The sequence below is a fragment of the Crocodylus siamensis genome, chromosome 4 (genome assembly GCF_052110815.1).
Source record: "Crocodylus siamensis isolate JL-2025a chromosome 4, ASM5211081v1, whole genome shotgun sequence".
NCBI classification, from domain to species: domain Eukaryota; kingdom Metazoa; phylum Chordata; order Crocodylia; family Crocodylidae; genus Crocodylus; species Crocodylus siamensis.
This window is the reverse complement of record NC_143398.1, coordinates 228,389,800-228,452,959: the sequence shown is the minus strand read 5'-3', so window position 1 is coordinate 228,452,959 and position 63,160 is coordinate 228,389,800. Positions and strand designations below refer to the sequence as shown.

General features: G+C 44.3%; 1 protein-coding gene across 9 annotated transcripts; it reads right to left on the bottom strand.

Moving 5' to 3' along the window:
- Positions 1-21,287: 21,287 nt before the first annotated feature.
- On the bottom strand, positions 21,288-58,885 carry LOC149867631 (basic helix-loop-helix transcription factor scleraxis-like). Of its 9 annotated transcripts, none has more exons than XR_016442104.1 (4): positions 58,115-58,882; positions 56,498-56,601; positions 54,437-54,500; positions 21,288-22,163 (listed from the first exon to the last, which is right to left on the bottom strand). XR_016442104.1 is itself a non-coding variant. In XM_090045832.1 (2 exons), the coding sequence occupies exons 1-2, from the start codon at positions 58,544-58,546 to the stop codon at positions 22,104-22,106; spliced, it is 492 nt and encodes a 163-aa protein (XP_089901958.1). In that variant the 5' UTR covers positions 58,547-58,885; the 3' UTR covers positions 21,288-22,103. The 9 variants fall into 9 exon arrangements, 1 of the variants encoding a protein (XP_089901958.1); XR_016442102.1 differs by lacking the exon at positions 54,437-54,500 and adding an exon at positions 50,720-50,807; XR_016442100.1 differs by adding an exon at positions 50,720-50,807 and having other exon boundaries at positions 54,437-56,601; positions 58,115-58,881.
- Positions 58,886-63,160: the final 4,275 nt, after the last annotated feature.

Here is a 63,160-nt window from a genome sequence, read left to right as displayed (position 1 = left end):
TCCCTATGCTGCCTCTCTCAGACCAGGGATTTGAATTCACAGTACCAGTGAGCGCTCTGACCACACAGCTACTGGGGTCCTCTAGGAACTGTTTCACTTTATAAATACGATCTAATATTAATTGGAAAAGTTCTGGCAGGAGACACTGAGAGAGACATGCTTTGGAAGAGCCAAAATCCTAATCATTACGGCTGTCTTCATGAAATTGTAAAACGGAGGTAAAACTGAGGTTCAAGTTCCTGCTGTATAATAGTGATTGTGCCTAAGCACCTTTAGAGATTTTGGACCTATACAATACAATAATGATGGAAGAGAACACAGCACAAGACTTTCTGTCACGAGGGACCGCTTATTGCATTTGGAACTGAGAAAACATCATTTCACATCAGAGTACTGGAAAACATCATTGTGTTCATCTTATGCCTACACATAGTAGCACTATAAAAAAAAGATCTATTTCTGATGTAGATTTGGAGCAGTCCAGAAAAGGTTGTTGTGGCAGGGTGACCTCTAGGGGTGCCGTGACCTCCCCTAGCGCCCCTACCTACCGTGCCAAATCCGGTTTAAATGCACCCTCTTTATCTCGCCTGCCACGTCTTTGATGTTAATATGTTCAAGGGAGGCTGCCTTTCTAACCTCTTTGGCACAGTACCTGGATGTATCCTGGCTCGGTCGAACCACCCGGTGCACTCTGACCTCTGGGGCTGTACATGAGTCCCACCGTCGCCCGTGCCCTTACGGGTCCTCAGACTCATTCCATGCCCGCCTGTCTAACCCTCACAGGTGCCCCCTCGCTTCCCTCGCAGCCCTCGCCACACGGGGCCTGTCGCGCGTGCTTTCACCCACACCGGGGCCTTGCCTCTGTACCGTTGCCCTGCACTAAGGCCCTGCCTCTGTACCGCCACCCTGTACCAGGCCTCGCGACCCTCGCAGCCCGCACCGGGGCCTGCCTCCCTGCTCTCGTAGCCTGCGCTGGGGCCTGTCTCCCTGCTCTTGTAGCCCGCGCCAGGGCCTGGCTTTTATACCGTCACCTGCGCTGGGGCCTCAATACCGTCACCCGTGCCGGGGCCTATGCCTCGCGCTCTCGCCCCCAACTGGGACCTGTGCCTCACGCTCCCCATGCTCTCGCCCCCAACCGGGGCCTGTGCCTTGCGCTCCCTGCCCGCACTGGGGCCTTGCTCGCACTTCCCGCAAACCGGGGCTCAGGCGGTCTTGGCCTTACCTGGCCCCCAGACCCTCTTCTTGGGTCTTATGCCTACTGGGCTCCTCACAATGGGGCTCAGGCAGCTTCAGCCTTACCTCGCCCCAGACCCGCCTTCTTGGGTCTTATGCCCCACTGGGGCTTCTTGCGTGCGCCCACACTGAGCTCCTCCCAATGCTGCCCACACTAGGGCCAGGGTCGGGACACCCCAAAAATGTAGCACCACTCTCCGATGCTAGGAACCACCCCCCACGCTACTGGGGAGCTCCTATGAGGCCTCCTCCACCCCTACAGCCTTGCCCGGTCCTCCGGTGTAATACACCAACCACAAAACAAAAACCTCACACTCCTGTGTTATAACATAAATTCCAAGCCGACTAGTTATCCATAGCTCTATTCATATCTCTACCAGGGTTTTCCTCCACCCAGTATCATTGGGCAGACACTGCTTAGACCATCAGGAGTCTCTGTTGTGTTCTGCTCTGCTTGCTCCAACAGAGCTCCAGCTTCTTCTACTGCCAGAGGGGAACTGACCTCTGGCCTCAACCTAGCTTGTTTATAAAGGCCAGGCCCTGCCCCCTTCCGGTCAGCTGACCAGACTGGTTGTCTTGGCAACCCGCACCTGTGCTGCCCTAGTGACGGGCAGCTGAGCCCATATTACTACTTGTCAGTAGCAGGCACCTTAGTGCCCTGCTACAGTTGTCTTCTATATTTTTTATATAAATTCAAGCACAATGAGGCATAGATCCATGATTGTGGTCATGAATGACGCGTGCCCCCAGTGGTTGGGGGGGCATGGTGGCGGTAGGAGCATGCTAGCGGTAAGCAGGAGCTCCCGCAGATGCTGTCAGTAGCGGGGGGGAGCAGGTGGTGAGTGCTGAGCAGGGGTTGGTGATTGCCCGCAGACACCACCGGTGGTGTTGGCGGCAGGGTGGTGAGTGGCGACCGCCCACAGCAGTGCTTCTTTGTAGGGGATGCACCGTCATGCGCAGAGGGTGCATGTGCACCTGTGTGCACCCCCTATGCGTGGCCCCTGATTGTGGTTCTCAGGTGCTTCTGTAATATAGGTACATAAAGAAACAATATTCATGGTCCCAGTACTGAAGTTTACCACTAAACACAGTTTCCTTTCTTGTTTCTATGTGCTTCACACACAAATAGAAAGTCTAATGTTCCCACATTATAATTTTTGTCCTCCAAATAATAGAAACCTCTGTCAGTGCTGTAGGTCCCTGATGACAGATAAATTCACTCAAATAGTGAGTAAAGTATTGCTTAATTCATAAATAATGCTGAGAGTACATATTTTTTTGGTTTAAAATCTACAGTGCACTAAAAGTATTTCAAAAAAATTATGTGTGATTACAAATGTATAGGAACACAATAGGAACTCAGAAAAATTAATAAGAACATAATTACTTTAAAAATAACAAAAATGCTCTCTACCTGAATTTGCTAAAAGAGTTATTATTAGCTAAATAGTAGGGCTGTGCGAAATGGCACCATTCCCTTTTGACTTGCATTTCAATGTTTTGATGGAACAGCATTTTGTTTCAAATTTCGTTTCGATCAGAAACTGCTGTTCCGTTTTGTTTTGTCAAAGCACTGTTTCGATGCTGACCTTCTGCCTATAGGCTACAAGGGGGAAGCTCAAAACAGCCTATACCTTTGTCATTCCTTGTCTGTTTTGGATGAACCTTGCAAGAAAGGTAGTCCCTTCTGAGGGCATTAAGCCTGGCAAGTTTCAAGGTGCAGGGGTTTCTGGGAAACTGCACCTCAAAGTCTTGAAAGCAAAGCTCATATCACATGTATATGTTAAGCCACAGCGGAGTCAAAACTGCAGGCTTGCTAGCCCCTGCTGAAGCCATGAAGCCTGCCATGTTTCAAGGAGATCGGTGCAGGGGTTTTGGGGAAACTGCACCTCAAGCTGCGGACAAGCAAAACTTGTGACATGGATGACACCATATGTGTTAAGGCGCAGCGGGGTGACAGCTGCAGGTATGCTAGGCCCTGCTGAGGCCATGAAGCCTGCCGGCTGTCAAGGAGAACGGTGCAGGGGAATCTGGGTTTTGGGGCCCTGCACCCCTGGCTGCTGACAGGCAGAACTGGAACACACGGCTCAGTAGGTGACACCACGGCGGAAAGCAGGGCAGGTCAAACAGCGCTGCCTTTTATGCAGTTTTTCCATCCCTCCCCCAGAGCACTGGGCTTGGAAGAGACTTCAGGGAAGGATCACAGTCACTGGCCAGCTACAGTCAATAATGTTACACTCCTTCCCCAGTCTTCCCCCTCCCTCTCCTTACTTTAGTTTCTGTTTCCCTGCAGGCAAGCCCAGCTTGAGCTTCAAAACTCAAAACATTTCAAAATTTTCAAGGCTTGCCTTGTTTTGTTTTGAGGCGATTTCGAAGCTCTCTGTTTCATTTTGATTTCACAGTTTTGAGCTCAAAACGAGTCGAAACAGCGTCAAAATGAAACTGCCGGCGAAATTTCGCACAGCCCTACTAAGCAGAGGTGTTAAATAACATCCATGTTAGGTATTTTCCAAGTTAGCTACAGAAATTACAGCACTAAGTACAGAAGTACCACAGATAACAGTTCAAAATATAAAGTCCCTGTGCTGTTGGTAGAGACTCGTATCAGGTTGGATGTTTCCATCTGACAGCATAACACATATCTCATCCTCAGCATAAACAATACAGGATGGGTTCCTTCATCAGTTAGTTCTTTCTAAAGGGTGAATTTTGTAAACTGAAATGGATCCTTTCTGTGATTCCCATGTATATTCCAGCTTCCACACATACAATTTAATCCTAATCTTTTTTCTCTTGTTTAAATTTCCTTTTGCTTGAGTGATAAGGAACTGATTGATTTCAAGCATTTCTCTTTTTTCATTTCATGCACAGCCTAAGCAGAGTGACATTTCTTTGTGGGAGAGTTTCAGGAGCAGTTACTTATCACACATGGTAGATGCCTCGTAGCTCCTACTCCCAGTTTCAGTTCATCTGTACGTCTTTGCCTTGCATGCAGAGGTAAGGTATTCTCTTATCATAGGAAACAAAGCCTTCACCTTGCTCATCCTCCAGCTGCAGTAGTGGAAGCCAATTAAACTTTCATTCACCCTAAGAGCATACAAACTTATAAGATGTATTTTACCAGCAGGGGATGTAACAAATTACCAGCTAGGCCTGGCTGTGGAAATCAAGAAGCTATCTTAAACTGACTTGTTCTTTACTGATCCCTGCTGGGCTTACACTTTTCCCATATCACACATCTTCACAACCTCTCAGAACAGGCTGTAAGCACTTTGATACATTAAATGCAAAAAAAAAAAAAAAAAAAGGTTAAGAAACAAACTGTCAAACTGAAGAAATTGAAAACTACGGCTGAATGACACCCCATTGCTAATTCACGAATTTACAGAAGAAAGGCAGATCGTTCACTTGTGTTAAGAAGAAGGATTAGCTCCTTGGAGTATTGAGAATTGCTGTCACAATACAATTTATTATTTAATACAGTTTTTCTGCAGTTGAAGTCTTTGTGTGTTTTTTTCTTTTTAAGAAAGCACAAACATTCGCATGGACTTAAAAATCTTTTAGGCACTTATTAAGTAGAAATTTGCTCACAGAAAAAGCCTAATGAAGTAATGCAGTTTGATCCCAGTTACTTAATGATAAATCCAGAAATCAGTTAAATATATCACGTATTTGTTGGAACAACAGAGTGAAGAACTCGGCCCATTGTGTACATACAGTCTCCAGGGGACATCTGTCTCTAATGCTTCAGCATATTTCAGCACAATCCAAGCAGCATAAGGCAGGATAATAAAGACTACAGCCAGCCGGCCTTGCTCATACCTACAAAAAATTCTCTTGAGGTTGATGATGATAACTAGGAACAGTTTTGTCAAGGACACATCTGACTGAAGTTGATTCTGAAAAGTGTCAACAATATGGGCTCCACACAGAAATTTTCACTGGAAGTGTCTAATAAGGCCACATATAAACATTCAGGGCACATCTACCCATGCATTAATGTCCTTTTCGTAATGAATGCACATTAAACTTAGTACCTCTAATACAAGGTACTAAATTAATGCACATTAGGCTGCCATAATTCGCATTAGTGCAAATGTATGCTTTTTAGGGGATGCTTAATGCACAGTAGCCTATTCTATTACACATTAGCATATCAGCACTGTTTTTATGTGCTGCTTTAATGTGCAGTAGAATAGGATACTGTGTAGCGTTACCATATTTCCAGTTCAAAAAAAGAGGACACTTGTCAGGGGAGAGGGGTAATTTGATTATGGGGGCAGTGATATGCCCACAACCTTCCCCTGCTCTTCACTCCCAAGCCCTGCTGCTGCCCCTCACTCCTGACCCACAGTTCCCCACCCCGAGACGATGTTGGTGCTCCTCACTCCCAACCTGCAGCCCCCTTGTCCCTGCTGATGCCCCTCACTTCTGACCTACAGGTCTTTGGCATTGCCTGTTCCCTGTGCTCCTGACCCATGGTCCCTGGCTTCCCCTGGTGTCCTAACTCCCAAACCACAGCACCCCCAGCCCTCCCGGTGACTTACTCCTGACCTGCATCCCCTGAACTCCTCCCAGACCTGCCAGTGCCCCTTCACTCCCAACTCACAGCCCTCTGCTCCCCCCAGTCCTGCCAGTGGCCCTCTCTCTCAACCCAGAGCCCCTGCTCCCCCCCCAGTCCTGCAAGCATCTCCTGGCTGCCCCACCCCTAAGAGCACAGGCACCGGTATGAATGACTGGTGCCTCCCGAGACTGGGGGAGCACCATGGTGGTCAGCAGGGACCACCCACAGCCGCCGGCATTGGCATTGGTGTTAGCATCAGTGAGCAGCAAGTGGGAACCACCCACAGCTGCCAGTGTTGGTGTCAGCAACGGCGAGTGGCAAGCGGGGACTGCTCCCAGTCACTGGCGGCAGTGTCCGGGGCAGGGGGAGTGGGGAGTGGAGAGTGGGGACTGCCCACAGATGCTGCCAGCCATGGTGACAACAAAGGGAAGGCAGGTGCAAGCAGTGACTGCCTGCAGAAGCTGGCGGTGGTTTTGGTGGTGTCCATTCTCAGGAGGAGGGGTAGATGCCCCCTGTGCTCCCCCTATGCGCTGCCTATGGCCACCAGCACAGTCCAGCTATTCAGCTGTCTGCTGTCCCTCTCCCACTGTCTTCCCTGCCTGGAGGACCAAGCACCTCCCTGACCCTACTGCAGCCCAGTGCCAGTGAAAACTTCTATGCTGAGCAGAGCAGAATCCCAAATCCCAGACATTTGTTGATATTTAAAAAAACCCCACTGGACAGAGATGGGAGGACCCAAAAAAGGACATGTCTGGGGAAACCCAGATGTATGGTAACCCTACTACACTACTGTATATTAAAGTGCAGTTTCTTTTGAGAGAGTCTGTGCTCTCCCAGGAGAAATCACAAGTGTACAGATGTTCAGGATTTTCCTCTAGAGAGCAAAAATGGGAGCAAGCTGAGATGTGTCCAGAGGGTCCCCTTGCTGAGCATTGCAGGTTTTTTGCTTTTCAAGGGCTCAGTGTTTGATTGTCTGTTCAGGCATCTCCAGGTAAGTTTTCATACTAGGAAAACAAACCCAGGACAGTTCTTCAGGATCATTTAAATGTGCGAATGTGGCTTACGTGGAAGGAGGAGGGGAAAGAATGCATATGCCTAGTGGCTCCATACCAACCCTTGCACACTTTTCTTCCATGTGTTTGGGTGTCTTGGTTTGCAAAGCTCCATTTACAAGGTCATAGACAAGGAACAGAAGAGAGGAGAGAAGGAAAGAGGACTTTTCAATGGAGACCATAAACTTCACTGTTTGAATGACTGGGATCTCCAGATTTGAAGTAGAGCAATTCCTCAGCTCAGTAGTATTTCTTCATTTAAGTCTTTTCTATAGGAGTTCTTGCCATCATATCTATGCTGGTAGAGCTATAGCAACACCCCTCATTAGTGGCATATAGTGGATGAATCTGTCCTTGAAGCATTTGTATCTTTGTACCTTGAAACAAATGCTAAATGCTATACCAAGCTAGGATAGCATTTATACTATATGCTATTTATATTATATGGAAGGACAGCCTTCCATCTTCAGCTCCCTCTGTGCAAAAATGAAGTTTATTTCCTTCCTATGGGGACTTTTTACCATCTTGTACCATCTACACTTTCCCCAGAGCCTGATGAAGGGACTTTGATCCCAAAAGCTTGCAGAAAAGGACAGTTTTCTTGCCATTGTCCAGTTGGTCTAATAAAAGGTATCATTTTGGAACCAAGAGTTCTAGTTTTTTGTATACCAGGCTAGTTGAACTTGGCCTACTTTTAAATTATTTCAGCTTTGCAGGGCATTCAGGTGGGATGTGTAATTTTAGTTCTGAATAGGAATGTTAAAAGCAGACCCAGAAAAATAGTAAAAGATGACATTAGAAAGTGGAAAGGAAAACTCAACTGAAAAGACAGTTGAAAAGAAAGTTTTAAAAATATATTTTTAAAGATATTTCTTTCTCACCTACACCAATTGTCTGCAGCTTTTGTTTTCCTTAAGACAAAATATGCAAATTAGCATCACTAAGAAAACATCCACTGAGTACCGTACTAGCAAAAGATATCTGAAAATATTTTTAATAAATCCCTGTAAATATCATGTCAATGGCTTAGCACTATTTCAAAATGGTGTTTACCAGAAGCCTGTAAGCCCAAAATTAGAGTGAGATCACATTCAGCTATCCTTGATTCCATTAACGGCTCCAAGTCTAGCTCAGCTGAGACTGAATCACTTATACTTTTATTAGATTTGTGATTCATACTCTATATAAAACAAATATGACTTTTTTATTGTGAACTCCCTGATATCAGCAATAGTAAAGAAATATGAATGAATGAATGAATAAATGAATAGGATGCATCTGAATACAGAAATGCGAGAACCACAAAGGTTAGCTCTTGGGTTGGTCATGAATTTTAATACAAATGCAATTCTTTCCTTTATGCTTTTATTTTTAGTTGGGACTAAAAGTAATAGAAAGGTACAATAATGTACATAGACTAAGTTTGCCAAAGATGCAGTAGATTAATCCTACAGGACAACAAATCAACAAGTGGTTTTATAACATGCCCTTTCTCTTGACCAAAATGGCAAAAATAGAAATGTCTTTATTAATGTGTTTTTTCAGCATAAATGGTGATTAGTGTCAGAGATTATGGTACCTGTATTATGTAGCTACTCTCAAATTATTTATCTTCTGTATCATCAGGAACTGTCAGCTTTTATGAGCTTATCTACCCCTTGCAGATGCTTCATTGGTAAGTTTTTCATAATAACCAAACCTAGACCAAATTATTTTATTACCATGAAATTTCACCATTCTACTGTATTATTTACAATTTGTGCCTGTTTAGGTCATGTGACATTATAATCAACATGCAAGTCCTGAGTCTTTTCTATGTTGTGAAGATAATTAATTTAGACTGAAAAATAATACAAGCAACTGGGTTCAACTAAGAAATAATTAGTCTCTCCTAGAGAGAGAAGAGAACCTTCACACAGCATTTTGCATGCGAGGGAAACCTGGAATTTTCCTAAGTCCCATCATTAGTTTCATAAGTTGTTAATGACAACTCACATTGCACTAGGAAAGGCTGTTTTACAGATATTGTCTGTGTGCTTGTCATTAAAAAGCTGATATAGATAGTCAGCATAATACATTCTACTGATTTCCTATAGCCAATGCTTCAGTTATAAGATGAAAGAATTATAGTCAATAATGCAGCCTTGCTGCTGCTAAATTTGGTGCAGCTGTTATAGACCATTAAGACTTGTAGTCACTTATTCATTTACCAATTCAAACTTTTAAGCTGACTTTTTTTTTTTACTTTAGAGATCAAAGATTTTCTTTTCTGTTATAAAAAGTTACAGTCAGGTTAAAAGATATTGAACCTCCTTACCTAAGACAAAGACATTTTAGATATTAAAAGCGATTAAACATTTTTTATTTCTTTTTACAATAATGCAGAGTGTTGACCTCTGGCATTTTGTTTAATTGGGAAATTAAACCTGACTAGTTACCTATTGGTCCATCTTAAAACATACAAAAGAAGGAAAATAAAGAGAAAAATAGTACAAATTTTTTTAATCTGCTTTTTATTTCTCATGATTTTGGACACATCTTTCTCCTTTCCTTTTGCTTGTCTTGTTTACAATTCAGTTTTTATTCTGTGTTTTGTATGGTCTTTGCAGACATGTGAGAGGAGTTCACAAAATCAACACTAATCTGTTCCAAGTTTTTCTGAAAAAGAAGATTAAACTGCAGGGCAAGGAATAAAGTTGCTTGTAGGAGAGCGTTAGTATCCCTGGAGGGATAGTTTGGAGTTTAGGAAATAAACTGAAACCACTATTTTTGCAGGAGCAAGTTTGGGTGGAACTCTACTCTGCCCTCAGTGTTGAGAAATGCAGATCTAGGAGCTAGGGGCTACTTCTAGACAATCTCCCTTTCAATCTCTTTGTCTCAATCTTACTGAACTAAAAGAACAAGGAAAGCAATCTGGGAGTTTCCTGTTCAGAGTAACATTACAGAGGTGGCAAGGCCTTTTGGGAATGGGGCTGGGTCTTTTCGAGCAGGGAGGACTTTACAAGGAGCTAGGAGAGTAATGAGTGTCTACTAGGAGGAGGTAAGAAATCCCTCTTTATTATTTTTTCTTTTGCATATTTTGTCTGAAAAGCCTTTGAGATCAGCCTACTTGCTGAATAGCTGGACTATCATGGGAAAGACTACAGGAAAGAAAACTCTCCTGGGGGAAGCTCTGTTTGTTTCAGATGGAAGTCTACAGGTGCGGTTCTCTGTTTGATAGCCTGCAACAGAGCCAGAGCCTCCACAACTTAGCCTGGGCCTGTGCCGAGTGAAAGAAAGCTTGCTGAAATATCTGGTTCAAGACAGACTGACTGCCTAAGAACTTGTAGTGGGCAAAGAGAGAGCAATAATTGGAGGCTGATCAGCGGTTCCTAATGCAGCCCTTACTAAAGCTTGCCATGTCCTTCCTGCCCTCCAATCTAACTCCAGCAGCCAGGGTTAGGGTTAGGACCATTGGTACTTGATGGTCTTTTGGAACCTGATTTTGGGGGGGCAGGAATGATCTTTAGACTGAGTAGGAATATTTGTGGAGACTTTTTCTACCAGGACTAATACCTAGGTAAAGATTGATTGTGCAGCCTGTGAACTTGCTAGAATTTTGCAGAGAACCTGAACCAGAAATTCAGGAGCAATCTGGGGTGCACCGCCACTCTATCCTCAAAGCTGAGAAATCCACCGGAGCTCTGTGTTTCTACCCCCCCCCCCAATATCATTGGATCAAGAAAGCAAAAAAGTCAGGATGGTCTTAGATGGCTAGAAGAACAGGTAGCCAGAATGTCACCCTTAATCTTGTTACTGGTGAATAAACTTATTAAAGGCTTTTAGAGATGATGACAGTTGAGGGAGGTGAACTTGAAACTTAATTGTCTTCTGAAGGGCTTTGCTGAGTGTTGCTAAGAGCAGGAGATGTTTGTCTTGACTTTTCAGCTGTTTTTGTTCGTGGCAAAGAAGAAAACTGGTGTTCCACAGCTTGAGGAAGATTTGTGCAAAAAAAGATTTTTCTTTTTAGATTATTAGAAACCCTGTGGGGATGGTTTCATAGATAGGACACTTGAGGACTATACAGTGTCTCCATACTGGGGGCAAAAGGGTTTCAATCCTGCTAGTCTTCGGGCAAGCCCAAATCCTAATGACTTGGTATTGTTTGTCAGCTTTTCCACGGAGCCATAGCCACGGGCACGTATCTGGTGCGGTTCACGAACACCCCTGACACCTGCCCCTTTTGTGAGCAGAGGGAGACCCGGGTGCACACCTACCTGGAGTGCGCCAGGCAGCGGCCTCTGCATCGCCTCCTCACCTTTTTATTTATGCACTCCCTGTCCAAAGCCCCACCAAGGCCTGGGATCTCCTGGTCAACCTCCTCCTGGCCCTGGCCGAGCTGGCCTTGTACCTGACTGGGAAGGAGGCTCTGGCTAAGAGGGTCCCCGGTACCTGCGGGGCCACTTTCCTCATGCTACTTTGCTCCCATCTTCAAGCAGAATATCACTGGGCAGTGTCCGCTGGCTCCTTGGATTCATTTGAAGGCCAGTGGAGGCTCTCTGGCATGCTCTGCTTGGTGTCTTCCCCTGGCACTCTTGTTTTGAACTTTTGACCAGCACTCCCATCCCTGTGTGGTTTTTTGTTTGTTTGTTTGTTTGTTTGTTTTATGATTTGTCCCAAGGAGTCTGTTATCATCTTTTCCTGTGGCCTCACTGCCTGAGAGAGGCCAGTAAGAAACTTGGAGGATGACAAATAGGCCTGGTATTGTTTGTTCACAAACGACAGACAAGCCTTTATCATTTGTAGTCATAGGGAGACAGCCACAACTCTGGGGGACGGAGTAGTTGGCTGAGGCTTACTGGTCCTACTTGTAGGGTGGGATTGGAAGTATATCCATGTCTGGAGAGGTCAGGAACTATTCCTTATCTTTTCTGTCTGAGGCATTCTGCCACAGTTCTCTGTGAATTTATAATCCAGCTATAAAAATCCAAGAATTAGAAAAGTTGGGCAAGGGGGGGGTCCCACCCCCCACTCCATTTTGTGGTTTGCGGGAGTCAAATTGGAAGAGGAGAAACAGGGTTTCCTATTGTATTGGTTGGAAAATGAGGGTCCTGAGGCTGAGCAAGATTGCATTAGATTTCTAACACTGATAGCTTAGAACAGGGGGTCAGCAACTGCTGGCCCATGGGCTGGATCAGTCCCACAGAGCCATGGCTCTCCCTGTGCCATGATGCCTGGGGCTCCAGCAGAGGTGTGCAGCAGTCAGTAGTTTGTGCCTCTGGTGGTAGGGGAACTCTGATTGTGCCAGGCTGTAGTTGGGTAGGCTGGGATCTGGTGGAATAGGGCTTTTGCCATGCTGCCTTGCAGCTGAATGGCAGGAAGCAGCTGTGTTGGCGTTTAGGTCCTAATGCCCACCCAGATCTGGCCAAGCTGGGTCATTCTGGCCCTATGCTGAAAAATGTTGGTGAACCCTGACTTAGCAAGCAGAAAATGTCTTTGATCTATTACCAGAGCAGTGGTAACACTCCCTGTGTCTACCGCATCAGCTGGTATTGTCAGTAAAGTAATGGGGAAAAAAGGAAAAGGTTAGCTTTAAATATATCCTAGAATATTTCTAATGAATCATATTAACAATAACAGGTTGTCAAATAACAGGTAGTCAGGGCCACAAGCATAGTGTGTGTAAATGCATTCTACCTAGCAAGTATATTAATCATACTTTTAGTGTCATTATGAATATTATATTATAATACAGAAAAAGTTGCAGCAAGTAAAAATGTTCAATAAACAGTTTTATGCTATATATATTTAGTATTATAGTTGTGCCAGAGCTGCTGGTAAGAGAATCTTTAGGTTAAAAAAAAAAAAAAGATGGGAAAAGATTGTTCCTTGAATTGTCTTAGGTGCAGTGATGCCACCATCTGTTCCAAAGAAGTACTGAGCACAGATTTAGGACTTGAGTGGTAAGTGGAGAAGAATTTGTCTTTTATTTTAAGATGTAAAATATTTGCAATGTCTAAACCTAAATTATCTGCAATCAATGCAAGTGCACCAATGATGAATCTGACCCATTGTGTTACAAATACTTTTTTTGTTTTATACCCCTTAAAATTTACATTTCATGCTGTATCAAGAGTAAGTCTGAGATGTGGCACTATGGCCAGTGACATGTTTTTAGTTGTGTTTGTTTGTCTTTTTTAAAGCTTCATGATTTACTAAGAGAAACGCAGGCAAGAACCCCTGATTAGATGCCTGCCACACCACCCCCCACTCTTCTACTAGCAGCTGCGGTGAGCGGAGAGCCAGAACAGAATCTCTTCCCATCCCACTGTCTTCCTGCCAGTGGCAGCGGGGGGGGTAAAGGAAAGTGGAGGCCCTCATACTGCCCCCCACAACACAGCTGGGAGTGGCCACATGGCCAGCCTGGCTTCTCTCCCCAAGCCCACCCGCCACCAGCTGTCAGCAGTGGTGGAGAGGGTGAGAAAGCAGAGGCTTCTTCCCCGCCAGCTAGCACAGCTGGGGGGAGGGCATGCACCAGGGACTTCCTCTGTTTCCCACTGCATGGCCAAGTTGGCCCACATGGCTTCTCTCCCCAACCCTGCCCCCCACCAGCTGTCAGTGGCAGAAGGGGGAAATGGATGCCTCTGCTCCTGCCCTGGGCACACCCCGCCCCATAGCTGGAGTGTGGGGCACATGGTGGGGGCTTCCCCCTCCTCCACTGCATGGGCCAGTATGGTCTCTCTCCCCAGCCCTGTCCCATGCCAGCTGTCAGTGACACGGAGAGAGGGGAAAGTGGAGGTCCCTGCTGCATAGACCAGCTTCCCCCCCTCCCCCCCAGACCCAGCCAGAACAGGTGTGTGGGGGTAGGGAAGGGGAGAGCTGCACAGCAGGGGCCTCCGGTTTCCCCTCTTCTCCCCCCACTGGCAGGGGTCAGGGCTGGGAGAGATGCCGTGCTAGGACAGGAAGTGGGGGGGATGATCACGTGGTTCTCCTGGCTGTGCTGGCTGGGGGACTGGAGTCCCTGCTCCCCCTCCCCCTCCCCTCCCTACTTCCTGGCCTGGCTGGGAGGTGCAGGCTGGACGTAGGGCTGGGGAGCAGAAGCTTTGCTGCCTCAGCTCTGTGATAGCCCCAGGGTGGCGCTGGACCAGACAAGGCAGGCCCAAAGCTATCCCACCTGCCCTCTGAGGGTGGGTTAGCAGGGACCTGAAAAGCAGCTTGAAATGCCAGGGGTCTGCAACCTAACTACAGCGGGAGGGAATCTGGTGCAGAAATGTAGTTGACTGGTCTAACCTAAAGCAATTAAATCTGACTCTGTATCCATGCAGATCTATCTGAGATTGCATTTTGCCATTTTTAACTGGTCTGTGTGCACTGAACTTCTGTTCTGTTACAGGTTTAAATTGGTTTCTGATCACTTATACTGGTTTATGTGTAATGTCTGTACCAAGTAGGCCTGTGCGAATAGGGAAGTATTTCCTTCTGATTTGGATTCGGCTGATTCAGAGGACAGTGATTTGATTTGGATCACTGTCCTGAATCAATTCAGCCAAATCAGCTTTGGAAGATTCAGCACTGATACGGAGAGATTTGGTGATTTGAATCGACCAGGGAGAGGCAGGCACAGCTGGGCAGCTGCAGGTTCTCCTGCAGCTCCTCTGGCTGTGCCTGCCTCTCCCTGGGTTGGGGGAGCCACAGGAGAAGCCTCCATGGCTGCCCTACCCAGCCCCATCTCCCACCTCTGCAGGAAATGTGGCAGAGCCCCCCCATGCAGCACAGGGTAGTGGGGGGCAGTGGGGATCAGCCCCCCTACCTGGCACCTGTGTAGCAGCTGCCTCATGGTGTGGGTGCAGCGCGGCTTGGCAGGGCGCCGCACACTGCCTGGGAGCTGGGCTACTGGTGCTGAGTGCTGCCAGGATCGAGCTGACTGCTGGAGCAACCCCAGTTCCCAGAAAGTGCACAGCGCCCTGCTGAGCCGCGCTGCACCCGCACAATGGGACAGCTGACATGCGGATGCCAAGCAGGGGGAAGGGTAATCCCTGCTGCACCCCGCTGCCCCAAATTCCACTGGGGGCCCTGCCATGCACACCTAGAGGTGCCAATCACTGCTGCCAGAGCTGGTGAGAGTGTAGCTTTTTTTTTTTTAAAGTGCCAGGAGGCTGGGGCTGGATGGGGGATAGGCCTGGGCAGGGCAGTCATGGGCATTTCTCCTGCAGCTCCTCTGACTGTGCTTGCCTCTGCCTTGGTGGGGGGAGCCATGGGGGCTATTCCCTGCTGCCGCTTGGCCAGACACTGGGGGGGGGGGTGATGTAGGTGCGGCTCGCTCTGGGTGGCAGCGGGTCATAGAGCCTGCTGCCAGTGCTTTGCATCAGTACTGGGAGCGGAGGCTCTGCCCTGGTGCTGCTTGCCAGCTGGCGCAGAGAGTGTGGGATGTGGGCGCAGCAGTGCTGGGAGTGGGAGCTATGCCCTGTTGCTGCTTGCCCCCTTCCACCTGGAGTGAGCTGCGCCTGCATCCCACTTCCCTGCCGACCCGGATGGGCAAGCGGCAGCGGGGCAGAGCCTGAGCACATCCTGCACCCCCCCTCCCCCGAGTAATGTGCTCCCCCCACCCCGACTGGGCAGCTTGCCTTAGTCCCAATCTCTCCCTCCCCCAACCCAAACACACCAGCTAGAGGCAGCTGTCAGCTGCCTGCTTAGTCTGTGGCTGAATCTCTGAATCAGCTGAATCTTTTTTCTGAAGCTTTTCCGAATCAATTTGGATGCTTTGACATCTAGGACATCTAAAGAAGGTATTATTTCGGAGCCATTTTGTATCCTCCTACTTCCTGCTTCTCTGAACAGCAATGTGGCACGACTGTCAGCTGGGGAGTTTGAATAAAGAGTCATTTGTCTGATCTGCGGCCCAGAATGGTTGTTCTGATAGTTTCTTTATATGGACTAGAGAAAAGGAGTGATGACTTCACATGTGTTTGGGGTGGAGGAGAAAAGATACCCAAGATATTTAACTATTTGGCATACTAAAGCAGCATTTTAATGTATTCAGTTGTAATTACACAGTAGACTTGGACATGTAAGCGCATTTTGTCCATGTGTTGTCCCCTGCTGCCTTTCTTGGAGAAAAGTTCTTGACTTTCATGCAGTATCATGCACGTGTACAATCCTCATGCATCCAGCAGGACTAAATATGGTTTATCATGAACCTACTGTGTGGGGAGGAGTCTGCGTGGTACTAGAATAGAAAGCAGCCATTGGGTCCTTTTGCAAAGACTGCTGACTGCCTCATTCTGGATGGCTAGAAAATGGGGTTTAGAAGTTGGCTTTTGGGAATTGGCTTGTAGGTAAAGTAGATGTGCATTAGAATAATGATCCAGGCAAGTGTTAACTGGTTTCTAAAAAGTCTGTCTGTGAAAGTTTCCTCAAGGCCCATTGTGTGACCGGCAAGCAGACACACAGGCTGGGAAATTAAAGACCTGTACCACACTGTTCCATAACATGAGATAAGGTGGCACCAGGTCACGGCACCTAAGTGCAGAGCACTTGTGATGTCTGGTTTTGGCAAGTGGACCAAATTAGTAGACCAGTAAAGAACCATATTAGGATGTGTGCATGTGATGGGTTTGTGAAACAAAGGAATATGCTGATAGAAGAGCACATGGACAGTGTGATAGGCACAGAGAACCCAATCGGCAATGCCCAAAGATGAAAAGTCATCAGGAGCAAAAGGATACAAAAGGAAGGATTTCAGAGCAGTAAAGAGTCCCTGAGAGAGGAACCTGACACCACCATGGACAGAGGGCAGACCACCAGCCCATCTCACCCACTCCACTGGGCGGGGGGTGGGACTCAGCCTCCAACCTCCAGGCTGCTGACATCTGACATTCAAGAAAGAACCTCAGGATGAAGCTCGCGTACTGGCCAGATGTACCTCCCCTCTGATGACCGCTCTAGGATTGGTAGATACAGAATTTTTTGCATTATTCTTATCTGCCATTACTATGTATCAATAAAATTTGCCTATTATCAAATAGAGAAAACTGCTGCAGGTGGAAGTGAAGATTTCTGCTTGCTGCCAGAGGTCAAAAGCTTCCAGCTTTTGAGGGTCTGAGGGTTTGGGTCTGCCTGGAACAAGGTATCTGGGTCGTAAATCTAGTGTGAACAATTCTCAGTATTCTGCTGGCAAGAGAGGTGATGAGGCTAGTGAGGATACAAGGGGTAGGATTCGGGCCTGATGGGACAGAATATGGTGGGCTGAATGGGGGAGGTTGTCACTATAAACAGTATCTTGATTTAAGTTCCCTTTCCCAGAACTTCCCCTCACTTATTATCTCTTCTCTGCAAAGCATGCTTTCCAGAAAAGCAGATCTGTCTGCGACTAACAGGCAGTTTTTATCACCTGTACTCATGGGGAGATGGCCACAAAGCTGGGAGGCTAGGAAGTGGAGGGTTTGCTGAGACTTCTTACACAGTAGCCTGGTCCTGCTTGCAGGGAGGGGTTGGAAGCATATCCATGTCCTGAGAGGTCAGGAACTACCTTTTATCATGCCTCCAAAGTTTCTCAGATGAGAACTTTTGTGCAGAATAATATTTCTTGTAGTGATCTCTCTGTTTGTTGAATTCCCCACACCCTTCTGAATTTGGGCCTAGATTGTTTTATGTGTGCTCCATACTTGTTTAGAGCTTGGTGTTCTTCATGAACTTTGGAGGGCATCTTTTGACATACAGTAGGGGTCAAAATGGTCTCAGACTTGTTCATTCTAATTTGCTAAATCAACTGAAAGCTAGTTGGATTCCTCTCAAGTTCTCTTTTTTGCTGGTGGCTGCTTAACTGGGGTTTTAAGTGGAGTGTTTGCTGCTATGAATGTTTTCAATGGTATGTATTCACCATTGAAATCATATCAGATGTAGTTGACATCTTGAATGTTTTTGGGTCCTTACTCCAGTTTGCCAGGGTAATTCTGAATCCCAAGCCTACTCCCCCACACAACTAGGATTCAATCAAATGAAAGTCAGTAAGGACAAGTGCAGAGTCTTGCACTCGTAACAGAATAATTGCATGTGTAAATAAATACAAACTGGATAATGATGGGCTAGCCGGCAGTGCTGCAGCAAAAGACCTAGGGATCACAGTGGGCCATAAACTGAATATGAGCCAGCAGTGTGCTCTTGTTGTAGAAAAGGCCAACAGCATACTGCTCTGATAGAAGCACCCCTTGTAAATCAAAGTTTGGTATTGACAAGGACTCACCTGGTTTTAGGCCCCTCGAGTCAAGGAAGACTTGAATGAGTTAGAAGGAGTTCAGCAGAGAATTAAAAAAACATTACAGACCTTGGAAAGGCCTTATGAGGAAAGAGGTGAAAAAACTGGGATTACTTAAGAAGGGCTTACTAAAGACTACTTTAGAAGAGGACTGAGGAGGGGAATTTATAAATCTGGTTACAAAGAGGATAAAGTGGTTATAAAGAGGATAGAGGTGAAAAGACTACTTACTTACTTACTGTCTTAAACTGCAGCAGGAGAAATTTAGGTTGGATATTAGAAATTACTGTCTCGCTACGAGGGTGGGTAAGTAATGGAAAAGGCTGCCTAGAGAAGTGGTAGAATCTCCATTTTTGGATGTTTTTAAGACAGACACCTGCCTGGGATAGTTTAATTCAGGGACAGTGCTGCCTTGAGCTGGGGCTTGGACTGGAAGGGACCTTATAAGAGATCTCCCAAGGATCCTCCCAGCCTTACAGTCCTATGATTCCATACATCTATGAAGGTAATCCAATTATTTTGAACCCACAATTCCCATTAAGTACTTACAGTATGTCTCTGATTTTTTGTCGCAAATAACCAAGTCAGGCTTGGTTTTATGAGGCTTCCTAATATGAATGCCACAGGTTTGTGGTGTCCTGGCTCTATTTATGTGAGCACTGTTCCCAGAGCATATGAAGATCTGCCTGCTGTCAGGAAGTACAGCCCTATTACAAGAATAGTTATTTCTCATTTTACATCTACATTTTGAAGAAATGGTGTCCTTTCTCTAGTTTCCCAACAGTCTCTCATAAATATTTCCTGTAGTGTTACTAGCTCCTTGTAAAATCTTATGCAGTCACTGATGGTCCCCATCCTTGAATCAGTTAATTTTTTTGTTGCAATGCTGGGCACTTACATATGTGTATCTTCTCTGACACACTGGAAGTCCAGTGTGTCAGAGCAGACAATTAATTGAGTCTGTGGAGCACACAAACTGACATGCCCATGCATTTGTATAAAAGGCAAAATGCATGTCAGAGCTAAGAAAATGGCAGCGATGCACTTTGCAACTAAAACATCTTTGATGTGTTTTAGTTCAAAAGCTCACTCATGACATTTTCTCAGTGCTGATGTGCATTTCACTGTTTATACAAATGTATGCAATGCAGCACCAGGTCCTTTTAAAGCACCTGGCATGCATGTGTGGATGCGCCTGCTGTGACTGATGTTCTGATACTAATTTTAAAGATTCGGAGCATTTAGATTCATGCTTGTATACCAAAGCAGTGCATGCTCTGCTAACAAGACGGATGGTTCTTCTAAGCCTAGATTCATTTGTTCTCTGGTAATAAAACTCCTCCCTGAGTAGCTTCCGATACTCATGGATTTGCATACTTTGCAAAATACCTCGTCTTTTGGCATCTCATCCTTTCTGCCTGTTGCTAGATGTTCTTGTAATCTCTGGTTGGTGTTTTGCCACATTGTGCACAGCTTTTCTATGTTCCCCTCCTATTAAGGTTCCTTCATTTTCATTGTGCATTGTTCTCATGCTGTGAATGTTGTCCAACCACTCTTTATATTACTTTACTGTGTCACTATTGTTTGATGCTGTATCTCTCTTGCTGCTAGCACATAAGTCACACTGTTCATGTTTTCTTGTGTCCTCAGCTCTTTTTATAATCAATTTCTAATAGGGATTTAAGAAACTGGCTTCAGGCTTCTATTATTGAGGTTCTTGTTATTGACCTGGAATAGCACATGGGTAAAAACATGATTGTAGAAGGAAGTCAGAACCAACTACTAAAAAGCTCAGATTTCCTGGAGTTGTCACCAAAGGACTTTAGGGCTAAGTATAGACAGTCAAAAAGTCTGAGGCTGAATCAGTTCAGTCTTTGCAGGTTAGTCTGAGCTGCAGAGATTGAACCAATAAGCAAATGAGCAGGCATTCACTTTTGATTCGGGAAATACAGCCGAATGCCTGCAGGCTGAAGCTAGAAGCCGGGGGTGCTAGGGCATGCCTACTAGCCACTGCCAAAGAGAATGGGAGAAAGAAGTCCTCCAAAGTTCTCCCTCCCTACTGGCACAGAGGGGGCATGGCCAGGCCCCAGTTGTGCTCTGCCTGGGCAGGGGGGAGGAGGGGGGCAGAGGCTTCCAGGCTGAGGAGGGGCTGGGTGGGGGAAAAATATTGGCATTGAATTCATAGAAGCTTGAAAAAAATTTTTTTTCTCTGAAGTGAGCATTCAACACAGCTCAGCTATGTGTTCACTTCCTTTTCCTGCTGCCCCCGAGGTCGCTGGGATTTGTAGTCCACAATCACAGCAGCAGGACTCTGCAGGGTTCCTCATCCCTTCCTCTTCCTGCTTTAAGGTGCCTCTGGGATTTTTAGTCCACAGTTGCAGCCAGCAGTAACTTCAGGAGGGCAGGGCAGCTCTGTAGTCAGCAGCAAGGGAATGTAACCCCACATCCCTGGCCCCAGCTGGCAGTAGAGGCAAGGAACAGGCAGCCCTGGGCTGTAAAGAATGCTGGGGGAATGTGACTTAATGTGAACTGGGAAGGGGCCTGGAACAGAAGTTTCATAAACTGGCTTGACATAAATCTGTTAAGTCTGATGTTACATTCAACCAGGTTTATCTTAAACCAGTTTCAGCCATTTTAAAAATGGTTTATGTGCACTGAACTTCTGTTCTTTTACAGGTTTAAATTAGTTTCTGATTACTTAAACCAGTTTATTGGTAACTTCTGTCCCTAGCCTAGAAGGACTTCTGTACAGTGTTGCATTGATACCTTTGTACTGGGTAGCCACAGAAACTGCTAGGTATCACCCCGTTTGTTCATTGTGACTGAAAAGCAATGCAATCAGAGCTCATTTGCATTTCAGCAACCTTAGATTTTGGGAGAACAAAATGTAAATCTTCATCTATATTTCACAGCTGATATCTATATCTAAAACTGTCTGAATGCTGCTAGACTTCAAATCTAGGTCTGATCTTTCCAGTTCAGGCCCATTTAAAAAAAAATGCACCAAATGTTAGGATTTTGCTGTATGGAAGTGAAAATGGGGGTGGGGGATGGGGAGGAGAATAATTTTATTTTAATTCTTCTGTAGCAGTGTTGAAAACCATGGAAGAGAAAATCATACAAAAACATCGCTTCAGCAGGAAATGGCTTTAGAAGCCAAGAAAAGTATGAAGTATAAAGAGAATGTTTGTTTAATGCAGGCATGTTATAAAATACCAGATAAAGTTGAGGCTCTTTTTATTTGCTACTATGAGGAATTAAATAGAAGATGAATGTAATTTCCGCTCACGTACACTTTGACTAGGTACAGATATAAAAAGTCGAAGGCAGAATTGATCTTACTTATCCAGTTTTCTGTAAGCAGCATAGTTTAGACTAGTAGGGAACAGGATACACATTTATCCTTTGAGGACCAGGTCCCACCATTTTTAAACCAGTCTGTGTGCTGAACATCCGGGCTGTTATGGGTATAGACCAGTTTCTGATCACTTACACTGGTAAACATGTAATGTCTGTACCAGACTTAAAGCTTCGGCTGTGGTTGATGGGAATGGTGTCAGTTGTGTATTTCTTAATGTTTATTATTTATTTATTTAATTTCCAGCCGCTTGTCACAAACCAGGTTTCCAATAACTTGCCACAATTAAGTGTTGTCAGAGGCTTCTGAGGTTACTATAGATAGTGACTTCAGTAGAACATCATTCATTATTAAAGCTGGTTGCAACATCGAAACCTCTACGTTGCCTAAGATGCAGTACAGTATATAATCTTCCCGCCCTGGAGAGTTTATCAAAAAAGTGCAAATGAAGCTTAATTGTAAAGATCTGGTGCACAGTCTCTGTGGGAAACAAAACATAATCCTCAGAGTTTGCCAGTAATTTATCAACAGCGCGCCCTGAAAGATTTTCACACTTCTCATTTGCAATGTAAAACTGCTTCCGCTGAAGTTCTGAAGCAAGATGTTGAGTCACAGCCATAACAGGCTGCCAGAGAGCACTTTGTCCCAGATGGGTGGTCATACTCAGGTTTGATCTTCTCTAGATATATCAGTCAAATCAAGTAACAAATAGTCTGTAGTGGTCTGAAAAAAGGGAAGCAAAACATGAGTGAAATGCTGCTAACCAAAAAATAGATACAGGCATTTTTTTTATAGATGCACGTTATTTTGAAAACAAGTTCAGTTGCAGCTGCAAAGTACTAGTTTTAGAGCCTAGTTTTCTCCTTGGCCTACTCTCTTTCCCACTGCTGTTCATAAACTGTCATTTCTCTGTTCTCTACCTGCATTTAGGCACTAATTAACCTAAACATTTGGAATTGTCTAAATCAGATATTATTAGCCATGGCTCAACTCAATGGCTGTGATTTTAGCTGGAGACAGTGCAATTATCTTCTTGCCTTAGTTAAACCATGGTTTAATATTTCTGTGTTCTGGCCTGTTTCCCAGACATAATTCAAAGGTAAGCCAAATTCTGTTAATTTCTTTCATACATACATGCATGCATCTCATCATGGGTCATCCACATATATAACAGCTCTGCAGAATCACGCCTTGTGATAGAAAATGAAGCATTCTTCATGAACAAATGCACTCAGATGTCTGCTTTGTTAGCTTTCTAGGCCTTTGAACAAAAATTGTATCTTCCTAGTTATTTCCAGGGAACAGAATACATTTTTTTGAAAGCACATAAATTACATCTCCACTGACAAGGTACAAACTCAATAACTTTTGTCCTGAGGTTAAATTGGGCTATAATGTGGGAAGGAAGAAATCTGGCTTGTACATTTTGCAGCAGTTGGCAGATTCTGGCATGCCTGCCCATGGACTATTAGTAGTATTTAAATATATAATGACAATATCCTTTTCCTTTTACTTTCCCTTCTTTCTGTTAAGGGGTATGTTGTTGGAAAGCTGCTTTTTGATATTGAGTTGTTAAAAGTTTATTAAGCTTTGCAAAAAATTAAAAAAAAATGCTTTAGGAAACAGGAAAAATGGAAGGAAAATAATGAGAAGTAGGAAAGAAAAGAGGAAATGGGGGGAGGGAGAAATAGGGTGAAAAAGACAGTATCATGTTTTCAGCTAGTTCATTGAGTATTCAGACTCAAGAAGTTAGGAAGCCCTCTTCTTAATACAGTGTCATTAAAGGTGAGGGAAATACTGTTTAGAAGCATTCACCCACATTAGCACAATACGATTACTGGATTTCACTGTTATTCCTCACTGAAGTTAGCTTTCCCATCAAACTTCTCTTTCTTCAGTGTTTGTAAAACTCATCTACAGGATCTCTCACTCTCTCTGGAAGTCTCATCATTTGACTACACTACTTACCCTTCTGCCCTGTCAGTGTGTATTAAAGAACGGCGATCCATTTTAACCCATAACACCATGAATTGCTATGGTGTGTGAAATTATTGACTAAAATAGAGAATAGTTATAACTGCTTTTGTGTTGCACTTTATGAATGACCACCTGGTTTTAACTTCTGCTCCTTCACAGATGGATTTAGAAATTGATAATCCAGTGAATGACAAGGGTAAAACTTGGAAGACTTGATCCTTCTGCCAAATGACCTGGTCCTCAACCAAACAGAATCCATTAATAAGAAAAAAACTTGATCCAGCAAGCCCAAGAATGTAATCCTGCCACTATTCAAAATGCCACTGAGATCAGAAATTCTGAACTGAATTAGGCATGTAGGACTATAGCCTAAAACGGGGCTATCTAACTGGTGGTCCACGTGCCACATCTAACCCACAAGTGGTTAGTGTGCAACCTACGGGTTCCTACCTGGCCACCGCTCCTGTTTTTGTTCCTTCTGCTACAGTGGTCAGGGTTTCTGAGGCAAAGCAGCACTGCGGGGCTGGGGAAGTCTTGAACGGTTGAAGTATGGGGGAGCTTTTGCAACCCGTATGATGGCAACGTCGGTGGGCTCATATGGCCCAGGCAGCGGGGATCCTGGGGAGCCCACATAGTGTGCATCTTTTGGGATCCTACATGGCTCGTGGCCCATACAGTATGCAGCCCAGAACCTGCAAGCAGTATGCCATGCAGCCTTCCCCCACCCTGGATTTGGACTACTCTGGTCTAAAATGCAAGCTAACTAGGAATATCACAATACCAATAATGGTATTACTTGTGATATTGGAATAATTTAAGCTACTCTTGCAAGTCCATGCCAAACTTGATACATTTCTACGTGCTAGTAACCTCTCCTGATGCCTTGATTTGTCACCAGGCATGTTTATATATGGATGAGGCACTTGGTCCCTTTCATAAAGTGTAAGAGTACCAATGAAGAAAAATCGAAGTCCAATACCATTCTTATAATTTTGGGGAGGGAGAAAAAATAGAGGCTCTTTTCAGGCACATGTCTCTTATTGGCAGCCAAAATTAGATACTGGGTCCTTTAAATGTATCCCCTGCTTTTAACCACAACATGGTTGAACGTGCATGAATATGAGGGTGGTGTAAACTTGTCTGTAGATTTCTACATCAGAATATAGCAACTGTTCTTAGACACCTTTTCTAAGTTTACCATTATAACCCAAATTTACAAAGATCTGTTTAAGCTTTTGCATGGAAATAAGATGGAAGATTAAAAGAATGGCTAATAATAAGTGCTAACTGTTTCCATTTTAGACTTTGACACAGAGATTAACATCTGCACACTGGGAAAACTTGCTTGTAGAATTTCCTTGAACTACTGAAGGTAGCATTTCCAAACTTTTAAGAATCAGACTTAAGAGTGATTAAGAGTTGAAGTCTGATAAACTTTACATACAGAAGACAGAATAATACATTTTTATTTATTAGTTTGTTTGTAACATTGGCCGAGCAGTTGTTCTGCCTACCTTGTTGATTTTTATGAGCTAATAATTGTTGAGTGAGATATGAAAATAATTGCACTTTGCATCCGTTTTGCCTTAAAAACTGTGGTTTAAGGAATTGGAAAGCATTAACATTTTTAGTCTGTAGTCATTCTTTGACTGTTTAGATGAAATAATAATAATAATAAACCCTACCATACTTAACACTAGTTAACAGAGGAAATGGATAATTGCAGAGGCCTGACTTCCTAAATGTATAAATGGTCTGGAATGATGGAAATGAAAATGTTGCCATCAGCATGTACAAGCAGGGGAAAATCTATTATTTGAAAAGTTATACAGCTTATCGTTAGCCAGGAAACATATAATGTAGAAAAAAACCTCTGAAGTAGTATGACAATAAAATGGACTTATTAATAACTGTTTAGGTGGACCTAAAAGTGCAAAGTTGAAATTTGGGATCTGAAGTGACCAAAAATTGCAGGGTAGTTGAAGAAAGGGATTTTGTTCAGATCATTTTTGTTTGTGGGTTTTTAATTCTCATGACAGATTATTAATAAAAAATTACCTTTCAGTTGCCCTCTACAATATGGTAGTTAGCTTTGTAACCCCTAGTAGCATTTTGTTATTCAAGAATAAACATGGGTGGTGGACTGGAAGATGGTTTTGTTTCTGTCTCTAAAATATCTTTTCCCCTTAGGTCTGTTTTGTGCACAGCCCAATAGCAAACCTTGTTAGCTAAGCAGCTGTATGCTGCCATCTGCTGTTAACAGTCATAATAATGTTTATCTTTAACCAACCTAAGTAGTCTAAAAGACCTATTTAAAATAGGGTTATTTACAACTACGACATGGAAGGAAACCCCTCAGTAATTGAGAGGGACAATAAACAAAGAGAAAGTAGTATTTTGGAAATAAGTATGAACTACAAAGAAAACTAATAGGGCAAGTGCTGTAAATCTTAATTGCATGTGAATATTATCAGTATGTAGTATGTGTATATTTTGTCCCATTCTAGAGAAGAAATCTTGAATAAAAGAAAATATTTCCTTATGACTGATATGCAATTTTTTGCCAGCACTTTGAAAACGAGAACAATCTGCAGCATTTTCCTTCTGTAAGATGTGCATAGTGAAATGGTCCTACAGATCTGAAAGCTAGCAATTGCGCAGCCCAAGGGAAAGTGTTGTGTGAATGTGTGCAGTAAGCAGTATCTAGTGCAAAAGGGACTCATTGGGGGAAAAATGACATTTTGTAATCCCTATGAACCTATTTAGCTTCACATGGTTGGAATGAATAATGTTTCTTATCACTTTTAACTCTGTTACTTAGTCCTTGGGACCACGTCTGCAAGGAATGGGGGCTTGTATGTATGCAGTAAACAAGCCATTGCCTAGGGAGAACACTTAAGCAAACATGTCCTCCCATGCTTTTAGGAAATCATTTTGAGAATCATTTTAAATGCGAAATCTGCTTTGGTTTTCGAGGTCACAGTAAGACATGCCACGAAAAAAGTATTTTTTTAGATGGAACAAAACTGATTTATAAGTTTCAATTTAATTGTAGAATTAAGTGCCAGTCTCTTTTGCTTTTGTCTGTATGACAAAACGCCACGCATTCAGTTACGGGCAAAGTGATCCTATAGTTTGATAATGAAAACGCAAGCCCCTGGTAAATGTTAAAATACTGGTATGATTAGGACATGATACATTCTTGTCGAAGCCCAAACATTGTGCTTCCTGCCGAGCGTAGGATGGGGCATAAAATTAGTCAGATCCCAGTTGGGCCATTTTATACGAAACGTATTTGTGGATGGTTTGCCATTTTATGATGCTATAAATTGGTGGAATGTATGCCACACAGCTATTTATGGTGTGACGTAATGTGTTGATCATGCCATATATGTAAAGTGTTTCAGGAGTATCAAAGTGAAAACATTTCGTGTCCTGAACTTGCTCTCTGATATTCTGGTGATCAACTATAAAGTATAAAGGTGTTTTGTTTGTTTGACATATTTAGAAGATGGATATCGTGCAGATTCTTTTAGTGATGTAGTAATATCAAACAAGTTGTGACAGTGACACTAGGAACAGATGTTGTTTCTCCCGGGACAAATGCAACATCTATTTGTAGCCTGAGTAGGCAAAATGGCACAAGCCCAAGCACCCATAAGTCTATCAAATCTCCTATGACCTTTAAGTCCTATTGATAAAGGCACATCTCTCTGGGAGCATCCAAAATATGTTTACATTTATTTCCTCTTCAGACTGGCCAGACACCTCTTGCTCTTTGTGTCCTTGCATTTCCCAGCCTGCCTGCTTACCACAATTGTCCTTATCCCCAGTTCAGTTCAGACTTTTAATTTCTACCAAACATCTTCCTCTTTTCCATCAAATTACAGTTCTTCTGTTTCTCTGAAGTTGTCATGTTAGGTTTAGCATTTTACTCTGGTTTTTATTTAGACCTTTTATCTTGATATTGTTGCATTACAAGTTGTTATGTATTCCAGCTGCATAAATATATGATTATATAGTATTTTCTAACCATGCCATTGTTGGTTTTTTGTTGTTCGGGATTCTAGATGGGATAGACAAATGGATTGGTTTACCCTTCCCTTACCTTAGAAGTGAGAGATCCGTGATGTCAAAAAGATCTAATGCTACCTTACTTTTGACTTGTTCAGGTGCCTTTTCATAGCACTCATATCTATCTCTGTCATCCAGTCCTCCTGATACTATAACATGTCTGATTCAATGTTTGGGCAAGTCTGGAGCACTGAACTAAGATGATAAAGCTTAAGAATGTCACACAGTCAATGGTAATCCATGCTTCTGACTTTTGCTACTTAACTATAGGAGCCAAGACTGTTCCTTGAAGCACTGGACAATGGCCTCAGGCATAGGATTAAATTGGAGTTTGCTGGTATGCCTACCAGTACTTGTAAGCCTTTCGAATCCCATGCTGGAGGGTGTTGATCTCAAGATTTGGGGTCAGGAAAGAATTGTCACCCCTTCCCCCAGTTCAGATTGATAAGGGCATAATTTTTTGCCTTTGCCTGTAATGCAGGGCATGATCCTCTTAAGATCACCTGTAGAAGGGTTGTAGTGTTGTTACTGTGATGGTTCAGAAAATGCACGAGAAGCAAGGATATGTCTGTGATATCTTTTATTGGACCAACTGTATAGTTGGGAGAGCAGTTGGACAATTTGTTAAGTCCAGGATTACTGCTGCATTGCAATTATATCTTAAATCAACCTGGGGTACATCTACATGAGATGTTTACTGTACAGTTGACTAATTAACTGCTCAGTAACCCTCTCAGCGTCAACATGTGTTCCCCTATTAGGGCGCATGAAACAAATAAATTCCACAGCATAAATACAAGTCTTTCCCCGATGAAGAGGTTTTGTGTGCCTGTGCAGCAGTGCAGATGTAGTCACTGATGGGACTGGCTGAGGCACAGGGGTGTTTCAGTGCGGAGCCTGTCAGCCAGCTAGCTCTGCTGAAGCACTCTTGTACCCAAGCCAGCCCCTCCTCAGCACACTGAGCTCTGTTGGAGCAGTCCCGGGCTGGCAGGCCAACCCCCTGTACCCCCTCCCAGCTGGGGCTGCTGTGACCCGGTTCAATGTGTTGCAGTCTAGGCACATATGTAAGCTGTGCACCTGGGAGCAATAAACTATGGAGCAATAAGCTCTGAGGTTTATTGCTGCGCATTAATGGCTTGTGTGGATGTGCCCCAGGAGATCAAAACTAACTGCAGAATGCAGTAGCTAGCCAATTAAAGAGGTATAATACCAGGAGCACAGGACATCTGTCCTTCAGGATTGTCCCTTTTTTTTTTTTTTGGTGAAGATTAAGTGCTAATTTTCTGGTCCATCAAAGTCTTAAATGGCTGGAGATCTGCCTGTTTCAGAACCTGCTTTTCACTCTGCCATATTGTGATACAATAGTCTGCACAAGTACCTGAGCTTGAGTTTGCTTGGTGTAGAAAAGAAGGACCTGTGTTCTTCCACTGATTCAAACTAGTTTTAAATATGAGGCATGCTGTATTACATAACTGTTTATCCAGGGTTTGAGGGAGTGTGAGTTGGTCTTCAACTTTGTTAGATTCAAGGCACATCTTGGAAAATGCTAACTCTTAGTTTTCACTCATTTTTGACTACAGAAATATAAGACAGCAATTCTTTTGCTACAAAGAATTCAGAAAGATCAGAGCAGATCAGAACATTTTTAAGAGTATAGAGTCCTATTTGAAATCATTAGATTTATTTTGTGAATTATGTTTGTACACCTAACATTGTTTGGCATCTTTAGATCACCCCTGACAGGCTCTTAAGGCACCCTGGCTGAGAATCCCTGTCCTAAATGGTAGAAATCTCATGCATGTACAATGGTAGAAATCTCATGCATGTACAAGATTCTCAGCATCTGCAACTGAAATTTTGTGGAACAAATTGTCAAATTTTGAAACATCAAATTCTAATATGTAGTCTTAATTCAGCATTAAAATTGAATATTGGTGCTTAATATGTCTTGTATCTGGATCCTGATCCAATTAGTGTCTCCTTGGGACATGTTATTAAGAATAACTTTACTAGACTGGGTGTGCTGAAGAAAGAAGATATGACTAGCTTAGCTTTTAATGGAAGAACATTGTGGAAAATGGAACAAAAACTACCTTATTTCTGCAAAAGCCGTATTTGCTTTTTGTTCTGTGTAACAGAAAATAGAGTTTTTGAGTCTGAAAACTTTCCCAATTCTCTACTGCGTGATGACATTCCCTATACTGGCCAGTTTTTGGTATTATAAAATATGGAGCCTCTGGATGCAGAAAAATATACAAAATAAATTCCTTGCATAGCTGTAAGCTGTTAGAACATAATAGGTGCTCTCCCATGTACTCTCCCTGGCATATCCTAATTTTTTTTACATTTTTAAATGGCACACCCAATTTATAGGTGACACAAAAAAATACAGGGCTGAAATATTAGTGAATGTGCAGTAAAATGTAGAGCTGCTATACTAAGCTGATACAATACCTTTGTTTGACTACTAAAAAAAAAGTCGTCATAAAACTACCAATAGATTGACTGACTGATTTTATAGGTTATTGTTAGGATGGTGGGTCTGTAAGTTGACATTAGTGACAAGGCACATTTCAGCCAGCTGTTAGTTAAACCTTCAGCTTAAAACTTGCTTAAGTGACAGAGTGTTTTATTGACAGAACAGTTTGCCAAGCATCTTTGGCAAAGCTGTCTTTTCCCTTAAAAACCTGTGTAAATCTCTTTAATGGTTTAAGAACAAAAGTGTGGAAAGTATCTGGCCAGACTTCTTTCACTTTCTTCTGTGTAAATCATCTTGCTTATGCACCCCCATAGCTGTTTCAAAATATGTTAGCCTTAATGACAGAACCATAGTAGAAAGAGTACTTGAACTTGTCATTTGTCTATAAAAAGTAAAGAACTTTCATATCTAGGAAGAATGATAGACTTTAGAGACAGGTCATCCTCTCCCACAAGTACATACCTGCACCAAAGTACTTCTGAGGACTCCTTAGCCTCCCCCCCCCCAAAAAAAAACAAAACAAAAAAAGAAAATGTAAAAACTAAATGATCAATTTGTAAAACATTGACAGTGAGCAAAGTCCTTATTTTACGTAATGCAGCACAAAATTGATATGCAGGACTTTTCCCCTCAGTCCTCTGATGAGTCTTAATACATTGATATTGATTTTAAAATGTAGGACCTGTGCTTCTGGAGTGCAGTTAATTTGTAAATTGGAAATTTCATTCATCTCTGTGGTGATTCAAAAATTCTTATAGAAATAAAGCTGACATTTACTGGGTTATGACAAAACATTTTTCTTTGTGCGTTTGTTAACTAAAAGAAAAAGAAACCAAAAATAAAACCATAACCATGTGCAGGTTATTCTCAGGGACCAAGTACAGACATTCAGGAGGTTAAATTGGGTTCAAAATGGCCGCCCGATTTAAATTTAGCTTGCCCCAGTGCCGAGCTTACACTTTACAGAGCCGATTTCAGTGACTAGCAATCAGTCGAAACGTGTAACTGAACAGAAGTTCTGTGCGCACAAATTGGTCTAAAAAACGCAGAACCCAGTTCAAGATAAACCTGGATCTATGTAATATCAGGGGTATTTGATTTAGGTCAGACTGGCACATGGAACTTCTGTCTACTTCCCCTACGCAGCCCAGGGCTACTCTTTTCATCCCCCACCCCCCGAGCCAGCGCTCTCAACCCCCATCCCACAAGCCACTGTCAGCATTCACTGCTGCCAGAGCCAAGAACACAAGTCCCAGTTGGGGGGGGAGTGGAGAAATGGGGGTGTAGGTTCACTAGAGGGGACCCCACCCTGCCCATGGGTTATATCTGCCCTCCCACTTGTAGGCTGCACCTGCCCACCCCCCGCAGACCTCTCATCCCCTCCAGCCTCCCAGCTAGCTGCCTCCCCCCAACTTACCTGGTACCGGGAAGCTATTTTAAAGCAATTTAACCTTCCCCTAATGCTATCAAATGTCTGTTCTTAAGGATACGGTAAATTCTGCCTCAGTGTAAGGGGCTATGTAAACTCCTGTGCATGTCTTATATCTCACTTAAATCCTTAACATAATTTTTTAGTGAGAGGGCTTAGTTCAGGATATCGTAGCATGGGTGAATGTCATCAAACTTCATTATGTTGATGGCCTGGAATGCACGTCCTAGTAATGATTTGCTAACTCAAATCTCCTAAAAATAGATGCATGCTATCATTTTTAAGATTTATGTATGAATAAATTAGAGGATGGCCACCTGAAATGCAAATCACTTACTTATGCATAGTCCTGCATCCTTGATGAACTTTGGATTACTTGAAAATATTTGAAAACATAAGTGACATTCAAGTGCACAGGTCTCATTTACAATTCAAAAGCCTTGCAAAGATCAAAGGAACTTGTTTAGTACTTCTTCCTGAAAACCCACCTACGTACTCATGTAATTTGAGACTTAGAGACATGCTGTCAGTGCATGTAGGTTACATGAATGAGGTTAATTAACTTCTATTATGTATATTTTCTTTTACTTATAATTAATATCACATCTAAAGGGGAAAAGCCACAGTTAAGGTGAATTTCAACTTTTATTGTAATTCACGCAGCCATTACTTTTTCTTTTTCCTTTCTTTTCATAGCTTTCTCAAATCCCATTCACACGAATTCTCAATAGTTAATTTTGACAGAGCCAGTTGTTTTTGTAGTAACTGGTTATTCATTTTAAAATTAGGAGCCTATAACGACTACAGCCTATAACTACTACTCCCATATTTCTTCCAAACGGATGCATTGTTTTCATATAACTAAAGGGAACTTCTCAATCTGGATCTGTTTGTAGGCTTCTGACATGACACTTTGCTGTCTTTTACCTCCTGCATTTATTTGCGCAAGTGCAAAGTGGGTACTAAGTACAACTGTTCTGATCATATTTATTTCACTTAGGTAGGAAGAAGGAAATAGACTCATTTTGTTTTGCTGGGTTTTTTTTCTAATCAGTCCTCTATTCTCTCTTTTCTTTCTTTCAACCTCCATTTGTGTTGAGAGTCATCATCTGGCAACTGGGACAATAACAAATGGAACATTTGGGTTTACCATCCAAACTGATGTATTTTAACTTACTGCTGTACAGAAGTCTATGGAAACTCTCCTGATTTGAACCAAGACCTTATCTGAGAGGGCATGCTGAATGTTTTTCTTTCCTTGGTAATCAATAGAAACTCAGCTTGCACAACTAGAGGGGTGAACTTTGGATAAACACCTATGCTGAACTTCAAACTGGGTCATGGACAGGGCTTTTCAAATCTCACCATCCAACAGGCAATGTACTCAGTTCAACAAGGGCATCTTCTAGCAAGTTTGCTCTGTCCCTGCATTCATTACTTCTCTTATGCTTGCTCGCGTGCGTGCTCTCTCTCTCTCTTCTTTCCCCTATAAGATTTACTAGGCCTACTAAGAGCATCTTTATGCAGCTTTCATTTTCTTGTGCTGGTTCCCCAGGGATGCCTTTATCCTTTGGATAAGCACAGGAAACTGCAATTTCCTTCTCCTGTTTGGTTTCCTCCCATGCTCTTTACTTCTGTTTGAAAATGTGGATGGCCAGGGAATTCAGAATTAAGACTGAAGTTGTAAATTCACCATGGTGCAACTATGGTAATATTGCCCTCCAAAGTGCCTAACAAAATGGGGGGGAATGTGTGCACACTGAACAATATGTATAAACACTCTTGGTGGAATTAAATATTTCTAAAAAGTATGTTTGGGAGGGCATTGTCTCTGGGAAAAATGTCTCTAAATCCAACATAGTTTACAAGTTGAAATACTGCACGAAGAAAAGTGGATGTTGGGTTTAGAATACAGTATTTGGTAACTAGGAAAAAAGTCTTTAGAAGTTCATCCTCTTTTTGTAACTTTTTCTGCCCCTATCTCAGTGTAGCCTATTTCTTAGTCTCTTCATCTTAAAGGGATTTTCTTAATAATAATCCAGTGGTGCAAACAATTTATCTTCAATCATAGCTAACGGAACAAAGGAAAGTTTTTATCTCAGCTTGTTTGTCCCACAAGAATAGAAACTTTCTGCTGTGGTCTCAGGAAAAAGATATTTGAATGACAAACTTTATACTGACCACAACGTTTCAAGAATCCTTAAAAAAAAAAAAAGAGGAAGAAGCAGAAAGAGCCTGAGAATCTTTGAATTATAAAGCTGAGTAAGGAGAGGTTTTCATCCTTATTTTATTTGTACTTTGGAGCTTTGGCTTCTGTAAAGAAAAAACATACCATTTGCTGCCAAATTTCAAACAGAATAAAAATAAACTGAGAGAGAAAACCAAGTCAGGCCTTTTAGAAAAAGTGAATGCAGGCTAAATGACATTCCTTTTACTGTGGACCAAACTCTGCCTTAATTACAAGGATGTTTACGGTCCAGAAAACTGCCATGTAAGTCATTCACGCTAAGATCACTGATCTTCTTGTGTCCTGTTGTAGCCTCACTTTTAATCCTCAAACTCTTCAGGCCTTTAAATGTAGTACACAGCAGATATAAGTGAAAGTGCTTTATTAAACTGTTTCTGTAGCTCTCTCTCTTGGTATCATATCAACCCCTTAATATTTACTGATGCATTGTACATTTTTGTGAGAATGAGGCTCCGTTCATAATGGAGACTCCATCTGCTCGATGCTGGTGGCATCCAGGAGAATGTTAAAGATCCTGTTGCAATATCTGAAGTGTAGTGGATAACTCTAGTATCTTGGCCAACACTCGTCTCAGTTCATAGCACTGTGGATTAACTGGCATTAACGCAAATGTTCACAGCTGCACATGGAATATTATAGAAAACATAATGGCTGCCGTGGCTTCCTTGCTTATGTGGTCCCAACTGCAAATGTGATTTGTTTTCTGATTATGAAAAGTGCTATTCAGATCTGAGTATAGAAAAACACAATGAGACAGTCCTACTTTTTCAGTTTTGTTGAACAAAATACTAGAAGGGATCTCCTGGGTCATCGTGTCCTGTTCTTCAGCAATTTTTAAAACAAGTTAAGTTGTTTCCTCTCACCACCCATTTTGAAAGTCCATGCCAGAACCTCAGTACTCTGATGGTTAGAAACCTCCTAATTTCCCAACATCATTAGTACATGGTAAGTTAATGCCCATTAGTTCTTGTGCCAATATTGTCTCTTAGATTTAAATAGTTTCTCTACCTCTTTGGTATTTATTGTCTCTATGTATTTAGAGAGAACAGTCATCTCCCCTCAGCTTTTTGCTAGGCTAAACGTGCCAGGTGTTTTAGTCTCATCTCACCAGATAGGCTCTCGTGGCTACTGGTCCTTCTTGCCCACTCCAAATTAATCTTTCTTGTCTATGAATCAATAGAACTATGCACAGGATTCTAGATGAGATCTGATTAGTGTCTTGTACAGTGGTTGTAATAGTTCCAGATGTGTTAGGAATGTATCTTACCTGTTACAGCCTATGACTGATTATGTCTTTTATTGTGGCCCCATCATATTAGTGGCTTACTCCTCCTATGTTTGATTAATCAACCCCGTGCTTAGCTGCTATGTTGCTACCAATTAATGATAGAATTATAGGTGACCAGAAGAAAACCTAGGTGTTGGTCCTGTGTACTTTTAACTATTAAATTCCATCTGATTTCTATTACTCCATTCCTAAAGGTCATCCAGTTCTTGGTGAAATACTCCTCTTCCCTGCAACTTTGTATCAGCAACCTATTTCATTAGTATACAGCTGTTTTTTTGTGTAGAGGACATTTTATGACAATTTTAAATGAGAGAGATCTTGTGATGAGACCAAGAGAAACTTCCCCCAGTAATCTCCCTTCCAGCCTTAATACTTCCCCTTTTAGTGCAACCTGTGGTCACCTTCTCTTTTGCTAGTTCTTTACATACTTTACAGTTCTAGTACTGATCCTCATATTTCCATCTTGCCTAATGCTTTCAGTGTGTTTCTGAATCAAATACTTTACTTGCATCCAAATATATTAAGATCTACTACATTTCATTTCCATTATAGTCAGGTTTTTAGTTTCCCAAGGTTAATCGCATCAAGCATTTTTTTTTTTTTAAATTTTGCTTCTACATTGGTTTCCATTCCTTACCTTACCCTCATTCTCATTAGCTGGCCTGCCCCACATTATGCTTCAATGTATGTATTGAAAGCTGAGACAAAGAATTTGCTTACATATTTTTCCTGTTTTAAATATCTCTGATCTCTAAACCATTCTCCTGATAGTAGTCTCACTTCTTTCTTTGTGCTCTTGAACCTGTTTGTTTAAATTTAAAAGATTTGTTTTAATGTCCTTTGCACTATCTAACTAGTTGCCTATATTTAACGAGTTGCACAGTTGCTGGCCCCAGCCTCCCCTACCCCATCCGGGGGTAACCCACTGCGTGCTGGAGTGCACATGGCACAGGCGTTCCCTGGGGACAAGAAGCAGTGGCACAAGGTGTGCTGCTGCTCCTTGTCCCCAGGGAAATAAACATCCATGCTCATTTGGATGTGCCCCTCATGCCCATGGTAGTGAAGAACCCCTTCTGCCAGGAAGGAGGCACAGCAGCAGAGCATAATTAATGCTACTTGAATACCTTTTGCCTCTTATGCTTATTTCAAAGCATGCCAATGCCATAGAAAATGGCTATCTTTCCCCATTCCTTTTCTCTCTCTGAACCTGCCATAATTTTGCAAGCATGCATGGTAGGTATATAGAAGCCTTGACTGACTCAAGAAAAAGCCATATCATACCACAGAGTCTTGCTACGTTCCCTTTACTGCTTGGGCAGCATTTCTGACCTAATTCATATTTTATTTGCTCCAGTTTGTGCCTCGGAATGAAAGGGGAAAAGTTGGGTTCTATTAAGAACCGAATGTTAAATTTGTTCCTTTGTTTTGTTGCCAGGTAAAATTTCACACCGTGAAATATGTATAGTTACATACTGCACAAAAGATGCCTCTTCATAACAAGAAGGTGAGCTACAAGGCAAAGGTCTGGTGACACAGTATAGGATTCAGTGTCAGGAGAACTGATTATTGGAACAGTTATTAATGAATGTTTTATTCCAAGCCTTTCTAAATGCTTACGTAGGCATATATACTTGCTATTGTGCTTCAGGACTAAGGGGATATCCTTTTATTTTATTTTATTTTTTTTCTTTGCTAGTAAAATATTTAAGGGGATGCTTGTAGCAGTTTAGATTTGAAATATTGCAGGCAGAGTCTCTGCTCCTACTGACTAATAAGATAACTATGTGAGCTATAGGAGGAACACTTCTCAAAACAGTAACATCCAACTGCTTGTGTTAGGGGAAATTACCAAATAAAACAAGCTCAAACTTTCTGCTTTTTCTTTATAAGGAAGCAAAACTAGATTTTTACCAGCCTGCACCTGAGACTTTCTTAACCTGTTTTCCTAAGCAGACAAAGCATTGCATTCTCAATGCACAAAAGCAAAATAAAATGGCATTGCCTAGAAAGAGTGTTATCCAGGCTAGTTTAAGACACTACACTTCTAGTTTAAGTTCATGCTGATGGCCACATTCTTGGAAAATCATAACACTTGAATTTAAATTAAAAAAAAAATCCTAGTTGTGAAAAAAAGCTTGAAAATGCGATCGAAATATAATTGATTCAGTGATGCCGCCTGAATCTGCAGGTAGCCTCCAGCAATCATTCAGGGTTCTGAACTGCATCATTGGTAATTACAAATCCTGTTGCCCTGGGAAGTCCAGGCCAACACCCAGATCAGCAAAACTGTGAGAGATGAGACTTTTCAAGCTGTTTCATAGTTCAGGTGAGTGGGATGGTGTTACTTCCTTCAGGATGAACCCCAGCTTAGGTCTGTGGTAGGCAGAGGTGTTCTAGTGAAGTCCCTGCCTGCCCAAAGAAGACTAATGGTGGGCCCCTTTCCAACCCAGCAGACAGCTTTTTTTATGGTTAGGGCCATAAGATGCATGCAGTCACTGTGGGGGACTCTGCCTAAGGGTTCCAGTTACCTGAATTTAACTCTAAGGGAGAATTGGGGAAAAGTAGGGCTACTACTAACTGAATTTGCCCTCTAGCAGGTTTGGCAAAGTGGATCCACATTATGCCAAGAGTGAGTGATCGTGCTCTTGCTTAATTCAACATATACCTACAGTACACAGAGATGTAGCTAAGCCTATTGCCAGTACACAGTGGGTGTGTCTACATGTGCATTTACTGAACAGTAACTTGCTGTGAATATGTGGGTTTAGGCCAGCATCTATATGTGCAGGTATTAAAGTGCAGTAATGCTACATGTGGACCAATTTGGGACTGAAGTTAGTCCCAAGTCAGGCCACACACGCACAGTGTTACTGTGTAGTAAGGTGTCTACATGTGTGTTACAGTGCAGTAACTAATTGGGCATCGCTTTGATACCTGCATGATGCAACTATCACATTTCTGCCCAAGTCGGCATAAGTTGCCATATTTACTGAGCAGTATGGGCACATATGTGTAGATGCTGCCTGTACTGCATAGTAATTTAGGTTACTGCACAGTGGGCGCGTCTACGTGTGCACATTTACTGGGATGATATCAACCTGGCTCTGTATGCCACTACTGTTAGGTCTGCATCTGGGTTGTCATGATATCATTTGTCCATAATATTTAACTAAATTTTGTATTTAAAGAGGTGATTTCTTTTTAGAGAGACGGATATATGAACGAGTATCTGGTATCGCCTTAAAATAGTAACATTTTTAATCGTATAAACAATAACAAAATGAAATAAACTGCTTTGTAAATTCCCATTTCATTTCCCACATGAAAACTTAGGGGTGCTTATGTTTTACATTGCTTTCCAGTCACAGGTTGATCCAATTTTAGATGCTTGTAATACATTTTTTCAATTTGTATTGACCTTAGAAGGTTACTGTATATCACCTATTTATATAATATCACTATACAGTCTATTTTTAACTTTCCATACTTGAACAAAGTGTTTGGCTACTGACCTTTGCTGGTGACACCTGTGTACATTACTGGGTAAAGGCCAATTTGTTGTTTTAATCCAGGAGTGCCTGCACTTTAGAATGATTTGATTTACAATCCATATACTTTAGAATTATTTTGCATAAAAACACACACAAAAAAGGCTGCACTGTAGAGCATCATGGAGCTTTCTGTATTAGTCACAAACTTCTTGCTATAACTTCTATGAGACTAACAAACTGTAGTGTAGACTCAATATCACTGTTCAGCTCTGCTGAGGTTTGTGTTGACTTCAAACTTTATTTCAACATTTCAGCAGCTCCATCAATATGTAAAGCAAAATCATGGCAGATTTTAAATGGAAAGATTAAATCTCTGTGTGCAGCGGAGCAGATTACATTCATCTTTGTGTATATGCTAATGGAGCCTAATTACCAGATACCCATTATATTGTCACTATTTCCTGAAAATGGAAGTTTAAAAGGATTATATAGTATTGGTATATTTCCCGTTTATGTGGTATAGGTAAGGATGTATCTTATTCTTTGAGTGTACTTGCCTGGGAGATGTACAGGAATAAAAGCATCTAGCAAGATGTCTATATTTTAATTCTATATTAAATTATGAAATGTAGATCTATACCAGAAATAATTGCAGAAGAAGATGTTTGTATATGAAGATAAGCAGGACATTTAGTTCAACTGAGTTAGTGTAGCACTGCTGTTACTGTCAGTCACAAGTTTAAAATACTCTTGATCACAAGTCTTTCTGTCAGCAGCCTTGAATTAAATTAGGCAGAGCTCCTAATTAACACAGAAATGTATAGTAACCTCATGGAGTTGAAGATTTGTTACTATAAAAGGGAACTTCTTATGCTAAATCTTAGATTAATTCAATCTTGAGCTAAACATCTAAAATAGCAGCTGCAAGTTAATGCACATATTATTCATATTATGTGCATAAAATGACCTATTTTGGAAAAACTAGGGGGTGCTTTTTCTTGCTCAGACTTGCAACAAGTTAAACAGAAACTATCTGCAGAGGGATGAGGTACAGTAGTTTCCTAACTGTTGCTGTGTCGTGATAATTTAGGACTCTAACTGCCTGTATCTCATGTCTCTATACTTTCAGAAGATGAATCTTTCAGTACAGTATACACAAACACCAATATTCTCAGAGTTGGGTATATACAATGCACAGGACCAGATTCTAAATTTCAATGCGTGGAACATTGTCTATCATTTATAAAACAAACAAACAAACAAACAAAAAACCCCCCTGCTTAGTACATTTCCATATGCAAGAAGAGCTGTTATTTTTAAAGTTACTAGATGTTGCATCTATATTAGCCATTAGGGCTAGGTATAGACATTCAAAAAGCCCGTGGTGGAATTGATCTTAGGGCACTGACAGATGTACAGCTCCCCACTAACTCATGGCACTTTTTAGGACGTGCGATGAGTTAGTGTTTCCCCCGACCCAACAGATATCCATTGTTGGGTCTTGGGGGGTTGGAGGATTGAGCTTTCGTTGAGGGTGGCTGCATGTCTAGTCCCTTCCCCAGCCCAAGCTCCAGCTCTGGTACTGTTTTCAGAATGGGAGGAGAGGAGGGAGCTTGGTCTAGGGTTTTTTCAGCCTGGCTGGAGGGTGGGGCAGGTGAATTGGGGCCCCTCACCGCTGAGAGGTGGGGTGGGGGGGGTCCAGTCCACCTGCCCCACCCTCCAGCCCAGGCTAGGAAAACCCCAGATAGAATTCCTTTTCCTACCTTCTCCCCCTTCCATTCTGAAGACGGCACCGGGAGTGGGGCTGGGTTGTATTGGCCCAGCCCTGCTCCTGGCACAAGCTGACAGAAGTTAATGAAGGCGCTCTGCTTTGGAGCTCCTTCATCTGATCTCTCATGTAATAAAACAGGAATGTAAAGAATCCTGTATGCCAAAGGATATTTTGAATTAGATACAATATTTGTGATGCATCATCCCCTTTTCTACCCAACGTCAGAGCTTGGTTTGTTAGAGGTCACGCAGGATCCACAAGAAACCTGGGCCAAGTACCATAGCTCACCAAATAGTTTTGGGAAGGTTTCTTTCACTGTGTTGCTCTTTGACCTTTCCCTCTCATCCACAGCAGTTGTATGAGAAATGACCCAGCTGCTCTGCTGACATTTGGCTCTTGGTGAGCACTTGCACAGTCAGTGGAGCTCACGGAACATGGAAAAAGTGTTTGTTTTAATCAAATGTGTGGGTGTGCATACAGACTGACAGACGCACACGGCCTTTGGGCTGCAGAGAAGAGCAAACACGTTGTGCGGGGTATCTGCTTCTTGATTCTTCCATGAGACTTAGTTGCATTGCCCCCTGCTATTCAGGTCAACACGTAGGTGGCATGGAGGTGATAGAAGGGCTGGTAGTTACTATGCAGAGAGAAAATTCTGTTTGTCTGCCTTGCTCCACTGAATCCTCATTGTTGCAGAGATATTTTTTTTATGATTATAATAGGATTTTCTACTTCAAAAGAGCCTTGATTTCCTTTTCTAAAGTGACTAAGTCACTTAGGCACTTATGTATGTTTGCCCATATCATCCTTAAGCTTATTAGGAAAAAGAAAATAGGATCTGGAGGGTGGTGATGATACACTTGAGCAGTTATGGAGAGCTGGCAGTCACTGAGGTGGCCATCATTAACTGAAAATAAAGTCATTTCTTATTTATTTGAAAGGTGTTTTTAAAGCTCTTTTGCACTGATGGATTAGTGTGAAGTGTCTGACGATATAATGTATTCCCTTATTAAGGCTCCTTTATATTAAAGGGCATTTGTGTAAATAATAGTCAAGTCTTATAGCTCCTTTCAAAAATTTAAATGAATTAAACCATTTAAATGGGCACAACTTTTTGTCATTTTTGATTCGTAAGCTAGTTTTTCAAGAATTTTTTCCATGCTGTTTTTCCTGTGGAATGTTCTGACATAGCATTATGTGCAGATGAGTGGAGTTTTGGGTACCCACCATGCTTATATGTATGTAGAACCTGTTATATGTACAGAACAGGGTCCATTCATTTGCAGGACCCCAGTGGAAGCTGAAGTGTGCACCTCAAAGATAGTTTCATTTAATAGAACAGTATAATATTACAGTACTTTTCTGGAATGCAGAGGCAGACCATAACATGCATTTTATTTCCCTTTTACTTCATTACAGATGTTAAAAGCAGCAGTAACCTGTTTTATGTAGCAGAAAAGTAGCATTTGGCTTTATTTGACAGTGGTTTGAATTCAGTTACATTTTGCATAGCTTTGGAATGGATAGCAAAGATCCATCTGAAAGGCTTTCCAGTCTTGCCAGACATGTCATAATGTTACTTTGTCTGGACTAGTTATGAAATTTACCTTTACGTTCGTCTTTTAGATTTGGTGCAGCAGGAGATTGTTTTTATCCTAAAACAAGCTGTTTTATTCAGAAAGGCAGCTGGTGGTGGCAGTGGTGTACCATCTCCTTTTTTCTGGTGAATTTAAAGTACTTTCCCAGAAAGGAGCAAGGCTAAACTGAAGGCATCTCTACTCTTTGTTCTTGAGCTGGTCCAGTTGCAAGGTATATGGTATCAGATTAGTCAGGAAGTATCAGATTCTGTGGCTTTGTGGTTAGGGCAGGGGTGGGCAATTATTTGGGCCTGAGGGCCACATTGGCTGTTTTGGTGAGCTGTGTGGGCTGGGTCAGCACTCGGTTCCCCTCCCTCCCCCCACAACAATTCACCAAAATCCCTACATGGGATGGGGCCCCAGACAGCAGTGTACAGGATAGGATGGGTGGGCGGGGTCATGGGATCACAGGGTGGGGTCATGGGATGGTGGTGGTGAGGGGCTAAGGTAGAGTCAGAGCCACAATCTGCTGCCTGCATGCCCTTGTGAGGGGTGCAGGTTCTGCAGGCAGGGGTATGCAGGGAATGGATTGCAGCTCTGTCCTACTCTGGCACCATGCTGTCACTGCCCCATAATCCTGGCCCTGGCTGCAGATGAAGCTGCCTGCCCACCCGCACACCCTGCCTCCATGGATTCCCAGAGCTGTGTCCAGGGCTGGGACCAGGATCTTGAGGTCGTGACAGTGCAGGGCTGGAGCAGAGCTGGAAGTCACTGCTGGGCCATGCTGGGGAGCCATAGCACCCATGAAGGAGAAGTGAGGGCTGTAAGCCCCGTGGAGGAGACTTGGGAAGAACTTAACCTCCTTCCCCTCTCCCCCGGGATGCGTAGCCTGTAGGCAGGGGAGAGGGGGTGTACCTGGTAGCAACTCCATGCCCAGGGGCGACACACAGGGAGTGCATGCAGATGCATGTGCACCCCAAGCGTGACAGTGCAGCCCCTGCAAAAAGGCACTGCCAACACTGTTGGCAGCACCTATGGGCAGTTGCCACTTGCAACCCTGCTGCCAACACTGCCCGTGGTGACTGCAGGTGGTTGCTGACCCTTGGTCACTTGCAACCTCCTCCCCTCCTCCCCACTGCTGCTGGGAGCACATGCCGTTCATGTCCATGCCCCACCACATACTTGTAGCAGCCAGGAGGAGATAGGGGTGCCCCAGAGTTGCCTATCTCATGTCAACTTGCAGCTTGCCCCAGAATGCCTATGCAACTGTGGCAGCACACAACCCTCCCAGCTCAGCATGGGGCAGAGGGATGCAGAGCAGAGAGTGGTGTGGGGACAGTGGAAGTGCCGGGAGCATATCTGAGGGTGCTACATCCAGGGCTGGGGCCAGTCTCCATGGAGACTACATGTGGTTGGGTGTAAGACCTGCATCCAGGCCCCGGAGCTGGTCTCCATAGAGACTGACCCCTACCCTGAATGCAGGACTCTCACTGGGGCTCCCACTACTGCTTCTGCCCCTGCACTGCTCCATGCCACTCCACCCCACACTGAGCTGGCAGGGCTGGGTGCTGCCACTGCTGCATGGGCTGAGGGGGTGTTTCAGTTCTGCCCAGCAGGGCTGAGGGACCTGCTGTGGGGCAGGCAAAATCGCGGCCTGCAGACTGTATTTTGCTTGCCTCTGGATTAGGGCATTCAGGTGGGGGAGGAAGCCCTGGATTTCCAATTCTTGTCACCAGGATTACTTGTTTTATATTATACCACTATTGTAAAATGTATTTGAGGAGTGAGTCCTGCTTGATTCTTTCTGATGGTTGGCAGCTGTAAGTATCCTTTTAAAGTAGACCCTGGGTCCTGAGTAGATGGAAGTACCTCCTTCGCAGGTCTAATTCAGATGGTGGAGCATCAGAGAGGAGAGAGTTGAAGCAGGCCTCTGTACATAGTTTTCTGTTGGCTAGCTCTAGGCTATGCCTCACTCAGTTTGTAGGTTTTATGAAGAATCTCACTTTCCCTATGTGTGATATAGATAGCTTTTGTGTTTTACTGTGGGGTTTGGATTCTGTAATCTGCAAGCTGGAACACAAGTTGTAGGGGAGAAGATTTGGAGGGTGGCACCAAGAAGCTCAGTGTGGCTAGAGACTTTCACGATAGCTCTGAACACATGCTGTACCTGAAATGCAAATGGAGTCCTTTTATCATTGCACAGAGCCTTGTGCATAGGCGACTTGTAGGGGGGCACATGCCCCCCTGAGATTGGTTGCTGCCGGTTTCTGTGGGTGGTCGCCTCTCGCAAGCCCCTCCACTCCCTCCCCTGCAGCCAGCTTCTGTGGGCAGTTGCTGATTGTCGCTTGCAACCTCCCCTCCCTTCTCCCCACTGATGCCACTGCCTTCTTCAGGAGGTTGCTGTTTGCCATCCCACCACTGCTGCCACTGACACTGCTGCCCACAAATTGCGCCCCCCCCCCCCCAGTCGTTCATGGCCCTATGCATGACATGGTAGCTGATATCACTTTACTACAGTGAAGAGTGTGAGATTTAAAGCATCACCTCCACAGCAAAGAGAACAGGCAACATGGAACGCAGACCCCCTGAACATCTGGAGGAAACACGGAGGAAAGGCAGCAAGAAGGCACAGCAGCCCCCCTGGCTCTCCAGGGACCTAGCGGACCTCCTGCGGCTAAAAAGGAAAGCCTACAAAGGATGGAGAACGGGATTCACCTCCAAGGAGGATTACTCCGCGCTGGTCCGGTCCTGCAGGGAGCAAACCAGGAAAGCCAAGGCTGCAACTGAACTCCAACTAGCTTCAGGCATCAAGGACAACAAAAAGTCCTTTTTCAGATATGTGGGGAGCCGGACGAAAAGCAAGGGCAATGTTGGACCCCTGCTAAACCAGATGGGGCAACTGACGCCCAGGAAAAAGCCAACCTGTTAAATAGGTACTTTGCGTCAGTCTTTCATCAGTCACACGGGATGCCCATGCCTGCTATGGGACAGGGAAATCTGGGTGAGGGGGATCCCCTACCCTCCATCAATGCTGACCTCGTGAAGGAACACCTTGAGAAGCTGGATACCTTCAAGTCAACCGGCCCTGACAATCTGCACCCCAGGGTACTCAAGGAGCTGGCGAGCGTCATAGCCCAGCCCCTGGCACGGATCTTTGAAAACTGCTGGTGCTCTGGTGTAGTGCCTGAAGACTGGAAGAAGGCCAATGTGGTGCCGATCTTCAAGAAAGGGAGGAGAGTGGATCCGGCTAAATACAGGCCCATTAGCCTGACTTCTATCCTGGGGAAGATCTTAGAAAAGTTTATTAAGGAGGCCATCCTTGAGGGACTGGCCCAGGCTAACATCCTAAGGGACAGCCAGCACGGGTTTGTTGCGGGTAGGTCTTGTTTGACCAATCTCATTTCCTTCTATGACCAGGTGACCTATCACCTGGACAAGGGAGAAGAGGTTGATGTCATATATCTTGACTTCAAAAAAGCTTTTGATCTGGTATCCCATGATCACCTCTTGGCCAAACTGGCCAGTTGTGGCCTTGGCTCCACCACGATCCGCTGGCTGGGAAACTGGCTCCGTGGTCGGACCCAGAGGGTTGTGATTGATGGCAGTCACTCATTGTGGTGCCCTGTGACCAGTGGGGTCCCTCAAGGCTCTGTCCTGGGACCCATACTGTTCAACATCTTCATTAACGATGTGTACATTGGAGTCAGGAGTGGACTGGCCAAGTTCGCCGATGACACCAAACTTTGGGGCAAACCATCCACGCCAGAGGACAGGCGGGTGATCCAGGCTGACCTGGACAAGCTCAGCAAATGGGTAGACGAGAACCTCATGGTGTTTAACACTGAAAAATGCAAGGTTCTCCAGCTTGGGAGGAAAAACCTGCAGCACCCTTATAGGCTCGGCAGTGCTACGTTGGATATCACTACAGAAGAAAGAGACTTGGGGGTCATCATTGACCACAAGATGAACATGAGCCTGCAATGCGATGCTGCGGCTAGTAAAGTGACCAAAACGCTGGCTTGCATCCATAGGTGCTTCTCGAGCAAATCCTGGGACGTCATTCTCCCCTTTTACTCGGCCTTGGTGAGGCCGCAGCTGGAGTACTGCGTCCAGTTTTGGGCTCCACAATTCAAAAAGGATGTGAGAGAGTCCAGAGGAGAGCCACGCGCATGATCAGAGGTCAGGAAAACAGACCTTACGGTGACAGGCTGAGAGCCATGGGACTCTTTAGCCTGGAAAAGCGCAGGCTCAGGGGTGATCTGATGGCCACCTATAAATTTATCAAGGGTGACCACCAGGATCTGGGGGAACGTTTGTTCACCAGAGCGCCCCAAGGGATGATGAGGTTGAACAGTCACAAACTCCTGCCAGACCGTTTCAGGCTGGACATAAGGAAGAATTTCTTTACTGTCCGAGCCCCCAAGGTCTGGAACAGTCTGCCAGCAGAGGTGATTCAAGCACCTACATTGAACACCTTCAAGAGTAAATTGGATGCTTATCTTGCTGAGATCCTATGACCCCAGCTGACTTCCTGCCCTTTGGGCAGGGGGCTGGACTCGATGATCTCCCGAGGTCCCTTCCAGCCCTAATGTCTATGAAATCTATGAAATCTGGATTTCCAGGCAAAGAACCTGGCAGCAGTGTGGAAGCAGTGGAAGGAAGAGCGGACCTCGCACACGCAGCTTACCATGGCAAACAAGGAAGAGAAAATGAAGGTAAACTTCTTCCATTACCTCACTGTGGGACGACGGGCAGAGAAGCAAGTACACCACTTCTACCTGAGGGGTTGAATATATTAGAACAGCTGATGAAGGCTTTTGATAAGTACTGTGATCCCAGAAAAAATGACACTGGAAAGCACAGGGGTTTTTTGTTTGTTGTTGTTGTTGTTGTTTTTTAATCTGGAATCAGGATCCAGAAGGAGGAATAAATAATTATTACAGAGCTGAAAATATTGGTATCCACATGTAATTTTGGGACTATAAGACAACCTTAATAGAGAGAATTATTTGTGGGGCATCTAATCCTAAACTGAGGGAGAGGTTGTTGAGGGAAGCTGATCTGACGCCGGACAATTGCATCTAAATTTCACAGGCAGCTGAATTATCTAAGGAAATAACCAAACCAACTGCTGGTGCAGAACAAGGGCCCATTTTAAAGGGACCCAGGAGGCGGAACAAAGATAAGCCAACTGAGGATGCAGTCCCCAGGTTCCAGTGTTGGTACTATGGAAAACAGCATGCAAGACAGAAGAAGTGCCCAGCTTATGGGCAAAGATGACTGGGCTGTAGGAAACCGAATCATTTTGTGTCCCAGTGTTGTAACCACAATGCAGTAGGGGAAGATGCTGACATTTTTGATAAGGAAGATGATGTCTTTTCTGTGACTTTAGCCGATCCAGCTACTCTGAACATACATGCACTACAGAAGAAAGCTGCTAAACAGCTATTTGCTATAGTTGCAATCATGTTAGCATAGCAGCAATCAGTCAGATTCTGGCTTGATTGTGGAGCTAGCTGCAACGTAATTCCTGCAGAACTAATTCACAGTGACATCTGATCAGAGACACGTGAGCAGACAGTGGTGATATATATATCACTACTACATTTTTGATATATATATCAAATGAAAAAACCATACAACCAGTGGACTATCAATACAAAATCCACAGGATAGAAAATTACTGCCTGGAATTCATAGTGGTTGACACTGAAAAATGCCCTCTACTGTTGGGTAGCCGTGGGCCTGATCTTAGTGCAACAGCATAATATCCTCCTTGTAGGACAGGAGGGAGGAGGCACAGCATGGTCCTTGGTAAATGTTTTGCAGGAGTACAAAGATGTATTTGAGAGATGGGCACCTAGGGGGGAAGCTGAAGTTTGAATAGACCTACAAGTACAACCTGTACACATGCTGAGATGCAGAGTACCACTAGCCCTGATGGAGCCACTCAAAGAGGAACTAAATCACCTAACCAGAAAGGGCAGCAATTAACCAGTGGAAATTGGCACTGACTGGATCAACAGCCTGGTAATGGTAAGAAAACCATCTGGCAACCTGAGGATCTGTATAGATTGAAAATGTCTGAACAGGGCATTGAAAAGAAGCCATTATCTATTGCCTGCTCTTGAGGATGTACTGACTGGACTATCGAGGGCAAGTCTTCATAATTTGTGATGTAAAAAATGGGTTCTGGCCTATTGAACTAGATGAATCCTCAAGCCACCTGAAAACGTTTGCAAGGTCCTTTGGCAAATGCTACTGGGTACAAATGCCTATGGGCATCAGTCCTAGCCCAAGGGTGTTCCAGCAGAAAAATCAGGTGCTAGAGGGACTTTCAGGAACCTCCTCTCCGTACCCTCACTGCACCCTACCCCAATTGCAAGGCATATAGCAAGAAGAAAGCTATCAAGGACCATGATGCTAGGCTGCAACACTTCCCAAAAAGGTACAGAGAGCAGAATATTAAGTTGAACTCTGAAGCTGAAGCTAAGGGTAACTGAGGTCCTCTACATTGGACATCTTCTAATCTCATCAAAACTCTAGCCTGATCCTGAGAGCTGTTAAGGAAATGTCCGGACCACGAGATGTGAAAGCAGCCCAGATTTATAGGCATAGCCAACTACCTTTCCAAATTTTGTGCACGCATCTTGGAGACTTGCGAACCGTTATGATGGCTAACATACAAAGAAGCAGCATAGGACTGGGCAGAAGCCCAGGAGCAGGCATTTGGAAGGATAAAGAAACTTGTAAGCAAGGTACAAGACTCGAAGTACAACTCAGCATAGCAACTACAGCTACAATGGGAGGCTTCAGAATGAGGGTTGGGAGCAGCATTAATGCAGAATCAGTAACTCACAGCATTTTCAAGCCAGGTCCTGGCTGATACAGGAAGACGGTATGCTCAAATAGAAAGGAACTTCTGGATACTCTCTTTGGAATGGAGCAAATCCACCAGCTCACTTTTTTTTGTACAGAAAGTGGATCTGCAGTCTGATCACAAGCCACTTGAAGCATTATGAAGAAGCCACTCCTGAGTGCACCAGACTCCAGTGCATGCTATGAGACTTCAGCACTATGATGTGAACATCAGGTACTGTCCAGGGGAATTGCTGCTAGTGGCAGATACTGTGAGCAGGGACTACCTTTCAGAGTATATCGCATGTGGCTCCATGGAATAGGAGATTGAATTGATCCGTGAGCTACAATACATCCCTTTTGTTACTGCAGAGCCTGTGCATGAAATGGATCCCACTCTTGGGGCTAGGCACCTAAAATGTAGATGTTGCAGCAGCTACCCTGCCCATGTTCTTTACTGATGCTCTGATTCACCTGACCCATATTAGTGCACTGGTGAGAGGTAGGAATAGATCTTAGTTTCTTAACTTTTCTACATTGCTGTAGTTACTAGCTTTGGTTAGATACTCGCTTATCAACCTTTTTGCAAAACTTGTGGTCATAAACTAGACCAGGGGTTTTCAACCTTTTTTAAGAAGTGTACCCCTTCTGGTGTTGGTGGCTGGATGCAGAAAAGGGGGAACTTACACGCAGCTGCTGCTACCCACCACCCCACACTGCCACCATTGCTACCCACCGCCTCGTGCAACTACTGCCGCGCCCCACTTTCCCACAGTCAGTCGCACGTATGGCTCTGTGGGCTGCTGACGGGCCTCGCACCCAGTGTGGGGTGGTGGCACTCCATCCCCACCTGATTGTGTGTAGCCCCTAGGGCCTTTCCAAGTACCCCTAGGGGTAGGTGCACCCCTAGTTGACAACCCCTGCCCTACACTATACAGGAGACCCTTGCCATTCACAGGGAATATGTTCTAGAGATCACCGTGAATGGGGAAATCCTCGAATACTGTACCGCGTTCATGAACGCCCTCTGGACCCCAGTGGCGGCAAGCGTGGAGCTTCCGCAGATGCTGCCAGCACTGTAAAAGTGTCGTCATGCTGCTCTATGAATATTCAAAACCGCAAATGCCAAATCCGTGAATAGCAAGGGTTTCCTGTATAAAATAGATGCTGTTTTTGTATTGCTTTGTCAGGCATCTCTCATTTCTCAGCTTCCAGAATATCCTCAGCTGTTCCTTGTCCCAATGGCAAGTTTTGTGTTTTTTTTTTCTCTTCCCCTCAATTTCTTTGTTGGTTCTACAGTCCAGTTTCAAGTTCCTCAACCCTAAAAGGCTCCCAGACATATTTCTTATTCTCAGGCCCCTTCTACACATGCAGGTAAAGGCACAATTGGAGCTAAGATGTGATCCACACAATTGTATATTAGATCCAGTCATGCCTTTATTGCCAGGGTAGGGGGAGCCCAATCCTGGGCTCTTCCTGCATCAGCAAAAAGCATGCACCCAGAGCTGGGTGTCCCCTTTGCTGATGGGTTCTTTCTGCGGTAGGGGCTGTGTGCAAAGAGGGCTCCCAGCCACAGGGGCCATGCACAGCCAGGACCAGAGATCCTGCCTCTGCAGCCAGGACCCAAAACCTGTCAGCTGTGGGACTCCTGGTCTCAGCTGTGAGTGAGGTGGAGCTGGGACCCAGAGCTCTCTGTGGGCCCGGGGGGTTGCACACATCCCTGAACCATGGGGATAATGGCAGCTGAAATCCCTAGGCCTCAGGGGTTGCACCCCTGTGGCTGGGAGTCCTGTCAGCTGAAGTGCCCCCAGCCACAGTGGAAACTCTGCTACACACACAAATTTAAAGCCTGATGGTAACCAGCTATAAGGCTTGTACGCATTTTTGAGGCCTAACTTTATAGCTGGTTGGAGCTTGTTATTGTGAGAGAACTATTTTGCATGTGAAGTTGATCTCAAGGTAATTACAAAGTTAACTGGTTAATTGTGCGATACCAGTAACGTGCAGAAGGGGCCTCAGTAGTTTTTTTTCCCCCCCATACTAGCCCATATGTGTTAGCTCATTTTGTCTTTTTCTCAGCCTCTTACCATAATTCCTTATTGCCATTCTCTGGTATATGCTGCTGTAGGTACTTTCCAGGACACTATCAGCCTGGTACCATAGTGATTCCCAGAACTGGAGAGAAAACAAAATTTTATTTTTTGAGGGGTGATTTTTCTTAAATCGGGCTATAAAGAAAAATAATCATGGGGATATTGTGAATTCTGCTATCCAAGTTTTGATTTGCAAGAACTGAAAGTTTTCCAACATGCTCCCTGGTTCCCCAAGAAAGCTGGGTGCCTGGAGACTCAGAGATCTTGCAGTTCCATAGAAATCTGTTCAATCAGTTTCTCAAAATGTTTAATTTACTTCACAGGATTCTAGGGAAGATGACTTGCACCATGAATGAGATACTTGTGGTGATTTAAGATTTTAAGTTTTATTTTTTCTCATTTGGGTGGGTATAGAAAGAGATGAGAGGTATCATCCTTACAGTAGACAGGCCTTTTCAAAGGGAAAGACTTGTGAACATTTTCCAAAGATTTGAGATTTGCTTGGATTCTGCAAGCTTTTTCTTTAGGCATCTGGCTCTCTTTAGCTAGAATGCTTTATCCCTTGCAGGTGTTTCATTTGCTGTCCTGTTATTCATATACTTTCCTATTCATGACTATGTAGTATCCCTATGGCAACAAAAGCAATTGCTTGTATAGAAAAAAGTAATATTTGAAACACGTTTAATATATCTTTTAATGTGACCTTAGCAGTTGGAAATGAAGAGAGCCGGCAACATAGGATCAGTCTGTTTTCTACTGACTACCGCTGGCTCATGGCCAATAATGTGAGAAGCACAGCTCTGAGGAAAATGCCTTCGAACCCATTATATAGGTTTAATAGGATTTTTAAGAATATTTTTTATTGAAATAAGTATTCAAGAATTACCATACAGATATATTTTTTTGAAGATACAGTAACATGTTTGCTTTTAACAGTGTTCATAAGCGCATATTTTCAATGGTGAGATGGCTATGAAAAAAGAACAAATACCACCAGAACGTAAAATTTTTAATTGTTTATAGAAGTACAAAAATATTTTAACAAAGTAGCACATTTGCAAATAAACTTTTTTTTTGTTTGTTTTGTTTTTTTTACACAGGAGCTGCATTTTTTTCAAGTAGAAATTAGAGAGGAAATACACTTATGCCTGAAAAGTAGTCATTCCAATAATGGAAAAATATATAAAAGTACATTCAGACATAAATTTTTATTCTGATCTTAAAGTAATCAAATTGTGTTTAAACTGCTGTGCAACAAAATTAGTCAGCCTGCCACTGTCACTCTGTTTGCATTTGTTACAACAGACTTGTTTCCTAACCTTTTGGACCAACAGACTACTCTCCACCTTTAAAATTTCTTGCAGACCGTTATTTACCCCATTATTAAACTTGCTTGGAAAAAAGTGGGAAGCGGGAGGAGACTGGTATATTCTGAAGACCACAAATAATCTGTGGACCACAATTTGGGGACCAATGAATGTAGTATTAAGGTCCATTTTTCTTCTTTAAATGACTGTAGTAAAATCTGAGATGAACCTGTATGCATCTCACCATGCTCATGTATATTAATTATAGACAAACCACATTAAACAGGTAAATATTAATGTAGAAAAGCAAGGTCATCAATGCTTCCTTTGAAAAGGCCTATCTTATTTTGGTGTATAAATGCAAATTTAGGTGCTGGTATCAGACACTTTAGTGTAAAAAATTCTGGCTTGTAGGCACTGCTGTAGCACTTAACCAGCTTAGAAAATAGAATTGATAAGGCACATAATTTAATTACCATTCTAGCTAGAATGGTGTGAATAAATCAATCTAGGATGATAAACCATCTAGTGCATTTAGTTTTCATTCTTTGCAGGTGAATTCTAAGTGTTAAATGCATCCAGGTCTTCAGAAATTAAATCTCTGGCATAGGCATAAGAGCCAATACCTGCCTGATCCTGCACCTGTTTAGCACATCATGGTAGATCCTCAGCTGGTGTAAATTGTCAGCAAACTTAAATGGAGATGGGACAGTTTATCTAATTGAGGATCTGACCCACTGAGTTCAACAGAAGTATCCACATGCATAAACAAGCATGGGGCTTGTTTTACTGAAATATTATCAGCAGAAACTTTTTGGAGCTGATAGTGTTCATCTATGATGTGTGTATGTATACAGTACCTAATGCTCCTGCAGTTGGGACCAGTAAATAATATGACTATTTAAATAATTATCTTTGATTGAAACACTGGGCCCAGTCCTGTGGTTCTAATTCAGGAAAAAGTCCTATTTAAGTCAACAGTTCTGTCTGTGTAAGAACTGAAGGGCTTAATGCTACATTGAGCTCAATTAAAATGGGGAGCGCTACCAGGTTTTTTTAACTGGCTGCTGACAGACATGGGGGTCAGGAGCGGATGGGACAAAAAAACTGCGCTCTACCAGAAGCAGCAGCGTGTTAGTTCCACCTGGCTCTGCAGCGTCTATATAGATCAGGAGCTTCAGCAGGGCTTTTTGGCACTTTTTTTATCTAATAGAACCACTAAAAAAGCCCCGCTAAAAAGTGTCCAATCTATACAGACGCTGGGTGAGCTCGATCCAGCTAATGCAGTGCCTCCTTTTGGGCATGTACTGGGCTTGGGGCAGGGGCGTACACAGTTTAAAGTGCATTTTTTTTGTTTGTTTGTTTTTGTGGGGGTTTTTTTGTTGTCGTCCGCAAGCAGCCACTATGTACGAATTGGAAACACATAGCACACGAATAGCAATGGATGTGAGAAAAGTGGATTGCTGTGTAAATTGCACATTCATGAAAATTCCTTCAAGTAATGAGCTTTCTTTCACTTAATACGGTTTTGGAAAAATAGCGGGACTTACTTTGGGATGTTTATTTCCTTTGAAAACCAAACATAGAAATGCAATTATACTAAATCTAAATACACTTGCAGGAGAATCTCTTTAAAAGATTGTAACTCAACTTTATGAAAGTCCAGAAAAATTTTTTAACTTCTTCATGAATCACAGCAATTAGATGTTTATAATATAAAATATATCTAAAAATTTAGTATTTGAAATGAGTTTTTTCCAAACATTTTACTACTTACAGTATTATAATAACAGATAAATGTTTCATAATTAAATGTAAACTTTTCACTTTCTATTACAGTAGTTCAATTTCTTTATTAGTCTTAATCATATTTCAAGATTATTTTAGAACTCCCTGTAAATTAAGATCTGCTTTTAATAATGTAACTACAAAAAATGTAGAAAATTAAGAAAATTAGATGGGTGGTTTCAAAAGCATTAGAAAACAGTTTGAAAAACAAAACTGTCACTTTTGCAGAAATCTGCATGCACGCGCACACAGAATTAAAAAAGGCTTTCTATGTATAAACATGAAAAATTCCATCAAGAACGTTTTGATCAACACTAAAAAGATGAGTCTGTCTGGCAGCAATTCAAATAGTACAACAGAAGAGAAAAATAGAAAAATACTAAAAGTGCCAGGTTAGGTTCCGGTCCACAAAAGGACTTAACACACATGTAAATTTAAGCACATGGATAGTCTCACTGCAGTCAGTGGAGCTACCCCCATAAATGTTTTTCTGGCCTGCAGCCTTAATGGTGAAATTTCCAACAGCCCATGTAGGCACAAGAGAACATATGTTAAAATGCTCTGTACCAATTATAGTTCCTTGAGTAAAAATATCCTATATACTTTGATCACTTACTGTAATTTCTCACATATAATCTGCATCTTCCACTGCTGGTTTGGGAAGGGGGAGGCAGCATTATCTGCAAGGAAAACCATGGTCCATAAATTTGGCAAGGGGAGGTGGAATAGTAGCAGTGTTAATTGCACAGCTCTGGGGGCTTTGACAATTTACACCATCAGTGCTCCCTCTTCTGCCACCATATTTCTGGGCCTGTGGGGAGTCTCCTTCCCCATCTGTGCACTAGCACAACCCAGTAAGCGGTGGCCCATGGCCTGGGCCCTGGTATGCCAGATCTGGCTTGCATGTTGCCTCTGGGTTGAACCTGGTTTGCTAAGCCCAGGACCATGGGCTAGCTCCAGGGCTGCATGCTGGGTCCAACTCACCATGTGGTGCCAGAGCCAGTGCACGGTCCTAGAATCAATGTGCAGCCCCATAGCCAGCGCATGGCATCCGAACTGAGAAGCAGCTCTGGAGCCAGCAGGCAGCCCCGGACCTGGTATGCTCTTGGGCTGCGTGGCCCCAGACCAGCCACATAGGGTCAGACGTGCCATGTAAGGTCGTGCCCATTACACAGCTTCAGACCTACTTTGGTGGACTGAGCCCCCCGCACGGACTCAAGATCTGTCTTGAAAGACTGGACCTGGTGCACAGCCATAGACCCAGCATGCAGGATCAGTCCATGAGCCACATCCAGCACACAAGGCTGGCAGCAGACTCAGGGACAAACTTGGCTGTCCAGCTGTGCAAGGTAGGATCTTTTTAAATTCATGGTACGGGGTGCAAGTTATATTCAGGAATGGTTATATGTGAGAAAATACAGTATTCTGAAAAACAGTAAAATTTGCTTAGTATATTGTGGTGTGGTAGATGCTGTAGTTTGTGAGATGTCACCTATACAGTAAACATCTCCACCTATACAGTAAACATCTCCACTGGTTATACCTATAGGTCTTTTGCTCCATAACTGCCTATAGTAACAGTGCTACAAAAGGGAGACAGTTACTCTATGAAGCATAAAGTCAGTAGGAGATCATGGCTTAAAGTGCAAGTTACTATTTATTTATTTATTATTTTAAGGTTGGCAAGTCCCAACACGAGATCACAAGTTAACCTGTATCCCAATTCAAAACCTACCAGATAAGGTAAAACAGACTTAATCTTAACTTTTTAGGTACCAACTGCTGTAAACTGATTCAACTATAAATGAAGGTTTAACATTTTACAATACTTTGCTGGTTACATCCAATTAGGAAACATGACACGCACCTTTACTTTTCAGACTTAATTCTACATAAAGCTTACCCATTAATAAGCTATCAGTGATAAATGGCATCAGGGATGTACAGGCACCATTTGGGAACAACTTAGATGATGGATAAATTTAGAGAGCCCCTGGGAAACCCTCCCTACTCCATGCTTATCAAGAACAGATTTAGAAAGATCTTGTACTATTTAAAAGACTAGCATCGTGTACACTGTGTATTAAGAAAACACATCCTTACATAGCACTTCTCAGCTTTTCTCTCCTCATCTTAGCTGGTTCCCTCGGCTGGTTAAGAGTCTGCTGTGCCTAAGCTGCAGCATCTATGTCTCTCTACTGCAAACTTCCTTTTATATCAACACCTTTAAAATAATCTTTTAGTGTAGTTCAAACACCCTGAACGTGTCAGCTGCTGCTTATCACAGGCATACAAATTAGTATATGGCTGGAAGAGTGGGTGGCGTTGCTGTGCTCAGCCCAATATTGGTGAAAACACAGAGATGATATGTTATGACAGCTTTCACTGACAGGAGACACTGTGTTTCGAGGCTCAAGTTTCATCATGTGACACAGGTTTAGTTGCCATCAAGATCAGGGCTTGGCTGCTTAGGTTTAACATTTCTTGCACTAAAATAGCTGCCACACCAGGTGCAACTTTCTTCACAGGGTTCAATTTCATTTTCAAAACACCCTGAATAAACCTGTCGCAGCACAGACAAAGTGCATAGCAGTGTTTCAGACAGTTTTTAAAAAGTCGTTCTTTTACTGTTGCATCATTTCAATGTAAACATATAGTACCAGTGCAGAGACATTACCTACAACAGTTCTAGAGTCAGTGCAAGGTTTTGTGCAAGCTTCTCATCCAATTCAACATCCGCTTTACAAGTTAAACAGACAAGTGTTTCTCTCCTTCTCTGTGCTATAAAAGGACAGAAAGGATGCATTAGAGAAGATACGCACGCAGAAAGGAAGTTCACGGTCTCTTTTAACCTAGCTTTTGATTATGATTCTACCTATCTTGAAAGAAAATATCAGAGCAAACATGCACGTAACCCTCCTAGCCCTTTGGTAAGTCATTAAACTGTGACTGTACAGCATGTTCCCAGCCTGAACCCGCTTCCTTTGATACAAACAAAGTGATGCAGCAGAGAAAACCGGTGCGGTTAAACGGCTCGATCTGAGGAAAAATAGTGCCAATTTATCAGGGATACTGCTACTTAGGAAGTGAAGGAAAGACAAGGCCTCTACCCTGCGGAGGAGGGTAAATACTGTGCCACCCAGAATAGAGCATGAGATGAAGCACAGGAAAGAGCGCGGAGGATATTTTGTGAAGAATTTAATGACAATATCTTGTGTGCTCCTGCACAGGGAATCTCTGCTTATGCAAGCAGCGCACGTGCACAGCAGACAGCAGATCCCTCGACTGCAGGAAACAGAGAACACACTTCTAACCCAGAGATTATTCTCACGTGTGTGTGCGTGCAACTGGGCACGTGCACCTATGCCTGAGCATAATGCAGAGCCAGCTTTGCAGAGGGCAAGCTTGGTACCAGGAACGACCAGTGCCTCCTGAAACTGGACAGCACCATGACGGCGAGCAGGAACTGCTGGCATTGGTGTTGGTGGCAGCGAGTGGGGACTGCCCACAGCTCTTGGTGGTGGCGAGCGCCTGCAGCAGGTGTCGGTGTTGGCGGCAAGTGGGGAGTGCCCACAGCCGGCAGCACCGGTATTGGAGAGCAGCAACCCAGGACCACCCTCAGGCACTGGCAGCCATGTTGGCAACGAGCAGGGGAGCGGGGGTGGGCGGCAAGCGGCGACGGCTGCCGCCAGCTTGTGCAGACCGATCTCAGGAGGGGAACGCGCCCTCCCATGCATCGCCTATGCTTGTATCAGTGCCAAGGGCGACACGCAGGGGGTGCATGCAGGTACACATGCACCCCCTATGCATCGCCTGTGCTTGGATCAGTGCCGGGGGTGACAAGGAGGGGCAGCACGTGCACCCCCACGCAGGGGGTGAGCAGGGCAGCGCGCCCTGTACAGAAGCGCGCCCTGTACAGGTGCCGTCGGCATGGTCACCAGTGCCTGCGCCACCCCCACCGCTGACGGCACTTGCGGGCACTCCCCCGCTTCCCGCCGCTGCTGTAACCCCACGAGCCGCTCATGCTCGATGCCCCACCTCGACTCCCGCCCATCAGGGCCCCCTTTCCCCGGAGCCCATGAGCTGTGTTGCAAAAAACCTTTCATCCCGTCCAGGCTCTGGCCCTCCGCCCCAGAAGTTGAGGGCTGGAAGCGTGGCTAGCACTGCCGCTCAAGACCAAACCCTTTGTTTTTGGGTTGTGTTGCGCAGGGGTCGTGCCCACAGCAGCAGGGGGTCCTTGTCTAGTGTCTAGGCACCGACGTGTCGTCCCCCCCGCCCCCGCTCCGTCTCTTACCATCTTCCTCTGGTCGCTGAGGCAGAAGGTGCAGATGGGCCGCGGCGCGGCGGGCAGGCGGGGCTGGCGCTGCAGGCAGGGCGGCGCGGCGGGGCCGGGCGCGGGCGCGGAGGCCGGCGCGGGCTGGGCGGGCGAAGGCGCCGGGAGCGGCGCGGGCGGCGGCAGGGGCAGCAGCAGCACGTTGGCCAGGTGCGCGATGTAGCTGGCGGCCAGGCGCAGCGTCTCGATCTTGGAGAGGCGGCGGTCGGCCGGCTCGGTGGGGATGAGGGTGCGGAGCGCGCTGAAGGCCGTGTTCACGCTGTGCGTGCGGTCCCGCTCGCGGGCGTTAGCCGCCTGGCGCTGCCGGCTCGGCCCGCCCCGCCGCGGGCTGCCCCCCCGCCGCCGCCGGCCCGCCCGCTGCCGCCCACCCGCCGGCCCGCCGCCGGCCTTCATGGCACTCGCCGCTGCCGACCCGCCGACCCATCACTTTTATGCGCAGCATCGCCGGGCCGCCGCGGCCCCGCGTCCTCCCCGGCGGCCGCCGCCGCCTCGTGCCTGGCGTGGTTGCTGCTTTTAGCCCCGGCCGGGGGTGGAGCCGCCGCAGCCGCTTCCCCTGAGGCCTCCCGCGGGCGCGGGACCCGCCCTGCCCTGCGCCGCGGCCCGCGCTGCCTGAGGGCGGCCGTGGCAGCGCGCTTGTCGTCTGTCGAGACGAAACCCGGCGCCTTTCTGTCCTCTGCTTTTTCGCTTGAGTCCAGGGTGTGCGTTCTCCTCCCTTCCCTCCTCTCCTACCGTCTCCTGAGTTCAGTCCTCTCCCAGTGGCTGCCCGAGTCGCTGGCCACGGCTGCGGCCCCCACCAGGTCTTCCCCGTGTGTGAGCAGCAGGTGAAGAAGAGCCTGGCCTCTAGCTGACTTCTCCAACGCTTGCTCCGGGGAGCGGCTTTCTTGAAGAGAAAAATAGAGGGCCTAAAGGCATCAGGTTTCGCGTCAAGAGAGGACAGAGTAGCAAAAACCGGAGCGTCCTCTAGGATGGCCGCCCTAGTGCCCAAGTCCTCCGGCCCTGTGTGCCGGAGCTGGCGTGTATCTGCCCACAGCGGTGCAGTTAGGGTGGCCATCCTAGAGGACATTCTGGTTTTCTGCTGCTCTGTCCTTTATTGATACGAGACCCCACGCCTTTATGTCCGCTATTCTCTAAGAGACAAATTGAGGCTATAAAGGCATCCAGTTTTGTATCAATAGAGGACAGAGGACATCTGGACTGTCCTTTATGATGGCCACCCTAGGTGTGGCCCCTGTGCTGCTCTGCCACGTGAATCACCAACATACTTACAGGCTGGGAGGTGACTTTGCAGCAGCACAGCAGCGGAAAGGGATCTCGGAGTCGTAGGAGCAGGTCTGAGGGGGTGATACTTCCCCTCTGCCGTGTTGCCAGGACCCATAATAAACTTGGTTACTAAGGATCGTAGATTGAAGGGAGGGTATGACAGGGATAGATCCCACTAGATCAGGAGTGTCAAACTCATTTGGGGCTCTGGGCCGGATCTGGACTATGGGGCTCTTTGTGAGCTGGACCCAACCCGGGGCATGTACGTGCCACTGTACACTGTGGTGGCAGCAGCATGAGGTCCAGCAAGGGCAGTGCAGAGGGTGGCAGGAGTGGGGGCTGGCAGCAAGGAGCCATGCATGCCACCACTGGCCATGCCTACCGGGGCCAAAGAGCCCGAATTCCAGTGTTGTCTGCTAGCTGGGTTGGCCTGATAGGCTCTGCAGGTTGCGTATGGCCTGTGGGCCATATGTTTGACACGTTTACTCTAAGCAGACCCTGTTCATATTCTGTCTCTCCAAGCAGGGGTGGCCAACCTGCAGCACAGGTGCCACAAGCGGTTTGGGCAGCCTCTGTGTGTGTGGCACACAAGAGATTTGGGAGGTAACAGCAGCAGATAGGTCAGGAAACCTAGAGCAAAGCAGCAACTTGGGCAGGGAGGAAGAAGAAAGGACTGCAAGTCAGGCAGGGAACAGAAAGCAGAACAGCAGATTGGACAGGGGAAGGGGATTGGCTCAGCTGGGGCCCAGCGGGTGCATGGCTAATTTGTGGTGCATCTCCCAAAAACAATGGCCTCCACTGCTCTGAAGCATTCACTCCTGCCATTGTTGAAGATGGACTAATGGGCTAGATCAGTGGTTTTCAACCTGTGGTCTACAGACTCCTGGAGGTCCACAGCGTATGTCTAAGGGGTCTGCAAAAGATGACTGTGATCAGTAAAATGTATGCGAATGCCCACACTTACAATTCAGAGAGGTCTACACCTCCATTCAAAAATTTTTAGGGGTCCGTACTTGAAAAGAACCTGAAAACCACTGGGCTAGGTGGACCATTGGTCTGACCTAGTATGACACTTCTGATGGTGTTATAGTCCATTTTGGTGTCAGATTCTACAAAACCTTAATTACAAGAGGGGTGCAGCTGAAACCTGTGGGATTTTTCAGGTAAGGGCAACTCATTTTTTTTGTAGGCTTGTATTACTAGGTAGTGCCGCAATTAGAAGATAAGGTCCCTTCCCCCATATGCTTGGGACCCAGAGTATACCCAAATAAAGGACTGAGGTACTAGGAACCTGCATGCCTTTTGTTATTATGGGATGTAAAAAGTCTGAAAAACAAAATACATGCTCTTGTGTGTGTTTTTGAATAGCCATGTATTGCCTGGACAAATAAAACTAGCGCTGGGATAGCTCTCATCTGCTTTCCCATCTAGTACAAGCCATAGATATAAATTCAAATCCTTATTCTATTTGAAATGCATCCCTACCTCAAGCATTTACTTATTAAAGGTCATCATATGCACTAGTTTATTATACCTCTCTTCTTCATAAAAATTCGACAGCCCCTCTGCACTGAGAACCTTATGAAAGGTCATGGTACAGGTTTTCTCAAATGAATCATCTCTACCTGATTAAGCAGCCTCGGATGACTTTTTTTTATGTGTTCACAGAAGATTATTTTTGTTGTTGCTGTTGCCTAAATATTAATCCATCTCTCTAATTCATAGTTGGATTAGCAGAGTCATATCTCTTTAATCATAGGTGCATACACTGAGGATGGACAGCTGCTTTGACATTTTTGGCTGGGTGTCATGTCCTCTACAAATACAGTTGAGTGCCAGCAGTCAAGAGACCACATATATGCATTATGTCCATCTGTTAGAATGGCAGAGTGCCCATTTAAAAGTTGGTTGTACCTTTTCTTTGAGCACAGGTTTCAAACAGTAATTTGTTTCCATGAGCAGCATACAGGATGTTAAAATAGGATCTTTTCTGCAGAAGTGCACAGCACTGCGAAGGGCTTTTTGTTTGTCAGATGATCACAGCTTGGGCATATTACTTAATTTTTCTCAATTTCTGTTGATTATTTTATTTTTATTATTATTATTTTTAAGGTGTTTAGCTCATTAGGAAATTAGTGCAGACTTACTGACTGGGTGCCCTTGAAATTACATTTGCAAATACAGATGCCCTGTTATTAGGTGACATGGCATCTGTATTCCCTTTTTCCAAATCTTTATATTGATGAGAAGGAGAATGTGAATTACAAATATTCAAAAGTGTAAATGGAAAGGAGATGTGATGTTTTAGGTACAATATTTTCAGCCACAATCATACTTCTTGGTGAAAGATGGCAAGTTTTCCAAAGGGGACATTCATAAGAATTGCTTCAGCTACTGACAGGCTATGGACAGGCATTCATTTCTCAGAAATTTCTGGGGGTGGGGTCAGCAAAGGCATTCAGCTTGCAACTACCCCCTTTCCTCTGCTCCTTGCATCTCCCCCAGAGCAGGGGGAATAGTAACTACTCCACCCTTCCCATTTTCAGTGGGAAGTTGACTGGCGGGGAAAGACTCCCTGCACTTCCCCAGACCAGGAACACCTGCCACACTATTCCCCTCCCATTGAGCAAACCTGAAGAGGAAAGGAGTAGTGCGGAAAAGCCTGCTCAGTTCCCCAGACCAGGGAATCCTGTTCTGGGGAGCAGTATCAGCTGCTCTATTTCCCTCCTGGACTGGTCCTGGAAAGGAGTGAATCAGTGGGGAAACTCCCCAACCTGTTCCCCAGACTGGGGAGTCTGCAGTTCTCCAAGTTCATGCCTCCATTCTTGCTGAGTTCAGGGTTTTTTGGAAGATCAAAGGGCTGATTTGTGCAGTTTGTACAGTCATTTTTACCTGCATAGTGGACATGTCTATGCAAGTTGGCCACTGTGCAGTTGTTGCTGTGCAGTCATTTAGTACTTGCATAATCAAGTACTAAATGACTGCGCAGTAGCATCCTGGTGTGGTTACCCAGTGACACTTACCGTGCAGTGACTCATTACTACTATGCGCTAACTCATTACTACTGCAAAGCAGTATCACATCATGGTTCGTGCCCAGCAATGCTGTTGTGCAGTAGTAATGAGCTACTGTGCAGTAAGCGTCTTGTGTAAACACAACAAGCGTGTATTAAATATACTATTCGGTTTTGTAGATTTTACATTTACAAGGTACAGAAGAGAAGAGAACTGTGCCTTAAAAGGTTTAGAAAGAGGTAGTTAGCTGTGTTCATCTGAGGTCAGGCAGAAGGCCTGGCAGGGTGACACCTTAGAGACTAACTAGTTTAGAGAGACATACATTTTCATAGGTGACAGCCTGCTTCATCAGATGTTTAGAAGAGGTTCAGAAAAGTAGAAAATTGAGTCCCAAAATGTTTGAGTACAACTGTCTTGCCAAGGTGTCCAAGAAATGAGAATATGGAGAATGTGTAGACATGCTTTCAGTAAGATTACAACTGTGAAGCTAGCAAGGGATCAGTTTATATTATATATGCTTATAACTGTTGTGACTGGCTGGCTGGCAGTGACCTAGCCCAGCGGTTTTGAAAGGGCAAAAGATGATTGGAGGGCTTGAGATTCCCTTTTCACACCAATCAGGCCCCAAGGACTCCCCCTCCCCCCCATGTCCCGATTGGCTCCTTGGGTCACCTGGAGGGAGATAAAAGGGGCAACACAGTTGACTCAGGGGACAGACCAGTGAGAGACAACA

Bases quoted from the DNA above. Each gene is read 5' to 3' on its own strand.
- LOC149867631 (XM_090045832.1), bottom strand. From the start codon at position 58,546: ATGAAGGCCGGCGGCGGGCCGGCGGGTGGGCGGCAGCGGGCGGGCCGG. The intron at 22,164-58,114 runs GTAAGAGACGGA...CCCTTTTTTCAG, and splicing joins TCAGCGACCAGAGGAAGATG to ACCACTACAGACTATTTGTT.